Source organism: Zingiber officinale, unplaced genomic scaffold (assembly GCF_018446385.1).
Source record: "Zingiber officinale cultivar Zhangliang unplaced genomic scaffold, Zo_v1.1 ctg224, whole genome shotgun sequence".
Taxonomy (NCBI): Eukaryota; Viridiplantae; Streptophyta; class Magnoliopsida; order Zingiberales; family Zingiberaceae; genus Zingiber; species Zingiber officinale.
The window spans coordinates 786042-848045 of NW_024589900.1; the positions used below are offsets into that span (position 1 = coordinate 786042).

Below are 62004 nucleotides of genomic sequence, written 5' to 3' on the forward strand. Positions count from 1 at the left end.
GGGAGGAGTTAATGCTTTCCTTTGGAAGTGGTCTGGATTTTATATTTTTTGTAATTTTTAAAGAATGTATCACATTTTACTCCTACCAAACTCAGTCTTAATGAATTAAAGACTCGTGACTATAGAATAAGCTAGTGAACCGTCCCATAAGTCAAGAAAGAAAGCAACTACATCATTAGAAGGATTTGAACTTGTTCCCTTCCTTATTCACTTGTAAGCAATGGTATCTCCTTGGAAAAAATAGTTATCGATGAAACTATACTAATGAGTTTAGAAGTCGAAAGGAGACAGAGATTCAGATGCTCAATCAATGTCTTTGAATCAAGCTACCACAATGAATATTCCTATACTCAAAACATGAATTCAAAGATAGAGAGATGAATTCACTTATGGTGAATGAGGAGAGAGGGTGAGCTTGGCAATGGCGTGCATCAATGAAGCTCATTAATGTTGGACTCAGTTTGCTGCCTCCTTGGCTTCTTCACAGCTTTTGTCATCGACTTTAACTGAGTATGCGCACTACGGAACATTTTTATATGTAAATTAAATACGGTAAACCTGGCTCGTCAAATTCTGGCGGGCTAGAAATTGAATTTACATGGTTAAAAAATTAATTAAATATATAACTATATGGATTAAAAATTATAAAAAACCTATTCTAGCTAGGTAGAGTCGAGCCACTATTGTCCAATTAAATATATGTTAGAGATAACTGAGTCATTTATTATACTCGACGCACTCATAATCTCAAAATTCATCCCCAAATTATATAAAGTAAGATAAAAGAATAAATTTATATATAGTCGACCGTCAAATGATTAAAAAGTGAGAAGAATTTTTTCCGCTCTATTGTAACAAATCTATCACCTTGTAGCCAACTACGTGTCCCATGGGGACAGATAACCCAGTCACGAACTTCACTAAAAAAAATGATCATTTTGCGATGAATTTGATGATAGATTTATAAAAAGAAAACATTGCAAAATTAATTTGTGATGAAATCTACGATGAAAAACTTTTCGTCACAAATAAGTCATCGCCACATTCTGTGATGAAATAATGTATATTCGTCGTAAAATTTGTGATGAATTATTTTTCCGTTGCAAAATTTATTGTGACTGCGACGAAAGATAATTCATCATGAAATGTTATTATCTCAAATATGCGATGAAAAGGGATATTCGTCACAACATATGTGACGATTGTTTTAGTTTGTAACAAAAGTCGTTTCAAATTTGCGATGAAAAAGAATTCATCGTGAAATTTCATGATATCAATCTGCAATGAAAAGGGATTTTCGTCGCAATATCTGCGATGAATGTTTTTTTCATCGTAAAAATCATTGCAAATTTGCAACGAAAAAGAATTCGTCATGAAATTTCATGATCTCAATTTGTGACGAAAAGGGATTTTGGTCGCAAAATATGCAAAGAATGTTTTTTTAATCACAAAATTTGTTGTTAATTTGTGATGAAAAAGAATTCGTCATGAAATTTCATGATCCCAAATCTACGATGAAAATGGATATTTATCACAAATCTACGACAATCTAGGTTTATTGCAGATTCAAAAAATCTATGATGAAAATGTCTTTTCGTCGCCTTAGCCATCGCAAATTTGTATGGAAAAAATATCAATTTTGTGATGAAACCATATATTTGTCATAGATTATGTGACAAATATATATCTATTTTAGGCACCGATTCTGCAATGAAAATCTATTAGTTGTAAATTCGGAAAATTCTATGACAAAAATTTCTTTTTGTTATCATAGTCGTTGCAAATTTACACAGGAAAAAAATATTAATTCTGTGACAAAAACAAATATTCATTGCAGATTTTGCGATGAAAATAGATTTCGTCGTAGAATTGCGATACATAGTGTAAAATTACGATAAGTTGGTGTCGAATAGTGTCGCCGCAAAATTTAAATTTTTTGCACATACTCTACCCATTTGTTCATTTTATCATGTATACAAATCATAATAACCCCTACTTTTATATAAACACAACAATAAACAATCCAACAAATTCTACACCATAATTAAACAATCTAACTCATCTTATATACACAAGTCATCCAAACAAATCATATTAATATTCAATCCAACACATCCTATATAATAATCATTAGAAAAAGTCATTTATACAAGTCCAAATATCCACAATGAAATCCTACAAAAACAAGCATATTCATAAAAGAGATCCATCAATATCACATATCATAGTTCAACAAGTTTCATACCAAACAGTATCAAAAGGATGAAAAGATACAAATATAAATCATCATCCTCTTCTGCCTCGGTGGATACTTCTTTCTCCTTCTTCCAACTTTCTTTTCCAAAGTTAGAGAATAGACAAATTAAAAATAATATTTATATCTAACTTATCAATTGTATACATGTGTCAACAAGCAAAACTTAATTCATTATCATAACATATCACTCGTGTATATTTGTTTCGATACATAAACAAGTTAATCTTATGATTCTGGTAAGATGTAATCAACGTTCTGATTTTAGATGCCAAAAGATGTCATTCATCCTTATAAAATATATACATATATGAAACTTGTAACTAAACATAATAACAAAAAAAAAAAATGCAAATCATATAAGAAAAAAATAAATGTATCAAATGCTCGATGACATATAATAAAATCATCGAAACATATAACTAACATTGTATGAATTATAGTAGTAGGCAAGACACAAACATGCAAAACATGTCATGACATGCAAAGTATCAAGGTAAGATCAAAATATAGAAGCAACTATAACATGACATGGCATGGCATGGCATGGCATGACATGCAAAAAAAAAAAAAAAAAAATCCTAATACAAAACTTAATATATAAAGATTTACTTTCTTATATATGGATTTACAATTGTCATCGCCTCACCTTGTTCAGAATAAATTAATAATACTAATACAAATTTTAAAAAACAAACTCAATCAAATAATAGTAATTATAAGACAAATAATATTTATACAAAACAAGTTCATGAATAACCTTTATCACTGGAATCGGAAGGAATATGACTTGGAGCGGAGCCTAATTGAAGATGTCATATAATAAAGTCCCGTTGTTAGCACATTTCTCTTATTTCTTAGTCTCTTTCCAATATTATTCCCTTCAAATGGATAACCTCTTCAGTCAAGTTATATATCTGTGTCGTTACTGCTAGTGGGGTAGAAAAAGATGTATGAACAACTCTATATGCGTGTTTGGTTCAGGGTGATAGTTGATAACCTTGGTTATCTTCCAAGGTTATCAATGTTTAGTGATCATGTCTGAAAGTCGAAGAGATAGAAAGTTGGGGATGTGGCGCTTACGCTAACCTCCTGTGGATTCCGCTCGGACCTGCAACATAAACTACGTCAGTGCTGAGCCAGGGAAGGGATCTCTGGCGTTGGCCCTCCGATGCTCAAGTCAGTCACCGGCGATGAGGAATAAGGCGGAGCAACAAGAAGACTGTAGCACAAACATTGATTATCGCATACCTCCACCGATGCTTGGATCCCCACTTTATATAGAACTTCGGTAGCGCACGTGCACGCTTCCAAAGGTGAGCACGCTTCTCAAAGCTTTCTCTAAAAAGACTTGTCAGTAAAATGTCCTTGACATAGTACCTTAACGAGCCGAACATATCTCTGAAGTGACAGTGGAAGCTTCCGCCGTACGATCTTCTGCAGTTCATGCCAGTGTCAGCGGAACCGACTCCCAAAAGGATGTCGATGGATATCAGAGAGAGGGTGTGCTACTAGTCCGAGCTGGTTAGCCTCTCGGCCTAACCAGCTCGGCCGGAATTCCGCTGCTCTGGTGCCTCGTCCAGTCGACCAGAGTCTTGTTATTCCTCCGTGTGTGTTTGCTCGAACGAAGGTCTAGTAAGTCACTGCCGAGGCCCGCTGCTAGGTCGAGCGGGGTAGCTGCTAGGTCGAGCAGGGTAGCCGCTCGGCTGAAGTCAAACTCTGCCCACATCAAGCTCCGTTGTCTGGCCGAGCGGGGTAGCCGCTTGGTTCAACTTCTGCACGTCATCTCCCCTGAGCATCGGTTGTTTGACTTCTCTTCGTAGCGAAGGCGACGGCGGACCGGACGATGCCATCTATGCGTTGACCATCTTGGCTTTGACCTCCTTTTACCTCCATCATGGCCGCTGGGGTGGGCCCCTCATTATCATCGCATCACATACCTCCCCCTCAAGTCTAGTCGAAAGAGGCTGTAAGTCCGACTGACTGAACAATTTGTCTGAGCAGTTTTCCACCCGATCAGCCTTCGACACTATGTGGTTTCTGATCGAGATGCGACCGCTCCTTGTCGATCGACCTATTGAAGCTTGTCATTTGGACGTAGGTATGCTCCCTTAATCCGATCAGTACAACGAAGGTGGGTACTTGTGAAATCTTTGCTTGGACTGTCTTGGGCGAGCGCGAGCCAGGCTTACGTCACCCAGATTTCTAGGAAATCATGCAAATCTCTGCGTATTAAGGCTGAGCATGCCTCCATACCCTCATTAAATACTGACCCGTGGTGAGGCGTGATAACCATGATTTTACTACATTATCCTCATTCATACAATCATGGTTTGATGTAGTTTTCATATATAGAACTCATATTTACACTACATTTTTATACATTGTATCAATTTTGGACTTAATTACAAATTATGTTATTACGACTTTATTTGATGCTAATATTTGTTTGTTATCTTGTAGGCATCAAAGGTTCTTCGATTGGGATGAATCTGAACCAAAGTTGTGCTCGGATCGGAGTTTTAACGAGGCGATCAAGCTCCAGAACATTCGTAGTCGTTCATTCAAGATTGGAGCAGATCTACACCATCCGTTGAGAATCTGGTCCATCTGACCTAATGAGGAGCAGATCTGAGCCATTGATGAAGATCCGGTAGTTTTGATCTAGATCTGAGTTCATCCAGTCGTTGATCAAGCCCCGAGAAATCTGGATCGTCCGATCAAATCTGAGGAGGTTTAAATCGCGCGAGAAGCAACAGTGATTCCTGAGCTCGGTTCCTTGCGACATTGCTACAGTCCTTCTTCTTCGCGCGACGACTGAGGCTCCCGTTCACCATCTCCCGATCCAGATTTTGATCCCGTCTTCAACAGCGAATTCAGGAATCTCTCAGCAATCAGCGAATGAAGTTCAGAACGCGATCTGTGGGTGTTCTCTAGATCCACGACGATTTCTTCCTCGATCCGTTTCCTCCTCAGATTAAAGGGCGTTCTCTAGATCTGAGGCTTCCAGACGTTGTGGAGGCTAACAGGAGTTCTCTTGAAGCTTCTGCAATCGTTCCGCTTCCACATCAGCTTGGAGCTGTTGAAAATAGGATCAATTACCCGATTGAAGCTTCGATTGCCACTTTCATCCTCTGTTCTTCACGCGATAGGATCACCGGCCAGAAGGGCGTTCTCTGCGGCTTGGAGGTCCTTACTCATTGGCTGAAGATTCCAGATGTTGTTGTTGAGAGCTACATGGGCGTTCTCTGAGGCTCCTTCGCAGATCAGCGATGAGAAGGAATTTGGTCTTGGATTTGGAGTTTGTGAACGTTTACCTTTCTTGCAATTAGTTTAAATTGTCCACATACATACTCAGATCTTGTGGTCTGATTTCATTACTTGTCATTTATTCTTTGTTTCATGTTTTCTGAAATTCCGGAATCTGAATTATCTCACTTGCTTCCTGATCTTGTTGAATTTCTGCATCTAAAATAGTGTTTAGCTACTAACATAGTTGCAATCTATTTCCTAGTTTGAATTTTCTATTTTGGTTAATTTAGAGTTAGTTTTAATTAATGAGTCAATGAAACTTTTGTTCTAAGCATTGGAATTGTGGTGAATGTGAATGGAGTTTGAATGCAAATGTTTGTCTTGAGCCTTTCATTATTATCCTCTAGTAAACTTTGTTGAATGAGAGTGAGAGTTGAAGATTTGTTGCTTGAGATTGATTGGTGAGGTTAATTGTTATTGAGAATAGGATGCTAGTTCGACTTCTAGAAGTGAAATGAGCTCTTGAGTTTCATGATTACTGTGATTGTGAATTTAAGAGATAATAATTGATCTATTTGATTCAATGAGGCATTAGAATCTGAGCTTAGTTGATGCTTATTTGATGAGAAGGAAATGGATCATGTTTAGATTAGAATGAACTTTCTTTGATCTTATTTTAATAGTGATTTTATTAGATGAAGTTAATTTGTTATGTGAATTAAGTGGAAATGCCTAGTTGACCTTGATCATGAAATAATTCAATTTGAATCAATTCTAGAGTTTGTACACAACCTACTAGTTATCCTTGGAAAAATACGACTTGGGACTCGTTACTACAACACTTGTCTTAATTTTAATGAGTTTCCAATCTTTATTAATTTGATGTGCCTCGTGTCATGTAAAAAGGCCGACACCAAGGCACCACATGTCCTGTCCACTGCCGCCGCACGCTTGATGTGACAGGTAGATATCCGCTATAATGTGACGTTTGGCGGTTCAAATTCAACGGTCAGATTTCGGCCTGAGTTTCCGCGACCTAGATCGGATGGCCTCGGTCGGCCGACCCCGAAGCTTATAAGCCTGTGCGCATCGCCGCCTTTGCGCACTTCTTCTTCGTGTTCTTTGGCCATGCTTCGTCTGTGCTCCGACGAAGATCCTTCTCTCGTGCTCCTCTGGCGACCTTTTTCTTTTAAGCTTCCCTCCGATCGCACCTATCCTAGAGTTTCTTGGCTTTTCTTTATGCTCCGGCGATAGCTCAGTAGCCTTTTCTTGGTTTTTCTTCTCTGTATCTTTTCACTAGATTTTTGGCGATGGCAAGTTCTTCACAACCTCCCGTCGGCATCCCTGGGCTTTGGTACACTTCTACCGAGTTCCGGTTTGACGCCGGGGATACTGAGACTCTGAAAGTCGCTTTTGAGCTTCCTCTTGAATACGAAGTTATCCTTCCTTCCCCTTCCGATCGGCCAAATTCTCCGTCGCCCGATTGCATCACCTTCTTTCGAGATCATTTTACAGTCGGTCTGCGGTTTCCCTCCACCCATTTTTTTCCACCGTGTGTAAATATTTCTGAGTCTCCCTTCATCAACTAGTGTCGAACTCCATTCAGCTACTGTGCGGGGTGGAGGTTCTTTTTCGTCTGCACGACATCCCTCTTACTCCCCGACTCTTTCATTACTTTTATTATCCTAGGTCGTCCGAGCCGGGGACTTTTCTTTTCCCTCTTACTGGGGGGCTACTGTGTGGGGTGCTTGATTTTCTTTGATAAAATGTCGACTTCCAACAAGCACTGGAAGAAGTAGGGATGTAAATGAACCAAACGGTTCGTGAGCTATTCGGAGCTCGATTTGGTAAAAAGCTCGTTCGAGTTCGTTCGTTTATCTTATCGAGTCGAGCTCGAGCTCGATTTCGAGCTCGAGCTCGATTTCGAGCTCGACAGTTTTATCGAGCCGAGCTCGAGCTTAAGGATATTCGGCTCGCGAGCTCGCGAACATGTTCGTTTATAGGCTCGCGAGCCAAAAAAAATGAGCCTTAAAACGAGTCTTAAACCGAGCCAAAAAATGAGCTCTAAAATGAGCCAAAAAATGAGCTATAAAACGAGCCTTAAAATGAGCTTTAAAATGAGAAAAAAAATGAGCTCTAAAACGAGCCAAAAACGAGCTCTAAACGAGCCCGAGCTCGCTTAATGAGTTAGACTCGTTAACTTTGATAATCAAGCTAATAACGAGCCGAGCTCGAACTGTTCGCGAGCTTGATAATTCTAAAATGAGCCCAGCTCGGGCCTTGTGATAAAAACTCGATTCGAGCTCGAGCCGAGCTCGAGCCCGAATATAACTTAAACGAGCCGAGCTCGAGCCTAATACTGTTCGACTCAGTTCGGCTTGTTTACATCCCTAGGAAGAAGTACTTCTTTTTCATGCGCTTTCCTGAGCGGCCGGACTTCTCAACAAACTGGCAACTCGACGTGGTGACTCAGTCTCCGTTAAAGAAGTACAAGAGCTGATTGGACTACGTCAACGCAGCCTCAATATTGACCGGTCAGAAATATGACATCTACAAGCTGCTACTGGAGGGTGTCTTCTATATCTTCGGCTTGAGTCCGATCCGCACCTGGCTTCTGCTCAGCCTAGGTATGAGGCCACTTTACTCCTTTCTTTGATTCTGACTGATTTTTCTTCCTTTCGTGAAGCCAAAGTCATGCTGCGTGCACGTTTGCCCGGTAAGGCGAAGCTCGTGGATGCTGCGATCAATGCGGCTACTGTAGAAGAATTGGTGAGTCACAGCCTGCAGCCGGTCGGCTCACAAGAGGAGCCACTGAATGAGAGCGAAGCGGCTCCCGCCCTGGCAAGTGGTGGAGCGACTGGTGTCTCCCAACTGTTGGAACGCCAAGATTATTTTGATGTGATCAACAAGTTAAGTTAGGTACTGTCATATTTTTAACCTTGTGTCTAAGTGTGCAGGAGCTTAGGAGCACAGGGAGTCGAGCAAAAGACGTAGCTAGCGAGAAGGATGACACGGGAGGAAGTCGATGGACTCAGTGCGTCTGAGGTGCGTGGAAGAGTACGTGGGCGGACAAGAAGGAGGCGCACAACGTTTCCGATGGATGAGAAGCCGGAGCGGAAGGTTGCTCGAGAAGGCCGAAATTGGGTTCGGGTGAGCCTTATTTCGGTTGGTTGAAATCACCCAAGCGAGCGGAGCTGGAGCGGAAGACCCGGACCGAGGCGAGCAGAACAAGAGCAAAGGGCCCGGACCAAAAGTCAACTTGGTTGACTTTAGTTGTTCGGGTGCCCGGATCCATTCCGAGTGCCCGGACCATCCGGGCGCTCGGAACCATTCCGGGCGCCCGTAGTTGGATTTTTATCAGGATCGCATCAAACGTGATCCGTTGTGAAGGGGATAAAATTTTATCCCCTCCTAGGCGCCTGGACCCTTTCCAGGTACCTCGACCAAGGTTATAAATACAGCCTTGGTCCAGAAGCTTAACATCATCTCAGAAATTGTGTATTCCAACACTTGTGAGCTTCCAGTTGTAGTTTAGCTTCTATTTCTTTATGCGTCATTGCTGTAAGAGGCTTCTCTGCCTGAAGGAGATATTCTAGTGCGCATTTCATTCCTTGGATTAACAACCTCCTTGGGTATAACCAAGTCAAGTTTGTGAGCCTCCTTTTGTTTATTACTTTCTGTTTATCTTTTATGCAAGTGTTCGGTTGAAAGTTCAAGAAAGGTTTTCCTTTGTTTTTACAGGGCTATTTAACCCCCCCTTTTAGCCGGCCGCCGCGATCCAACACCAACCTCCTTCTGAACGACAGTCGGTCGTCGAAGTTGAGGGGGCTTCGGGCTCAACCTCCTCAGCTGAGCCACTGATCAGGTGCAAGAGGCGCTGGGCAGAGCCTTCATCGGGCTCCGCCACTTCGGGGGTGCGCTCCACCGAATGGGTCAAGATGTCGACCATCGCTCCTGTCCAAGTGTCCACCACTACAGAGTCGTCAGATTGGACCCCCTCCCTGTCCGGTCTGCCTCAGGGAATAGTTGCGCGCTGCCAGTGGCCTTCCTTCTGCCAAAATCTAAGGCCAAGAAGTCTGGCATCCGATCGGCATCTACATCGCGACCGTCTGGGGGGTGACTTCTGCACAATCAGCCCGGAGCAGCCAACGCCACGTTACGATGATTCTGCACTTGCCGACCGAGGAGTGGCATGAATCCAATGCTGAGTCCCGAGCTCTAAAGCACCAAATTATCATCCAAGGGTCGCTCGCCCAAATATGGGCCGATACCCGGGCTCGTGCAGCGATGATGCCTCCAGGGGCGCTCACGGACAACCATACCCAGATGTCTACTGGGGTAAGTGTTAATGTTCTTTTTAAACCATTTTCGTTTGGCGCTTATATTCTCTTTGTCGCTTGCACTACTGGATGGAGAGCTTGGGCATGTGCCGAAGGCTCGCGTTTTTAGAGGAGGAAATGAAAAAGTTGAAGGCGTCGAGCGGCCAATCTTCCGCCACTCAAGAGTAGACGCACGCCGAGGTGGCCAAACTGTGAGCTGATTTGGTGAAGAGAAACAAACTGCTCGAGGTTGAACGGGAAAAGAGTTCGTGGCTGGCCACTCTTCTGGCTCTATTCAATAAGCAGGTCGCCACCTTTGATAATAAAATTGAGTCGGCCAATGCAAGGAAGAACCGGGCTATCGAAGACCTCAAACTGAAGAATAAGGAGGCCTGGGCCCTTGCCCCAAAACTCAAGGAAGCTGAAAATTTTTTGGTTGTCAAGCGGAACAACCGGTCGGCTGAAGAGGTTGCTCTTCGCGGCCAACTCGCAACCAAAAACAATGAGCTGGCCACCTCCAATGCTGAGCTGGAGGCCTCGCGAGCTGCCTTGAAGACCTACCAAGAAGTCGAGCCTAGCCGTTTCGAGGCTATGAAGAAGAATTACCTTCGCTCGGATGCTTTCAACGAGAAGGTCGTCGATCGGGCTCTACGCCTTTTCGATCTAGCCATCGATGCGACGATCGACTAGCTCTGCGAGGGAGGCTACCTGTCGGTCGCTCTGACCAGTAATTTCATAAGCCGAGACAAGCTTATCTCATCACTACCTGATGATGTCCTGGACTACCTTGAGTGAGATCGAGAGCTCTTGTAGAATTTTTGAAGTTTCTTGTAAAATTTTGAAGTCTTAATGAATTCTTGTCCATTCGGACAAGCTTTATCTCCTTCTATGTTTTTCAACTCTTTTGAGCATTATAAGAACTCGTGGCCTCGCCACTCCGATCGTCCATGATGAGTCTATACAGCCGACCGATCCTTTTGTATTTAGAGTTCCATTATGATTCTACAAACTTTCGATCGACTGTAGGAGCATTTTAAAGAATAGTGCCGAACGGTCACTATAGTTTGAAGACTTTGAGCTTTTGAGTAACCCGGATTCACAGTCGGCTATTGATCAATGCTTGCCCTCACACTGAGCCAAGTGTTTAAGCTCACCGCTCGATCGTTGAGGAAGATTAGGCGAACACTGGGTTTAAGGTCACCATTTAACCGTTGATGTAGACTCGGGTTTAAGGTAGCCGCTTGACCGTTGATGGAGACAAGAGTTTAAGGTCGTCACTCGATCGTTGATGGAGACAAGTGTTTAAGATCGCCGCTCGACTGTTGATGGAGACAAGCGTTTAAGGTCGTCGCTTGACCGTTGATGGAGACAAGCGTTTAAGGTTGCCGCTCGACCGTTGATGGAGACAAGTGTTTATGGTCACTACTCGACCGTTGATGGAGACAAGCGTTTAAGGTCGTCGCTTTGACCGGTGATGTAAATCGGATTTTAAGGTCACCGGTCGACTGTTTATTACGACTCATGTTTTAAGGTCACCGCTCGACCACCGATGGAGACAAGAGTTTAAGGTCGCCGCTCGACCATTGATGGAGACAAGAGTTTAAGGTCGCCGCTCGACCGTTGGTGGAGACAAAAGTTTAAGATCGCCGCTCGACTGTTGGTGGAGACAAGAGTTTAAGGTCGCCGCTCGACTGTTGGTGGAGAAAAGAGTTTAAGGTCGTCGCTCGACTATTGATGGAGACAAGTGTTTAAGGTTGCCGCCCGACCGGTAATGTAGACCCGGGTTTAAGGTTGCCGCTCGACCGTCTATTATGACTCTCGTTTTAAGGCGGCCGCTCGACCGCTGATGGAGACAAGCGTTTAAGGTCACCGCTCGACCGTTGACGTAAACATGGGTTTAAGGTTACCGCTCGACCGTTGATGGAGACAAGTATTTAAGGTCGCTGCTCGACCATTGACGTAAACCCGAATTTAAGGTCGTTGCTCGACTGTTTAGGGAGACACATTTCAAGAAGCCTTCGTTTTTTATTCATATCTTTCCCTACGTTCGGGAGATATACAAAAATACATAGTATTCATTCGCGCACCTCTCATCCGATCCTATAGGGTTGGAGATGATTCGCGCTCCATGGCCTCTCAAGCCGTCTTCCCTCTTCATCTTCTAGGTAGTAGGCGCCCGAACGAAGCTTCTACACGATATTGAAAGGCCCCGTGCCCATGGGACCTCGAGCTTGGTGATGTCGCCGACCAGATTTACTTTCTTCCAGACGAGATTATCGACCTAGAAGGACCTCAGGATCACCCTCCGATTGTAATTCTGTTTCATCCGTTGTCGGTACACCATGAGCCGAACGGCTGCTTTCACCCACGTTTCGTCCACCAAGTCTAGCTCTTCCAATGACTGATCGCACTCGATGTCCCACTGGAATTTTATGGCTCAATGAAGCACCTTGAAGAATGGCAGGCTCTGGTCGGATGACTTGGATATGAATCTGGACAGCACCGTGATCCGACCGGCCAACCATTGAGCTTCCTTCAAATTTCGAGGTGGCGACATGTCTTGCAAAACTTTGACCTTGCTCGGATTGGCTTTAATGTCGTGCTCGGTGGCGATGAAGCCCAGGAAGTGGCCACTCTTCACGCTGAACATGCACTTGTTCGAGTTCAGCTTTATTCCATAGGTCCTCAGCGTTCGACAGATCTCATTGATATCTGTGCATAGGTCAACAACTCGGAGGGATTTAATAATATGTCGTCGACGTATACCTCCATATTACCACTGATCTGCCGTCGGAACACCTTGTGTAGGACCGTTGGGGCCGGCTAGAAGGGGGTTGTTGGATAGTCCTGTAAAATAAAAAATAAAACAACCCTTCTCGAACTCTTTAAGCTAACACTTGCATAAATAAAGTAGAGAAAATAAATAAAGCATTAAAAAGATGAGACACAAAAGGTTTACTTGGTTACAACCGATGTGGTTGTTAATCCAAGGAAGATTAAGCTCACTTAAAAACTCCTTCTGGCGGAGAAGCCTCGTACAACGTTGAAGTGCAGAAAACAGAAGCTCAACTCTAGACTAAATCTTACAAGCGTTGGAATTACACTTCAGAGTTAGTTGAAAAGCTTCTGAACCAAGGCTATATTTATAGCCTTGGTCGGGGAGCCTGGAAGGGTTCCGGGCGCCCTAGGGGGATAAAACTTTATCCCCCAACGTTCAAAACGCATTGGACGCGTTATGGTCAACAATACTGGTTCGGGTGCCCGGAGGGGTTCCGGGTGCCCCGGAGCCCAAAGTCAACATCTGTTGACTTTTTCGTCTGGGATCTCTTCTCTGGTTCAGTCCCGCCTCGGTCCGGTTCTTCTCATCCGGATCCGCTCACTTGGGTGATCTCTGTCATCCGGAAAAGGGCTCACCCGAACCCAAGTTCCGATCTTCTCGAGCAGCCTTCCGCTTCGGCTTCTCGTCCCTCGGAATCGCCGCGCGTTTCCTTCTCGTTCACTAGCGTACTCATCCGCAGTCTTCGTCCCTCGGTCGCACCCCGTGCCGACCTTTTCGCTAGCTGCGTCTCTTGCTCCCTGAGCAATCTTCCGCTCCGGCTTTCGTCCCTCGGATCCACCGCACGCTTCCTTCTCGTCCACCGGGGTACTCTTCCGCAGCACCTCGTCCCTCGGACGCACCGCGTGTCGTCCTTCTCGCTAGCTACGTCTTCCGCTCGAGTACCTGTGCTCCTAAGCTCCTGCACACTTAGACACAAGGTTAAAACAACACAGGACCTAACTTAACTTGTTGATCACACCAAAACAACCTTGGGGTTCCAACAATCTCCCCCTTTTTGATGTGATCAACCTAAGTTAAGCTAGGGAAAAAAATAGATATGAAAATGAAATAATTTCTATTGCAATAACATGCAACATGATAGAAAAAAAATTAAATTTCAAAAAATTCTAATTTTCAATTTCTACCTCCCCTAAACTTATACTTTCCTTCTCCCCCTTTGATAAAAAAAAATGGGGTTCAAAGCAAGATCTAAAGGTTAATTTCAATGATTTTCAAGGAAAATATTTCCAAGTCAAGGAAAAATTAAAAAATAACTTTTGAAAAATTTCTTAGTTTTCGCCATAAAAATCTTTCTAAGCCTGAAATTTTATGCAAGAAAGTTTAAGAAAATTGATAATATTAAAAAAAAATTCTATGCATTTATTTATTTACTTTATTCTAATGCTTTTATCAGAAAGTTTTAAATTCCTATTTTAATTTATTATAATTTCTTAATTTTGAAGCAAGAAAATTTGAACATGTAGAAATTTGTAACATGTCATTTTCTATTGTATTTTGAATTCCTAATTTGCAAAAATATTTTGATAGTATAAATTCTAACTTAATAAAATTTTTCGCCAATACTTCTAATTTGCAAACTTCGTTCGACAAAATTTTTTATAATTTGCAAAAGTATTTTGACAACATAAATTTTAATTTACAAAAATCTGTGGATAATAAATTTTCTACTCCGAAAAACTCTTTTGATATTATCTCTAATTTGCAAGCTTTGTTCGAAAAAAGATTTCGTAATTTGCAAGATCCTTTCGTCAAAACATTTTGAGGTTCGAAAAACTCTTTCGATAAGATAATTTGTAATTCGGAAAAAATTTTAGATCTAGAAAAAGTTTTCGAAAAAATACTTTGTGATTCGCAAGAATCTTTCGTCAAAGCATTTTGTAATTCTAAAAATTCTTTTGATGATTCAATTTTTTATTCGCAAAAATCTTCAGGTAATTTGATTAATTGAACCAGTTGTTCAGAGGGTAGAGGCCATACCTTACTTACCTCGTCGGCCGTTGGTTCTCCCCCTGTTGAGTTGCTTTCTTCCAATATATCTCCCCCTTCATTGATGCTCACCTGGGATGAGCTTTCTGTGTCCTCGGGATGGAGATCGACTATCTCGGCATTTTCCTCATTCTCGGACTGTTCTGGCGTTGAATCGGTGTTGGATTCAATTTTGACTTGTTTTTCGTAGAGTTTTAAGAACTTTTCTCAAAGTTTTATTGTGCTTTTATACTCTCCGACTCTGTCAAAATCTTTAGTTGGTATTGCGCTTAGAATGTGAAATGTTGCCCGACCGTTTGCCATTGACTCGTCACGTTGCTTCTTGTTCCAGAGGCGTAAATCGAGTTCTTCACCATTCTCATTCTTCGGTTCCTCGTAACCAGATTTTATTATTAGAAAAATACCAATACCTGAGTTTAGATATACCTCCATTTTTTTGTTTCCAGACGGAAAACTCCCCCTCGAATCACTACAAGAAAAATCCTCATAAACATCGGTGGAACAACAACGGTTTTAAGCAAAAACCGATGTCTTTGAATATTTTACACCGGTTTTTTCAAAAACTGGTGTCTATGAGCTGAGATTTTCGCTCATAGACATCGGTTTTTTAGGCGATGTCTATGAGCGCATTTTTTCGTTAATAGACACCGATTTTAATCGCGATTTTTAAAACCCGGTGTTAATGAACCAAAATAAAATAATTTAATTTTTCCACCAATACTTAACCAAAATTTGCAACACTTCACTCTTCCTTCCAAACCTAAACCTAGAGCGCCGTGTCCACCGTATACACTTCACTCTTCCCTCCAACACTTTACTCTTCATTCAGCCTCACCTCCCTCTTCTTCTCTCCAAACTCTCTGCGGAGACATATCTGAGAGTTCCCGAGATCCAGTCGTTGTCGGATCTTCCTGTTGATGAGGTAAACTTCCTTCCTCAACCCGGGATCTAGGCAATTTCTTCGCTGCAATGTACCTCTCTTGCGTTTTCCGTCGAGATCCAAGGACCTACGATTTTGGATCTGCTATTTTTATTTTCAAATTCTTGCTTAAAGTTACTGTGTTTGAATGAGTGGGATTGGTTTTAGTTCGTTTGGAAGAGACCAGTAACTTGCTGTTCTTGAAACCCTAACTCCCAAGTTTATATACGACATCCCTTCCGCTCAAGAAATATTGACTGTAGCTGCGCTCTTCAATCTGATCTCCCCCGCTCTTCGGAAACCCTAGGATCGTTCTCGTCTGACCTCAAGTAGTAAGTCAAAAAGTTCCTTTTCTCTGTTTGCTTGGTTTATGGATATCTGCATCTTGTTGGGCTGGCTCGCCAAGCGTTCTGAGTTTGTGTTATCGGATTCACTATTCTTGTATCAAACCTCTGGTGATTACAAATCCGCGGAAACATGAGTTTCACCAGGTTTTGCCATGAGATCCATGCTTTATTTTGCTTGGAGATCAGGAACGATCTTTCCGGGTTCCTATCCTTGTGCGTGGCATTCAAGGGGGTATTGTAACCGTGGACTGAGATAAAAGGAAGAACTTTTAAACATCGGCGATGAAAAATTCCATTTGGGCATCGTGATGGGGTTTGTGGAGATGAACAAGGTTCCTCCTCGGGGGATGCCGAAGCAAAATTGTATTCCTAGGAAAATAAGTTTGAAAAAGTGGGTTTGGGAGTAGATAATGAAGATATACAGGATTTTGTGCGCCTTCCTGAAGAGACCTTTATTGATTTCTCACCCGGTGGCACACTCAAGGAAGATGATGACAATGATGATGGTCAGAGTCATCAGTATGCTCATTCCAATCGCCGGAAGAAATCCGTGGAGGAGATAAAACATGAAGCTGATAGAGTATTTGAAATACTACAACAAGATGGACCGGGCTTCAGTGTCCCATCAGCCCTAGATCAGCTGCAACTGAAAGTATCCAATTCTTTGATCAGAGAAGTCCTTCTCCGTATTCTCGTGATGCTTAACAATGCCAACAGTTTGCGGTGTGCAAAGTTGGCTTATAAGTTCTTTGTTTGGTCAGGTCAGCAGCCAGGCCATAAGCACAATTCCAATAGCTATAATCTTATAATGAAAGTATTTTCAGAGGCTAAGGAATTGAAAGCAATGTGCAGACTAGCAGATGAGATGACAGATAAGGGCTTGCCAATCACTGCATGCACGTTTAACATATTAATTTAATGGTGCAAACTATATTAAATCAGAATGGAGCCTTTTGGTTTAGGAAAATGATTCTCTTTGTTCACATCACCTAAAACATTCTCCTTCTTCCCTTTTATTTTTTGATTAATAGAATAGTAGATATAACTTGTAAGCATTCTTTGCGGATTTGGACCTCAAATCCCAAATAGGGAAAGCCATTACTAGCCTGAGGAATGGTCTGGTAGCTGAATGACATGATCTCAGCCTTAATTTACATGATGCACAGTGTTTATGCTAAGTCATAGTTCAATTCAGAGTGAAAAAGTTGTAGTGACCAAATTGATGCAGCTTGCAATTTCCTTCAGAGTGAAAAATGTTGAATGAAAGCTTGCAATTGATGCAGCTGAAATACGCATCTCAGGAAAATGTTTTCAAAATATTGCAAGATAAGTAAAGTTAGTCAACCCAGTGCAAAAAAGTAAAGTTAGTCATAACAAAGTTGTAGTGACCAAATTGCTCACATACTTTTATTAGTCTAGCTTATGAGGAACTTGAATGGTTTCAAGAAGGTGATCCAATTGATAGTAATTGAACCAAATGAAGATAGTATGAATAAATTATTTTATATATTCTAAGAAAAATTATAATAATCTACTATACACCATGTATCACTATATTTAGCTTCTTTCAAATCAGTTGCCTTATAACAGATTCTTTCAAATGTGCATATCAAAGAAGCTGAGCAAACAAGTAAAAATTACCAACAAAAGGTTACTTATCTCATTTTCAATCTCTATTTGAATAGAATTTACAGCATCTTTAATTTCCCTTATGTAAGCAACAAACTGCTTTATATCCATATTGACTATTTTATTCTATTTAGGTAAGAGAACCGGAGAATCAATTAAATGGTGAGAGAACAACCAAGAAGGATGTTGCAAAGTTCCCAAAGCCTCCAGTGGCTCCTTTAAGATGGAGGCCTCCTTTACAAAGAATCGCCAATTAATTGTCACCCTCAGGACATCAAACAAGCAGAGGTGCCCATCCAGTAATAGATAAAGAGAATTGTCTATTAACAAATAAAAATTCTGGGGAAGATTTAGTTAAATCTCCGCACAGAGCAAGAAGGATAACGTTGGCACCAGTAAGAAGAATATTTGTGTACTATTTATTACCTTTTGATGTTGTAAGAAGAATAGTTATGTGTAATTTGTGGATACTGACTAGATGTGCACAATATCTATTATCTTTTTATGTTGTAAGAAGAATATTTGTGTTGGTTATATGAATATTGACTTGGTGTGTTTAGATACATCGGTGCATTTTTATTTGTGATTTTCTTAGTGAATTAATAATATTAACTTAATTTTATGATTTGCTTTGTGATAATATTGGGTTTTTACTATTTCGAAAATCGAATTTGTGTCGTTAAACAATACTGATATTACATCGGTTTTCCACCGCTGCAAAATCGGTGTCATTAACTAATATTACATCGGTCGTATACCGCTGCCAAAACTGGTGTTATTAACATATAATATTATATTGGTTTTACACCCGATGTCGTTAAGTGATACTACACCGGTTTTAACCCGATGTCTAAAATGACAGACCTTTTATATCGCCTTCATAGACATCGGTAAAAAATGTAATAGACATCGGTGGAAAACCGATGTCTATGAGGGTTTTTGTTGTAGTGAATGCTGGTGGGTAGTCGCTAGCTTCGGCCATCGTTTTGTTACTTCAGACGGCGGTTAGTCCTTCTGAGGCATCTCTGCTCTGATACCACTTGTAGAACCGTTGGGGCCGGCTAGAAGGGGGTTGTTGGATAGTCCTGTAAAATAAAAAACAAAACAACCATTCTCGAACTCTTTAAGCTAACACTTGCATAAATAAAGCAGAGCAAATAAATAAAGCATTAAAAAGACGAGACACAAAAGGTTTACTTGGTTACAACCAATGTGGTTCTTAATCCAAGGAAGATTAAGCTCACTTAAAAACTCCTTTTGGCGGAGAAGCCTCGTACAACGTTGAAGTACAGAAAACAGAAGCTCAACTCTAGACTAAAGCTTACAAGCGTTGGAATTACAATTCAGAGTTCGTTGAAAAGCTTCTGGACCAAGGCTATATTTATAGCCTTGGTCGAGGCGCTTGGAAGGGTTCCGGGCGCCTTGGGGGGGGGATAAAACTTTATCCCCCAACGTTCAGAATGCATTGGACGCGTTCTGGTCAACAATACTGGTCCGGGCGCCCCGGAGCCCAAAGTCAACATCTGTTGACTTTTTCGTCCGCGACCTCTTCTCTGGTTCAGTCCCGCCTCAGTTCGGTTCTTCTCCTTCGGATCTGCTCGCTTGGGTGATCTCTACCATCCGGAAAAGGGCTCGCCCGAACCCAAGTTTCGGTCTTCTCGAGCAGCCTTCTGCTCCGGCTTCTCGTCCCTCGGAATCGCCGCGTGTTTCCTTCTCGTCCACCAGCGTACTCATTCGCAGTCTTGGTCCCTTGGTCGCACCCCGTGCCGACCTTCTCGCTGGCTGCGTCTCTTGCTCCCCGAGCAATCTTCCGCTCCGGCTTTCGTCCCTCGGATCCACCGCACGCTTCCTTCTCGTCCACCAGGGTACTCTTCCGCAGCACCTCATCCCTCGGACGCACCGCGTGCCATCCTTCTGGCTAGCTATGTCTTCCGCTCGAGTACCTGTGCTCCTAAGCTCCTGCACACTTAGACACAAGGTTAAAACAACATAGAACCTAACTTAACTTGTTGATCACACCAAAACAACCTTGGGGTTCCAATACCTTGTTCATCAACCTCTGGTAAGTGGCTTCGACGTTCTTGAGTCTGAACGACATGATGTTGTAGCAGTAAGTCCTTTAGGCAAGCCTTGTTCAAATCGCGGAAGTCGATGCAGACTGTAATTTATTGCCTGGCTTGGAGACTAATACGACATTGGTTAGCTAGCTCAGGAATTGAACTTCCTTAATATGGCCGACCTCCAGCAGCTTCTCTATCTCCGCCCGAATGATCACATTTTGCTCCGTGCTGAAGTCCCTCTTTCTTTGCTTCACCGGCCGAGCGTCCAGTCGGACATGAAGTTCATGCTGAGCCACGCTCAGGGAGATACCGGGAAGCTCGTGTGTCGACCAGGCGAACACATCGTGATTTTGTTTAAGGCAGGCAACCAACTCTGCCTTCTTCTCCACTTCCAGGTCGGCGACAATGAAGGTGGTTGTTTCCGCTCAATTTGGGTGGATCTGAACCTCCTCCTTTTCTTCATATGCCAACGTAGGAGGATTTTCCGTGATTGCGTTCACCTCCAAGCACGGATTCTTCTGAGCGCTCCTTACCTTGGACTTGACCATCTTGACGTAGCATCGCCGAGTGGCCAGTTGATCGCCTCTAACCTCGCCCACCCGGGCGTTTACCGGGAACTTAATTTTTTGGCAGTAAGTAGATACTACCGCCCAGAACTCGTTAAGGGTCGGTCGACCCAAATGACATTGTAGGCCGATGGTGCATCCACCATGATGAAGTTCGTGGTTCTAGTTCTCCTGAATGGTTCTTCCCTGAGCGAGATGGCCAGTCGAGCCTGTCCGAGCGGCAGTACTTTGTTACCCGTGAAATCGTACAGCGGGGTCATCACGGGCAATAACTCATTTCGATCAATTTGCAATTGATCGAACGCCTTCTTAAAGATGATGTTCACCGAACTCCCTGTATCAACAAAAGTTCGGTGAATAGTGTACTTAGCAATTACCGCTCGGATGATCAGCGCGTCATCGTGAGGGATCTCCACTCCCTCCAAGTTGCTGGGGCTGAAGCTGATTTGTGGCCCTTTAACCTTCTCCTTACTGCATCCTACCGCATGGATTTCCACGTAAGACTTCCTGTCTCTGTTGGAGTCGCCGTTGGTCGGCCCCCCGACGATCATGTCTATTTCTCCTCAAGATGCGTTACTTCTTCTTTGCTTCACTCAGCTGGGACTCGGGAGGGATCAGAGTCATCCCTTTGCTGATGTTGGTGATGTCGCTCGGGCGCCCTTCTGTCGTCCTCTCTCCGCTCAGCAAATCGATGTCTCTGTCGTTGATCGGGAGAAGGAGATTAGCGACAGTATCCGCACAAAGCTGGTCGGGCTGATGATTGGTGTTAGACCGCGGCAGTCACGCATGTTGTGGGTCGTTGACTGATGGAAAGAACAAAACATCGACATCCATATTTTTCCCTTTGACTCCTTCGGTCAACCAGACGCCACATGCGGTGCGGCATGTGCCCTGGTCTCCTGGTGTGGTTACGGTCCTTCGGCCCTCAGCCCCTTGGGTGGCTGAAGGTTGTTTGATGGTCGGTGCTGAGGGTTCGGTTGACGCCTCTTTCCTTCTGGTCGCATGAGCTTCCTCCACGTTTATATACTTGTTGGACTTCTTGAGCATGTGGCCAAAGTCCCTGGGCGACTTCCTGATGAGCGATCGGAAGAAGTCTCCCTCGACGAACCCCTGAGTGAAAGCGTTCATCATCGTCTTTGATGAGACTGAGGGGTTGTCCATGGCTACCTGATTGAAATGTTGTATGTACGCTCGGAGCATTTCTTTCAATCCTTGCTTCAGGGAGAAGAGGCTGACACTCGTCTTTTGATAGCGTCGGCTGTCGGCGAAGTGATGTAAGAAGGTAGCTCGGAAATCCTTGAAGCTGCTTATAGATCTGTCCGACAATCTTCTGAACCAACGCTGCACCGATCCGGAGAGGGTAGTGAGAAAGACTCGACACTTCAATCCGTCTGTATACTGGTGCAGCGTAGCTTCATTATCGAACCAATCCAAATGATCATCCGGATCGGTCGATCCGTTGTATGTCCCAATCGCCAGCGAGGTATAGTGTCTGGGCAGAGGGTCTTGTAAGATCTCCTCGGAGAACTACCGGTTGATCCGTTCGGGCGGCGCGTTGCTTCGGGGCGCCTTGCCCTTTCATACATCTCAAACAGGAGCATCATCCGAAGATCCCCGCTCTTGATTCGCATGGGTTATTTCTGAGGGGGTTTGGAATAAGGCGCGATGGAAGCGGATCGGCGCGGGCGACACTTTCCCTTGTGTGCCGGTCGACCTTTTATTTTACCCCCATACGGAGATTTGCTCCGCTCGGTCTTCCTGCCCAGCTCATCTACCGGCAACCGATGTTGTAGGCTGCGACGCTAGCTAATCGACTAACGACTATTGTTGCTGCTACTTGATCATCTTTGTCGCTCGGGCTTGAACGAGCATCTTGAGCTCTTCTTGGGTGAGCGCCACGGTGGTGAGTCATCCAACGCCCTCCATCTTTTTAGCTCGGATGCAGGTGACGTTCCCACAGACGACGCCAAATATGATCATGTTTGAAAGTTGAAGGTCCCCTCGGATGGGTCTAGTGGTTAGCGCATGAGGTGTTGCCACAATGTTTGAAAGTTGAAGAGATAGAAAGCTGAGGATGTGGCGCTCACGCTAACCTCCTGTGGACTCCGCTCGGACTTGCAACACAAACTACGTCAGCGCAGAGCCAGGGGAAGGGGTCCCTGACGTTGGCTCTCCGACGCTCAAGTCAGTCACCGACGATGAGGAATAAGGCGGAGCAACAAGAAGACTGTAGCACAAACAGTGAATATCGCATACGTCCGTCGATGCTTAGACCCTCTTTATATAGAGCTCCGATAGCGCGCGTGCATGCTTCCCAAGGCGAGCAAGCTTCTCAAAACTTTCCGTGAAAAGACTTGTCAGTAAAGTGTCCCTGACACAATACCTTAACGGGTCGAGCATATCTCTGAAGTGACAGTCGAAGATTCTGCCGCACGATCTTCTGGCAGTCCATTCTTGGTGTCGACGACACCAACTCCCAAAAGGATGTCGATGGTTATCAGAGAGAAGGTGTGCTGCTAGGCCGAGCGAGTTAGCCGCTCGGTCAGAATTCCGCCGCTCTGGTGCCTCGTCCGGTCGGCCAGAGCCTTGCTATTCCTCCGTGTGTGTGTCTGCTTAACTGAAGGTTCACTAAATCACTGTCGAGCCCTATTGCCAGGCTGAGCGGGGTAGCCGCTCGACTAAAGTTGAACTCTACCCACATCAAGCTCTGCTATCTGGCCGAGCGGGGTAGTCGGTTGGCTCGGCTTTTGCACGTCGTCTCCCCTGAGCGTCAGTTGTTTGACTTCTCTTCATAGCGAAGGCGACGGTGGGTCGGAGCCTTCTCCCCGGTCGAGGCATGCTTCGCCCCGATCGGACGATGCCATCTACGAGCTGACCGCCTTGACTTTGACCTCCACCGTGGCCATGGGGGTGGCCCCCTCATTATCACCACATCATTTAGTTTATGTTATGATCAATTCTCGAGTAATACAGTTTTATTGCCACATAAGCAAAACGTCATCAAATCAGTTATAACCCCAAAATTTGATTGCATCCGCAACCTAAAGTTCCTTGTGATTCTCGGGGTTAATGAAATTTTTTTGTTAAAATTATGCTTTAATTTTTTTGACGTCGAAGACTCACAAGTTGTTCTCCAACGACTCATGATGTGAGCATCAGCAAGCGGAGGCGGTGGGGCAATTGTGAGCAATGGTGAGCAACAGGGTGAGCGGCGAACAACAAGCCGAGGTGAAGCGAGCGGCGACAACACCACAACCAAGCCGTGATCGACATTGAGTATGAGGGAGGGCTATAAAGAAGGGAGTATGAGTGATCTCCTTCTTGCCTATCGATGAAAGCTACTTCACCCAGGCCGATGAGCGAGGCGATGCCAGACTCTCCTGTTCCACCGAGGGTGCGATAGCCTCATCATTATCGCCTATAGAAGTGAGGGCTACTCCTCTTCCACCTTGTCCGATCTAGCGTCGTCAGAGAGCAATAACTAGAAGAGCAGGGTGGTGTCGAATTGACAATGGTAGGCAGCGAGCCACGGGCGATGCTGTGTTCTTTCATGCACGCAAGTTACCATCGAAGCTTCGTCGACGCACAATGGTGGCGTATAGAGGCGAGCGGCACCGGAGGTGGCAATAGGCACTGGCAGCCATTGTCGTCGTCGTTCATGCAGGATGGTGGCAGTGGTGAGCAGCAGGCAGTTGGCGATGACAGGAGGAAGAAGGAAGACGATGATTTTTTTAAAAAACTTTGATATTTTAGTTAAAATTTTAGTAAATTAAATCCGTCAACTCCTAGCTATAATTTGAATAAACTAAATTGACTTTATCTAAAGCCTACTAAAATTATCTACAAAACTATAAAATCATTAAAAAAAATATTATCCAATTTTATTTATTTATACATATCACTATTAATATTCTTCTTATTAATATTATATATATTTTAAAATTTTAATTTTCAAAAATTAAAATAAATATAATCACAAATCGTTGATCCGACGATTGATATAATTTTTTTTTACTTAAATCAAGGGTGCAAACAACCATACAATATCATCATATTTTTTCAATTTTTAATTTGGACAAGCATACAATATCATCATGCTTAGGATTGAACCAAGAGTAATACGGTAAAATGTTATACTAGGTTATACATTAAAACCTCTAAGCAAACAAGATTTTATTTGATCACCTAAATTGAACCAAACAACATCAGATTATGTTTCATTCTGTATAACCAAGGTTAAGTGATTACCTAGTAATCACATAACCAAGGTTATTCATGATAATTTTGCACCAAACGCACTCTATGGGTTATGCTCAAAGAACTCGTTCCGAATATTCTTCCCCCTTTCTGTGTCCCACACACCTCTAACCATAAATCTAAATTATTACAATGGATGACTCAGATCCCTCATTATCATCACTAGCACATGAACGTCTCTGTGCTAGCTCTAGATTATCATATTTATCCTATATTGTAATGAGAAAAATTAAAATAAATTTACAATAACAATAATTTAGAAACATATATAATCCTAATTAGTCTAAACCTTAATTGATCTAACTCCATCTCCACTCCAAGTCTTGTCTTTTTTTTTTTATAAATATGTGTGCGAAAGTATTTATAAATGTAGGCTTCTTCTTCATTTTCTTGGTCTAAAAAATACTATTAGAAATAATGAAATAGTATGAAATAGATGAAATAGTATGAAATAGATTTAAAAGTTAGTGGGAGAGTTAAAAAATTATCAATCTATGTATCAAATAGAGTCTCTGGCAAATATCACAAATGAGTCTCTAGAATTATAAGCTTGATTTATTCTATTCTATTTACCCCTTTATTTGTTCTCCTTGGTTGCCGAAAATTAGAGATCCTAGTCCAATTTTTCTTGGTGATGCAAGGTGGCTTTTGTTGGGATGTATACTATAAGCCTAGCTTTTGTATGAATATCTGTTTTGAAATATTTTGAAATGAGAATCACTTTGGTCAAATGTTTACATTTTATATTTATATATATGTTAATGTAGTTGTCCATTTAATTTATATTGTAGATAATATAGTGTGTGGTGCCACACAGAAGATCATGTTGTCGGTTCCTTATAAATTATAAATAGTAGCTCACAACCAAGATGGATTGGGATAAACCATTGGAACGGTTGTAGTGTAATTTGGTATTAGTCTGTCTTGACTATAAAATTACACTAGTATACTATATGTATATTGAGCAGGTCCGTTTGAGGTTGTTTGATTTGTACTGACTACATAAAAGAACAGAACCTCTATTATTATGGTTGTGCGTCCTTTTAATCCCTATATAATAATAAGCACGTATACTTAGTATTTATTTCTTTAACTTATCAATGAGTGAGATTTATTCGTTAAATCAATAGGCCTGATGAGTTGGGAAATAGTACTGTTTATATGGTGTGTTGTTGATTATATAAGGAATCTGTGTCCTAATTATTTAGGCTGATGATGCCCCCTTGAGGTGCTCATAAGGATTATCATGTAAACCCTACAGGTGAACTTAGTCCGGCATGATAATAAAGTTGAGTGGTACTACTATTGGAATCAGATGTTAATTAATTGAGTTGTCAGTAACTCATTTAATTAACGGATATACGATATCTTAAACACATGGAGATTAATGCACTCATGATAAGAAGGAGCCCATATTGTAATATGAGATTCGTGCGGTAGTTCAATAATAACCCTTTAGTGGTATGAGTTATTATTGATGGACTTGAGTTGAGTGTTCGGGCCGAACACAGGAAGCCCAAGCCCATCAGGAGGCCTAAACCAATTCCTCCTCTAGGTCCCTGTTGTAGCTATTAGAGTGTATACTAAAAGCCTAGCTTTTTGTAAACATTTATTTTTGAAATAAAAGAATTACATTGGTCAAATGTCTACATTTATATGCTAAATGTAGTTGTTCAATTAATTTATATTGTAGATAACATGGTGTGTGATGTCACACACAGAAGATCATGTTATCATTTCCTTATAAATTATAAACAGTAGTTTACGAGTAAAATGGATAGGAATAAACCATTGGAATAGTCATAGTATAATTTGGTATTAGTTTATCTTGACTATAAAATTACACTAGTACACTATGAGTGTATTGAGTAGGACTATTTGAGGTAGTTTCTTTTTATACTGACTAAATAAAAGAATAAAACCTCTGTTATTATGGAAGTGTGTGCTCTTAATCCTAATATAATAACAAGCACATATACTTAATATTTATTTCTTTAATTTATCAAAGGGTGTGATTTAGTTCGATAAATTAATAGACCCAATAAGTTGGGAAATAATATTATTTATAGTGTGTATTGTTGATTATAGAAGGAAACTGTGTCCTAGGAATCTAGGTTGATGATGCCCCCAAGAGGAGCTCATAAGGATTGTCATGTAAACCCTGCAGGTGGACTTAGTCCGACATAACAATAAGGTTGAGTGGTACTACTCTTGGAGCTAGATATTAATTAAAGTGAGTTGTCAGTAACTTATTTAATTAGTGGACATTAAATATCTTAAACACAGGGAGACTAATACACTCATGAAAAGAAGGAGCTCATATAGTAATATTGGATTGATGCGGTAGTGCAATAATAACTCTTTAGTGGAATGAGTTATTATTGATGAACTCGAGTTGGGTGTTCGGGGCGAACACGGAAAGCTCAAGTTCATCGGGAAACCAAAATCAATTCCTCCTCTCGGTCCCTGTCACAACCTCTTATTTATAAAGTCTAATACCCACCTATACCCAACTTCTTACCCACCTTAAGGTGGCCAGCCAAGCCTAGCTTGGAGCCCAAGCTAGGGCCGGCCAAACCAAGGCATGATGTATCAAGTTGTGGCCAGCCCTAGCTTGAACCCAAGCTTAGGTGGCCGGACAAAATAAAATAAAAGGGGAGTTTAAATTTAAATCTTTCCTAATGTAGAAGACATGATTTCAAAAGAGAGTTTTAAAATTAAATCTTTCCTTTTATAGCTTTCTATAGAGGATTAAGGAAAAGGCTTGATATCTTTACTTATTTGTAGTTTAAAGGAAGATTTTAATTTTTGATAAAACTTTCCTTTTTGTAATCATCCACATGTTTTAAAAGAGAGATTTTAATTTATAAAACTTTCCTTTTATAACCAACCATGAAGGGAATTTTAAAAGAGAAATTTTTATTTTAAAAATTTCCGGAAACAAATTAGGAAGTTTTAATTTTGTGTTTAAAACTTTCCTTGTTTGGAGGAGATGGTGGTGGCCGGCCATTAAGGGTTTATAAGGAAATTTTTAATTAAATTTTCCTTTTTAAACATTGACAAAGAATATAAGGAAGTTTTATTTATAAAACTTTCCTTATTTGCCAAGACTAAGGAATATAAAAGAGAGGGTAGAGGTGCCTTACCTCACAATATATCTTCTATTATTCCTCTCTTCCTCTTCCTCTCCTATTCTTCTTCCTTGTGTGGCCGGCGACATCTTCATCTCAAGGAGCTTGGTGTGTTGGAGCAATTTAGGTGCCCTAGGTTTTGATGTTTGGGCAAAGGTTTAAGTTAGGTTTATTGTTGTATTTGATATGCATTGTGAGTGTGTAGGATACAGGTACAACAAGGAAAGTCCAAGTGTGATCTTGGCAAATGAGGAAAATCCAAGAATGAGTCTTGGCGGTGTAAGTCCAAGCATGTAGTCTTGGCAACGTAAGTTCAAGTGTGACTTGGCAATGGACGAAGTCTCGGAGGTGAGGAGCCTCTTGGCAAAGGAAGACCTGACAATATGGACAAGGCCGAAGAAAGCTCCAGAAGGCAAGACGTGAAGGATGGGGAGACATCCAAGGGACGCGAGGCTGATGGAGGAGACTAGAAGGCTAGGTCTAGGTTGGTCAGGCGAGGACGAGTGCTGAGTGATTGTACTCAGGGCAAAATTCTATGTGTTTTTTTAGGATCTACTGCAGCGACACTGTAACAGTACTGTAGCGACACTGTAGCAGTCGACTGGTATACTGTAGCAATCAACTAGTATACTGTAGCAGTCGACTGGTGGTCGAACGTTGGGTAACGGTCGGCTTCACTTAAAGGACCAGTCGACTGGTGCATACACCAGTCGACTGGTAGCGGGAAAACAGCTTAGTGTTTTCCTCTCGAGCTCTATTTAATAGAGCTCGAGGTGTTTGGGCATGATTGAAAAACTAGACTTGGTTAAAGCCTATTAGAGTCTCCCAAGCCTTCGTGTGATCGGTGTACTTGTATTCAAGTGTTTGTGGCGAGGTTTCTCCACCGACAAGGAGCTTGAGCTAGCCGGAGGTTTTCCGGGGACTAATCCACCGACGAATTGAGGGATCGTCCGCCTTACGGACACGCCGTGAAGTAGGAGCAAGTTATCTCCGAACCACGTAAACGAACGTGTTAGCGGTTTGCATCTCTTCCTTTGTATTTAGCTTTCATATTTGTATTTGTGGTTATATTCTTTATTTTTTGCTGTGCACTAACAAATACGTAGGAAGCGATCGATTTGGGTGAGACGCTATTCACCCCCCCCTCTAGCAGGCACAACGGTCCCAACATGGTGGTGGCTGGATCTTGTTAGAGGAAGAAGGAGAGATAGGAGACTTTGTTTCTTAGCCTCCCTTGGATCTTGGTTGGTGGCTGAAAGTTCTTCATCTCTTGAAGATTGTTGGTGGCCGAAACTTGCTTGGAGAAGAAGGAAGCTTGGGTGGATTCTCATCTCGGTAGATCGTCGCCCACACGACGTCCGAGATAAGAAGAGAAATACGACAGAAGATCGTAAGGTCTATAAGCTACAAAAGGTATAACTAGTTATTAGTTTCCGCATCATAACTAGTTCATCCTTTTGTTTAGATCTTGAAATACCAAACACAAGAGGCTAATGACTCTAGGCTATCAAATTTATGTTTCGATTTTGTGTTTCTTTTGTTTTTCGATCTTGTGATTCGATTGTTCTTAATGGTTAAACCTAGGGTTACTATAAGAAGATTAAATATTGAATTTCATTGAAAGGCTTTGTCTAGGAAGTGGTGGATGATCCCATACCCAAGAAGGCCTAATGCCTCGCCATGTTTAACCTGGAAGCCAATCTCTTAAATAAATATTTAATCAAATTTGTAACATGGGTGGATTTGGATCAATAACGTTAAGCATCGTTTGCGATCCAAGTCTAAACCTCTAAGAACAGATAAGTTGAATTTGGAATCAATAATGTTAAGTTCTGTTTGCGATTCCAAATTTAATTTCTAAAGAACACAATAGATTGTTAGGAATGGTTCAGGACTTGTACAAAATTTTTGTACAGGGGAACCAGTACGATATTCTGAGTAGCAACCAACAGTAGCCTCTATATAAAGTCTCACATCCACCCATCCATATTTTTGTTTTTGGTTTTTGTTTTTGGTCGGCTCCTCTTCTTCTTGCTAGGGTCAGATCCTCACCTCCTTGCTAGGGCCGGATCCTCACCTCCTTGCTAGGGCTGGCGCCACCTCCATCTCCTTGCTAGGGCTGGCGCCACATCCACCTCCTTGCTAGGGCCGACGCCCCTTCCTTGCTAGGGTCGGCGCCTCTTGCTTTCCTTGGTGGTCGGTGGCTTGGAAAAGAAGAAGAAGAGGAGAAGACGCCCCATCCTAGAGCTTCTCTTGGTGGTCGGCGGTTTGGAAACAATGAAGGGAAGGGTGTTTGTTATCTTGGTAGATCGTCGCCCACACGACGTCCAAGAAGAGGAGAGGAATACAGCATAAGATCAAGAGGTCTTTAGCTACAAAGGAAAGGTACAACTAGTTCTTTGATTCTGTTGTGTAATTAGTTTAGTTTTTTTGTATCGATCCTGAATACCAACACAAGAGGTTAGCGATCTTGTATTTCGATCAATGTGTGTTTTGATCCGTCAAGTACTTGCTCGATTGATCAAACACATGTCTGATCAAAAAATGTGGGTTGCTAGGAAAAGTTTTGTACTTGTACAGGGGAAATTGAAACAGAACAGAATTCTAGCGCCTTCAAGTGGTATTAGAGCAAGTTTTCTGGCTTTGTGTGATTAGTTTTCGGTTAAATTATGCACTGCTCATATATAAGTTTAGGCAGGATAATAGTGGGATGTGCAAGAAAGATTAACTCTGTAGTTGCAGGCATCCTAGGTCCAACTATTATGTCTTTATGTATTTATGTATGATTTAAACCCTCGGGCATGTCGAGGTTGTTTTGTGTTGTGCATGATTGTAATAATTAAATATGGTCGGTTGCTATATTATTTTTACATTTTGTTCGATCTAGATTACATGTAAATTTCTTTATGGAATATAGGATCGATAAATATAATTTTTTTATTTCTTTTTGTTGCGGCTTGTATCCTTGCTATGCGTGGTGCTATTTTGAGGACCAGAGGCGTAGCAAAGAAGGAAGCAAGATAGACGCGACGACTTGATCCATTGGCGGCATATTGGAGGATAGCGATGGATGAGGCAATAATAGTTGGAAATTTTATTTTCATATTTATTGCCTTTATATGTTGTTTTTATGTACTGTGATGTGTGTACATGTTAAAATTCCTCTGATCCTGTCTGAGAAGCTTGACAAAATGGAAAGCTGGGGAGAGAACTTACTGCTGATGAAGAAGAACACCCGAGAATTCCGATCCGAGAAAACCAAAACGGATCTGGAAGAATAAAACCACTGAACACCCTCCTTGTACGAAGATCCAAGGAAGAGAAGAAGAATTCGGTGAAGAATACCGAGATCTGGAGCTTCCACGGCTTCCCGCGTGGAAAATGATACAAGAGAAAAAGAGTAGTATGAAAATGATACAAGAGAAAAAGAGTAGTATGAAAATGATACAAGAGAAAAATTAAGTAATTTCAATTTTTATTTTATTCTCTTGATCATTTTAGGATTAAGATTTTCAAATTTAAAAGATTTTTAAAATCTTTCATTTTTCCTACTTAACTCTTACTCTCCCCCCTCTAGCATTTATAAAAATTATGCACATAAGTAAATGTAAGCAAATTAGAGGGAGGATAAGAAATTTTTTTAAAATTTTGGAAATTAAATTTTTCAAAAACAAAATATTTTGCAAAGATAAATGTATAAGATAACATTTTGCAAAACTTTTCATGTTATTGTTAAAACAGACATTTGAAAAAGTATAAGAGTTTTTTTTTCAAAGTAAGTTTTGAAAGAAAGTTTTGATAGTATTTTGTAAAATATTTCTCACAAGGATTAAACAAAGTAAGTTGTAAGGCATTTTTCAAATATTTTCAAAGTGATTTTGAAAGTTTTTCCAAGTATTTTTCAAAAACATTTTTCAAGTGTAAATTTTGGCAAGTATTTTGAAAAGTACTTTCTGAATTGTTTGCAAAATCTAATTCATATTTGATATTATATATTGAGAACAATGATATTTTAAATATGATCGTGTCAAAAAAATCTAATTCATATTAAAAAATTTACTGATCTCAATATACTAGGTCAAATTGATGTTTATGGGCATTTATATAATTAAGAGATGTATACGAACACATAGAAACCAATTTCATATCATTCAAGCTCTCTAGGTCCATCTGCGGGTTTCAGACACATTTATTTTTTTTATTTTTTTCTAATTTTGCGATGAATCCATGGATTTATGGCCAAGTCTGCAATGAATCCCTGGATTCATCGCAAATTGGGCAATATTTAAAAAATAAAAATAAATGTCTCCTAAATAAGTTGATGGACCTAGAGATGTAGAAATGACATGAAATAAGTTCCTATGTATTCGTCTAATTCTCTTAATTATATAATACTCTCAAATATTAATTTGACCTAATATATTGAAAACAATAATTTTTTGACATGAAAATGACTCTAACATATTGAATCAATAACTCTTTTTAGTATTTTTACTAAGTCATTAGTTAATTAAAGTCCATCTAATTGACTTAGTTATGAAAAAATATATTGTGTCAAATTGATATTTAAGGGCATTTATATATCAAGAGAACTAGACGAATATATAAGAACTAGTTTCATATCATTCTGAGTTCTCTAGGTCCATCAACCGATTTCATAGATAGTTATTTTTATTTTTTAAATATTGCCCAATCTACGACTAATCCTAGGATTCGTCACAAATTTGGTTTCATCACCGATTTGGAAAAATAAATAAATAAATAAATGTGTCTGAAACGACAAATGGACATGGATCTAGAGAACTTGAAATGACATGAAATCAGTTCATATGTATTCGTATAAATATCTTGATTATATAATTGCCCTTAAATATCAATTTGACCCAATATATTAAGATCAGTGATTTTTTTAACACAAATTAGATTTTTAGACACATTCATATTTAAAAAATTATTACTCTCAATATATTTGGTCAAATTGATGTTTAAGAGCATTTATATAATTAGAAGAACAAATGAACATATAGAAATTGATTTCGTGTCATTCTTAGTTCTCCAAGTCCATCTGTGGATTTTGGAAACATTTATTTATTTTATTATTTTTTCCAAATTGGCGCTGAATCCTAAGATTCTTCACAGATTGGGAAATATTTAAAAAATAAAAATAAATGTCTCCAAAACTGGTTGATGAATCTAGAGAGAGCTTGAAATGATATGAAATCAGTTCATATGTGTTCATCTAGTTCTCTTGATTATATAAATATCTTCAAACATTAATTTAATCAAATATATTGAGAACAATTAATTTTTGACATCAAAATGACTCTAACACATTGAATCAATAACTTTTTTTTAGTATTTTTACTAAGTCATCAGTCGATTAAAATCTATCTAATTGACTTAGCGTTGAAAAAAAATATTGTGTCAAATTGATGTTTGAGGGCATTTATATAATCATGAAAACTAGATGAACATATAAGAATTGATTTCATGTCATTCTGAGCTCTCCAAATTCATTAATCAATTTCGAAGATATTTTTTTTTATTTTTTAAATATAGCCTAATCTGCGACAAATCCTAGGATTCGTCGCAAATTTGGTGACGAATCCATGGATTCATCACTGTTTTGGAAAAAAAATTAAAAAAATAAATGTGTCTGAAATGACAGATGAATTATTCGCGCCGATATACAGACCCCTTTATATAATGCCCTGGTGAGCGACGTACGCGCTTTTTGAGGCATGGGCACGTTCTCCTATTGGTCGTGGATACGTTCTCCAATTGGGCATGGACACATGATCATAGACACGTTCTCTAATTGGTTGTGGGCACGTTCTCTGATTTGTCCGTTATATGATTCGCCTGTAGATTCATGTCACTTGTCGGTGACGCTATCTCCCAAAAGTATATTCAAATACACGTCAGTGTTCTCACCGATCGGCCGAGCAGGATAGTCGCTCGGCCGAGTACTCCTCTACTTGGCCGAATATTCCTCTGCTCAGTCAAGTATTCCTCTGCTCGACTACTCTTCCCTACGATGACGAGTTTCGATAGTATGTTCTTGCATGACCGGAATAATGCTCCGATCATCTACACATACCTTCGCTTGGCTCATCCCATTGTCGGTCGGGAGACCCATGCCCGGTCGACCCTTAATGTAGGGCTCCGCTTGACTACCTTTTAGTGGGTCCGTTGGTCCTCTGATATTGACCTCTTTGACTTTGACCTCCACATCGACTGCTATCTTCTTCCTTTGACCTGCACTTGGTGGACCCCCTTTATCACCGCATCATTGGACATAAGCTTAATTCAAACCACATTAAATGATTCCCTTTGGATTTTTCTACTATTTTATTAGCGGAATAAAAGATTTGATCCTTAAGTATTGTAGTGGAAGTTGTTTCATATTCTAAAAGCATCAAATTTAAATTTAAAAAGTGCCAATTTGAGGCGATGAGATCTACCGAGTAGTAATCTTGTGGTCTTTGATCCCAAACAAATTAATTTGACAAGAAGTTAACATTGCATTTATGCTAAAACTACTAAGATCTAACTAAACCAAAAAACCCTTCACAAGTTTTCTTCACGAAGGCTTCCTTTGTAGCCACTTGATTCGATGAGATTTGATTCAATCATTCTTTCACTTACCTATACGACTCAATTCGATCCCAATCATTCATTTGAAATCACACGAAAGTCGATTACATTCTTTAGGCCACCTCTATGACCATTCCCCACCACCTTGTCTCCTATCTCATGAGCCATCACATGCACTAATTCCATTCTTTTGCTTAAAAGTATCCACTTTCCTAAGGGAAGCAATTAAAGCAATCTTAGCATATAATATTTTAATGGCAATTAGATATGAACACCTTTTCAATTCCTCCTAGCTACAAAATCTATATATGATCAATGATTGGTGTTGTTTGGTATAAGGTCCCTTTTATAGCCCCATGTGAAAAATCTGAAGTGAAGAGTGCCTTAGCTTTAATAGATATATATGTTAGAATTATGTAAATTTATATCAGTGAATTAAAGTAAAATTCTCAAAGCATATAGATGAGGTATACATATTCAATATAATCTTGTAAAAGCCTACATGAATTGTAGTAAGTTTCAGCTTGTTGAGTAAAAACAAAAGCTCTGAATATAATTCTGTGTGAAAGCCGCCTCCTTTAGTTAGATTTGCTGTCTTTTTCTCATTGTTCATCATGCATGGAGTTCCTCATTTATCGACCTCATAATTAAGATTCCAACCTTTTTTTTTACCAAGAATAAAATTTTGCAAACTGCCCTTCCCTGCTTCCTTCATGACTAAGTCTGCATGATTGAGTGAAGTATATATCTGCAATATGAAGAATAAATTAAAGACCTTTCTGCAGTCTTTTTGTGAAGGAAGGAATTACTGATCAGAGAACTTCGAGTCAAAGCAAAAAATTCTTAAGGGCCCCTCCCAAACTGTATTACGATTAAGAATATGCCACCGAGCTTTGTGCATGGCCTCAGCTTTCAGAATCTTGCGGTTGTGTAGGTAGATAGATAATCATGAGCACACTCTCAAGAGCACAAAGCAAAGAACCTGCACACAGTGAACCCATGCATGTAAGAAGGAATTGATACTACTGGCGACTTAATCATGATCTATCATGCATTGGAACAAGTAATCTTAGACCAGTCTCTTTATAAAACTCTTCTCTCGTTTTTTCTTTTTCTCCCTCCAATCACATCATCAGCATTCCCCTTTGACTGCAGTTCTCCATTCTCCACATGAAAAAAGATTCTGCAAAATGTAAATGAAGAAATTAAGTTTTCAAGTATTACATGTGTCGAACACGCAACTGAAATAAATTTGTGGGAAACAAAATGGAATTTTAATTGGTTCAATACAGTTGTTTTCATAAATATTCCTCGCGCATGAACAACTATCAGTGAAATAAAATAATCTCAAAAGAATTGAAAAGAGGCAAGTTTGTTTTTTGTTTGTGTGTCTGTAATTTTCATATTATTATAAATTTTTTTTCTTTACGATTTACTATCGACCATCGTACAAACTTCAATCCGACAAACAAAAAAGAATATGAGAACCTCTTTTCTAAGAGAAAGTGTCCAATACATTTTTTTCTCTTCTTGTTTGTTTTCTATTGGTTTCATATGCCTTTGCTAGGACTATATAAGAACAGTTGCAGGGACGAAGGTGAGCCACAGAGGTCTTCCTCTCCTCCTAGTCATCGCCTAATTGATCTATCAAGCTGATCAGTTTTTCTTGCTTCAGCTTTTGGCTCTACCATTTCTTGCTTGTTCCTCTGTCGATCGACACTAACCTGCTACTTCCGGCCATGGGAGGGGCAGTGGACTACTTCTCCGGCTTGTTGGGTGGCTACAGCCACAAGAGGAAGAGGCAGTTCCAGACTGTGGAGCTCAAGGTCAGGATGGATTGTGAAGGATGTGAACTCAAAGTCCGAAATGCGCTCGCTAGTATGAAAGGTTTCATCTTCTCCTCCCTCTTGTGTTTCTCATAGAATTGTGTTGCCTTTTTTGGGTGTGGTTCGATCGATCGAGTCGGAGTTAGTTGCGGCTAACTCATATCGAGTTTCTAAACGAGCACAATTAGAAAAGAGGGCTCGAGCCATTCGTTTACATTGTTTAACCAATAGTATAACGTAGTTAACTCATGAGGAGTTGTTTAAAGAACAAACTTAGATCTTTTCATTGTAGCATTTTGCAAACTCTATTCAATTGATCTCTAACGGATTTTGGCTCGATCTTATGGCTTCTAATTAAAGGGGTTCAATCCGTGGACATCAATAGAAAGCAATACAAGGTGACGGTGATCGGGTATGTCGAGCCGAACAAGGTGGTGAAGAGAGTCCAGTCGACCGGAAAAAGGGCCGAAATATGGCCTTATGTGCCCTACAACGTGGTAGCTTACCCTTACACGCCCCAAACCTATGACAAAAAGGCACCGGCAGGGCATGTGAGGAATGTAGAGGTGATCACGATGGCCAACCAAGTGGTGAGGCCGGAGGATAAACTCTCCACCATGTTCAGTGATGACAACCCTAATGCATGCTCTATCATGTGAAATGGGTTAGAGGTTTCGATAGTTTTCAGTATGCAACATTTTGTTTCCTTGTTTTGAACTTGAGTTCATGTAATAGAATAAGTAATCTGATTGTAGTTTATGGAAGAGGAGCTACTTATTATCTATTTGGGTGTTTTCTAATTTTATTATCAATAATAATATAAATATTTTCTTGCCATAGATAAGCAAACCGACCTTAGCTCAGTTGGTAGAGCGGAGGACTGTAGTATGTTTGCTGGTATCCTTAGGTCGCTGGTTCGAATCCGGCAGGTCGGATATTTTTTTATTTTTTATTTATTATATTTAAAATCGTTTTTTACACTCTTATTTTATATTTAATTTCCAAACAATTAATTTTTCATATTTGTCTTTTCATTTTGCATCCGGAAACAAAATTGAATTTTACACTTTCAGTATCAATTATGCGTATTATTTGCCAAATTCAAAAGCTCAACATTCTTAACATAAACATTTTTTTAGTTTTTTTATTTATGTAATATAAAAGATTATTGGTTGTTTTTGTTATCTAGTTTGATCGATATCCTTGGTCCTATAGAAAAATTAGCATCGCAGTAATAGCTAGTGTATTTAAATTATGGTATTAGTTTTTAAAATCAGTATTATAATAATTATAGCATGTAATTAAAAAGAGAAAATTTAATTTATATATATGCGAAAGAGATTAAACATTTTATGTCGCCAACAATCTCTCTGTATATCGGCGTACGACGATCCTATACAATTTAAAAAAGGACATTTATATATATTGAGTGAGATTTTTTTACCTATTAGAAATTGGTCCAAAATCCTAAACATCCGTATAAATATTCCACCAACTTATCGAACTTCAATCTAACTCAAGTAACGAGGTAAGAGGAGAGAACTAAAAGGACGAAATTGCCCTCATGTCTCATCGAATATTCGATTATTTTGCGATGACTGGCTCGCATGACTCCTATTGTAGGCCTCACTTGACATTGACCGCACTCTAAGATTCCATGTTTGACATTTCATTTGTTAGCTAGCGCGTGGTAACCAACTCCCTGATCTCCAACCTGAAGGGCAAAAGGGTCCTTTTATCTTTACCTTTTACGTGCTATGTTTTTGTCAAAAAAAAAAAAAAAAATAGTTTTTGTAAACTATGAAATTACATTGGCAGTTTACTATGTCATCCTTTGAAGGGTATTTTGATAATTTTATAACTTTTGGGGTATTACATAGAAAGTAAAATTCCATCTTCGATTAACTTTAATTTAATTTATTTATTTTTGTAAAATGTCACTTCACCCCTGGACGTTTCCTTTTGTCTAAACTGCACCTCTTACTTTTCAAGATCTCCAAAATGGCCATACAATTTGGACTTTAAAAAAAAAAAAATTACGCTCCAATCTCTAAGCTTGTTGCTTTTTTTAATGATTCTTTTTTTGGCGACGCCGCTGTAACTTGCACCACCAAACCATTTCCTTCCTCTTCCTCCTGTTAGCTTCCGAATTTTGCCCTCCAATCTTCGATCGCCTTCTCCAACAAGGAGCTTTGATTCCTCAGCCTTCTTCGTCCTTGTTTTCCGCGCTTCAACAATCAACCCTGCTCAAATCCGTCGCTTTCGGCCTCGGTTTCATCGAAATCGTCGCCGCTGGTGGGGGCTGCACCAGCTCGCTGAAAAGGGGCGCAGTCTTGCCCCTTCTGCGTGTCCGAACCGATCTCGCTCCGTTACGGAATAAGGTGGCGCCTTGATTCTTGCTTCTCCTTCTCTTTTTCTGCAATGTGTTCCCGGATGCGCTGATTTGGGAAACAAAAAATTGAATTTTATTTTGAGTAATTTTTAGGCAAAAATCATATAACGCCATTTGTGATGATCACAATCTGCTGAGAATCTGGTCCTTATTTCTGATAAATCTTATATGCAATCGCAATTAGGTTCCATAATGAAGCCATTGAAATTCTTATACATCCTAAGGACGGTCTGTCTAATATGCTAAAGGTGCTACTGCCCTTGATCAAAATGTTAGGGTTTAATTTCTGAGTTCTGTGCTTTTTTTCCTCTTTTTGGGCACTTTGATTCTTCGAAACTCCGCTGGGGTTATTATGTTCTAGTTCCAGTTCTTCCTCGGAGCAATTGATAGATAATATAACTGACAAGATTTTCCTCTATTTTAATTGTATTCGATATCACATATCAGAATGGCTTCTTCAGTAGCATGCCTTCATGCTGCCAGTTCCATCCAAGCACAGGGTTTCAAGGGTTCGTCAACAGGCTCGCCAAATAAAATTGGTGCTTTCCCACTGCGAATGGTTCTTAAGGGATTCAGCCTCGACGTGCCTCTCCCTGAAAGAAAGGGCAACTGCCCTCGGAGCTTGAATTTGCATGTGGTTCGATCATCGAGCTCGCAATCCTCCATTGCTGATCCAATTGAACTACCATCAAACAGCAATTCTACTGATTCCCAGAAAAAATCAAGTTAAGACTTTTTTTTTTTTTTTTGTAAGAACTTACTTATCTTTCTGCTTTATAGAGATTGTAACTATAGTGATTGAAGAGATATCTCATTGATCTAATTCTCGAGGGCTGAGTTTTTTAGTTGTGAAAGGGTTCCTTCATCGAATGAAAACTATTCTTTTGCTTGCTTCACAGCTGAAGCTTCACTAATTCTGATCAGACATGGAGAGTCTTTGTGGAATGAGAAAAACCTCTTTACTGGTTGTGTTGATGTGCCATTGACTAAAAAGGGAGTGGAGGAGGCAATTGAAGCCGGTAAAAGAATAAGGAACATACCTATTGACATGATCTATACATCATCCCTGATACGTGCCCAAATGACTGCTATGCTTGTGATGTCCGAACACCGCCGTAGAAAGGTTTCTGATTCTCCTGTTTCTTCAACAAGTTACTTACAAAATCAACTTTTTTAATCAAAAGAATCTTCTCACTTTTGACTTAGGTGCCAATCATCATACACAAAGAGACTGAAGAGGCCCAGAGATGGAGTCAGATATATAGCGAAGAGACCAAAATGCAGTCCATCCCTGTCATTACAGCTTGGCAACTGAATGAAAGAATGTAATGGCCAATTCTTAACCATTATCTTAGATATGTTCATTTTCTGCATAATAACTTCATCTTTTTCCCATTGTTCATTAGGTACGGTGAGTTACAAGGTCTCAATAAGCAAGAAACAGCCGAGCTATTTGGAAAAGAGAAGGTTCATGAATGGCGTCGTAGCTATGATGTTCCTCCCCCAAATGGTGAGAGTTTGGAGATGTGTGCAGAAAGATCTGTGACTTATTTCAGAGATCAAGTAAGGCAATTTAAATGAATTGGTTGTTTAACATAATTTTCTCTCCTTATTGTCAATTTCTTATCAGTCCTTTAAATGTTTTATTCTTGATTCTATATCCACAAAAGATTACCATCCATAATAATCAGGGTGAACCATTTACCTTCCCTAATACCTCTGAAATTTCATTATAGATTGTTCCTCAACTCCTGGCTGGGAAGAATGTAATGATTGCTGCACATGGAAACTCCCTCAGGTCCATCATAATGTACCTGGACAAATTGACTTCTCAAGAGGTGATGAGATGGGTTATCCATCATTTGAAGCTTTGTGAATTCAACTGATTTTAGCTTGTAGTTAAAATTATTACTTTGTGTTCAGGTCATCAAACTTGAACTGTCAACTGGCATTCCAATGCTTTACATATTAAAGAATGGAAAGTTTATTAGGAGAGGCAGCCCAATAGCTCCTTCTGAAGCTGGTGTTTATGCTTATAGCAGAGTATGAAATCTTTCACAATTGAATCCTTTAGTTCTATTCCTTGCATTAATACATTATTATCGGCTTTTAGGTTGCTATGTTCTCTCTGTATATTCTACCTAGAACACAACTGCTTTATGAATGAAGAAGAAAAAAAGGGTTTAGTTTGGGAGGTTCGATGTATTATGATATATAAGATTACTTATATAAACCAAATTCAAGGTAGAGCTACAATAGAAGGGAAATTGTATGGGTTTATAGATCTGGCTTTCTTCCTTTATGATGTTTTCTCCCAAAATGCAAACCAAGAACAATACCTAAAAGATAGATGAGATCTTGATTTGTCTGATGTTCTTTAAACTTGAATTCTTCCTCTACAGTGATCTTCTCATTCTTTGTCATGGCATCGAAACTGTTCGCAATGGGGCAGGGCATTCATTCATAGCTTAAGATTACAGTGACATTTCTGATATCTAATCCTTTTGTTCCTCTTCACGTCGAGTGACACAAATCTTCTTACTTGTGATTGCAGAGTCTGGCTCTTTACAGACAGAAACTAGACAAGCTGGAAGAAATGTTTGAATAAGACGACGACTATGAGTAATAAGCTTCTCTCCCATTGGCAACAAACTCAGAATTCAAAAGATACTTGTGCAAAGGAGTACAATTGAGATATTTCTTATTTTGAGCTTTGCAGAAGGAATTTATGTATACTCCTAGAGGAGATATATAGACTCGCAAACATTGAATTAATCTAAATAATATCTTAAACTGAATGGAGATCTTGATGTTTTGGATTTAAGTTAAGGACAATATTTGAGAAAACTATCATTTGATTTTATTAATGTCTACCAGGGAGAATGTTCTAACAATAAAATTAAAATGTTAGAAACCTGAGAATTTTTAGAAGAAAACATTAAACTTCAGAGGCTGTCTTGAAATTTTCCCATGAATTAAGGACCCTGCCTCTCTCAGAGAAAAGCAGAAGCAGAGGTGAAGGCCAAGCAATCCTTCCCACCACCACCTGCCGGCCGTGAAGCAGCAACACGACAGCCCCAATCCCTCCTCCTCCTCCGTTTATCGGTCTGGCCGCCCCTTGGTGGCCGACGGCAGACACCTCTCCTTCACGCGTTGTCCAGCCCACTGCATCATTTCCCATGCAACTCAGAGCGCACAAACTTTGCGCCCTTTTGACTCTCCCAACTCTACTACCTGCATAGTCCCTGCTTGCCATGCAACGCTGCCACCGCACAACACCACGTCCTCCGCCTCCACCCACGTACTCGCCTCCTCCTCCTCTCTCCCTCCACTTGCCATCTGGATGAATGCCGCCTGAATATAAACGACCACTCTCACGTCGATTACTACTAGACAAATTAACCTCTGTTCTTGCCTTCCTCGCGCTGATACGCAAGGGATCGGAATTCAGTATTCACTAATTCCATTTCCTAATTGATGAACTTTGTGTTCTACGTGCATGCATGAGCTTCGATTTACTGGTTAATGGCATCACTAGAAGCAATAAGCAAAGTGAGAATAGGGAGGACGACGACGTACCGCAAAGGCACCGATACGGAGCTGCTCGCCGTCGGAAGCGAAGCTGCGATGGCGGCCAAGCTGATCGTGATTGGGGCTGACGGCGGCAGCGAAGGTGGCAGGCAGGTCTTCCGCGCCGGTCGGCTCTCCGTGCGCATGATCCGGGTGGCGTCCTCCCCGGTGTGCTTGGTCAGTTGCATGGTCAGGGATCACCAGTGGACTCTGGCCGGGGACGCGGTCGTCCTCCGCGTAGCGCCGCGCATGTACGTCTTTCCCATGCCGGGCTTCTGCTACGGTCTCGCGTTGCCCTGCGGCGGTGCGTACGACGACGAGTGCCGGACGCTGGAGGAGATGCTGCTCAGGTTTTGCGCCTTCCGGTGCCTCGAAAGTGAGATTCAAATCTTGTTAAATACTTTCCCCCGCGCGCGCGCCAATATCAATTTTGTTTTTTTTTGTTGGGGTTTGAATTCTTCATTTCCGCGCGCCAAGATCAAATAAATGTTTATGTTCCCATACAGGCTCTTCTTCTCGGCGGAGAGGTGAATCAGGTGATGTCTGGTCGCATGCCTTCGAGGAGGTCAAGAAGCTCGCCTCTGTTACTGTCACCAGTGATGCAAGCAGTAGCAGCACCGGCCCTGCATCGCCGGTCTCCGCCGGGAGAAGAGAAATCCAGCGGGCGGTAAGAACGTCGGCGGTAGTGAAGCTGCTCTCCAGGTCGCTGCTCACTGGCGCCCTCGACACGCGTAAGCACCTCGACCTAACCGTCGGCGCCTCCCTCCCCAGCATGCAGATGACAGCGGACCTTTTGGACATGATTGAGACGGGGCGACGAGGGGCGCTGGCGGCGCCTAGTGGGCTCTGGTGCATCAACGACGAAGGGATGAAGCTGCTGCTCGTGATACTCTCCGCATGCAGCACCGTGGAGAAAAGGAAAACGCCACAACTGGAGACGCTGAACGAGGAGGAGGAGGAGCTGAAGGAGGAGGCGGCGGCAGTCACCGCCGCCCATGCAGAGGAGTAGGACGTCAGCGGCGTACCAACCCAAATTCACATTGTTCGACTTAGCATTTCGGTTAAGCCCTCCTTAAAGCAGTTCAACCGACAAACCTACCATTGAACTCAGCAATCGAGCTCTTCTCAACTAGCCGAAACAACTAGTAAAGTTTTACATTTGTTATAGTTAAAGATCCACCACGATTTCTAATTAGGTGGGAAAGGTAAAATAACACGCAGTAAAGATGGTAAGGCACGTCACAGACACGATGTGATGTCCATTACATTAAATATAGCTAGCTACCATTCAACTCCTTGTATCATACGCATTTTTTTTTGCTAAAAAAAAGATAACACAGAAAGATTCCGATCGCACTAAATTATGTTCTTCAGTCACCTCAATCTTGACAGTTCGACGCAAGATACTTAATAAAAAAGAAATTGTTAGAAAATAAAAATCCAGAATTAGCTAAAAAATAAAAAATAAAAATCCCATCTTGAAATCTCGAATGATATGATAAACTAGGGAAACAAACTGTTCTAGATATTCATGATGAGATCATTAAGATGCATAAGATTCTCCTCAATGCTCTGTAATCCAATTCAGAGATTATTTTCCAAATAATTCTTAGTTTCTTATTAAAATTTGATTATTATATTCTTACTTTTGGTTCAGCCATTTCTCAATTATTTTCTCTGTGTTTTTAAAGAAATTCTTAGCGGCGATACGTGTGGAGCCCAGCTACTTTTATATCTAAAAGAGGAATAAATAAATAATAAAAGTAATGGAAGCTACATCCCTTTAGCTCATTTCTTTAATTGTTTATTTATTATTGTTTGTTTAATTTTGTGCCGTGAATTTATTGATCCCAATGGAAAAAAAGAGTTTCTACTTTTTCTCTTCCGCTCTTGTTTTTCCTATTATAATAATAATAATAATAATAATAATAAGTATTATTCCATGCCGTCTCTTTTTCGTTTCTAGATCGATTTAAATCACCTAAAATTTGAATAAATTACCAAAACAAGATAGAAATTGGATTGCGCACCTCTTTCTATGGATTCCGGCAACACCAGCAGTCTTCACTCCTCCTCCGGCGGCGGCGGAGGCGGCAGCGATGATGTCGACTCCCTCTCCGCCTTCTTCCACACGTCCGCCTCCGCCTCCGTCGTCACCCTTCCGCCTCCGCCGTCTCTTTCCTCCGTCGGTCCCCACTTCTTCGACTACTCCTCCCTCTTCTACCTAGACTCCTCCTCCTCCTTCCCCTCCACGCTCCTCCCCTCCGCCTCCGGAAGCCAGCCTTCGGCGGCGGCGGTGGGGCCGCAGACAGATCCCCCGCCCGCACTGGCGCCGGCCCCCCGGAGTTCGAGGAAGCGCTCCCGCGCCACGCGCCGCGCTCCGACGACGGTGCTCACGACGGACACCTCCAACTTCCGCGCCATGGTTCAGGAGTTTACCGGCATCCCCGCCGCCCCTTTCGCCGTACCCGCCGCCGCTTCCTCCCCCTTCCTCCGCTCACGCATCGACCAACTCCTCCACCATTCTTCCTCCGCTACCGCCGCCGCGGCGTCACCCTTCCTCCTTGGCCCCTTCTCCCACAAGCCCCACTCGTCTCCCCCCTTCCCCATTCCCATTCGCAATACTCCTCCTCTTCCCCCTTCTCTAACCCTAACAATCCCCGCCTCTGCCACCGTCACCGCCGCCGCAACTAACTCTAACTCTAATCAACTCACTCCCAACCTCCACTCACTCCTCCAACCCCCGACCCCAGCAACCTTCTTCACCTCCGACGACTTCGCCGCCCTCCCGCAGCCGCCGCAGGCGGCAATCATGCTGCCCGACCCTGCCCCCTCCAGCTGGGCGACCGTACAATTCTCCGGAGCCGGTGTTTCGCAACCACTCATCGGCGCCGCCGGCAGCTGCAAGTCGTCCTACTCGTCGTCGGCCGAGCCGGCGGCGGAACTAATCATCCGAGAGAAAAAAGTTGATTCGGAGATCGCCGGGAAGGCAGGCGACGGCGAAGCGGATCCCTCGTGGATTCATTCTTCGTCTGATTGATCGATTAAAATTAGGGATTTGGAGAGGTAAATTACGATGTCGAAGAGAAGAGGCGCTCGCTGCTTTTGTCGCGCCCTTCCCGCTCCTCTCCTCTCCTCTCCTCTCCTCTCCTCTCTCCTCTCTTCTCATGTATATACCGGTACGCGTTACGTTATCATTGATCATTCCCCTTTCTCTCTTGCTTTTTCAGTATATATCGGTTTTATACGTCTAGAATAACACGAAACCGTTTTCTTCGCCGAGTTTTCTTCTCCGATAAGGATGCTTCTTTCTCATGCGCTTTCTTCACATCAGCCAGACAGCCACTGAAACAACGTTCATGGTGCAATTAACCATTTTATTCATATAATTTCAATATATATATATATATATATATATCCGGTGATAAGGACGGGGATCCTCGTTGACAGAAGATCAACGATACGTAGAGGTCAGAGGTCATGAGATTTAACCCTGAGACCGGCCGACCGGACGAAGCGGACCGACTGACCGGGTGATGTAGGCCGACCGGCCGTGAGTCCCCCGAACCGAATGAAGACAACCCGACTGGGGGTCGGATTTCCGATGCTCAAGGTAAGAAGGTTTCAAGGGCCGAGCGGGCTGTCCGTTCGGCCGGTGCACAAGGCAACATAGGCGAGAGCAGTCTCATCTGAGCATACGATCGATGCAGAAGTTATATGTCTGCCGAGCGGCCGACTCGCTCGGCCCTGGAGCAGACAGGGAACGCAAGAGGACAAAGGAGACAGGGGATAATATCATCCTCGAGACGCCTGCCGCCGACAAGCAGCAGAGTTGGCGGCCGAGCCGTACACAGGATTATACGACGGAAGCTTCCACCGTCACATCCGGGATATGCTCGGACGATTGCGGAATGACGTCAGAGGTACTTTTCTGACAGAGGCTTATTAAGGTATGTTTGGGGAAGCGTGCACGCATAGAGAAGCGTGTCCACGCCTCCCCGGGGTCCTATATAAGGACCCCAGACGTCGACGAAGGTATGGACAACTTTTTACTGTAGCCACATTACGCTGCCTCTCTCGTTGGCTGACTTGAGCGTCAGAGGACCGTCGTCGGGAAACCCCTCCCGGCTCGGCTTCTTTGCAGGTTCGCCGGAGAGATACACCACCAGTCGAAGATAGCGGAGCGTGTCACGTTCCTAGCGTTCGTCGACTCAGCGCTTGGACAAAATCATATATATAAATATATATATATATATATATATAGATCAGAAGAATATTGTAGCATCATATAGCATTAATGAAACTCAAGGCAATTAATTATGACAGAGTTGCACTCCTTGTTCATCACAGAGTTGTAATCAGAAGCTAAGCACAGATAGAGCTCTATGTAGTCATTAATGTATAGATCATAGAAATCTATCAATTGTATATTAATTGATAGCCAAATAAGCACAATCAGTATGGAGTTCATTCGAGATCATGAACTAGCAGTATGGAGTTCATTGCTACTTTTTGTGCTACTCTTTCTATCGCTGCACTTACTTTGCTAAAGGTTCTCAGGGGGATTTACAAATTGCACAGACCGAAAAAAACTCTTAAAAAGTAATTACTAACTCATGCCAACACTTTTGTGGATCTAAACTAATGCAGCTTTAGGTTTAAATTCTTTGGATTGTGATGCAGAAGATGAGGCCCAGGGGTTTTGGTGTGGTCGAACAAATTGCTAGCAGCTCAGTGCTCACATTCCACAAAGTCAAAATGAACAAAGTGAGTGCAACCAGCAAACTGAGAAGCTCCATGGATCCTTGTCTCTTCTCTTTGTCCCTATCTCCTCTTCTCTTCTTTTCTTATAAAACATACAACTGCTTTTATTTTCATACAATTACAAGTTTAGAACTTGAAAAGGAACAGTGTTTAGTTGGTTTCCTTGCTCCACTGCATAATTTATGCAATTCTTTGCGTTGAATCAAGGGATTAGGTTAGACTAGACTAGACTAGGCCCATTGCTATAGCTACAATGAGAAAAAATGGAGTCTATCCTCTAAAATTATTAGTCATGCAGGTCCACTAGCTAGGTTTGGAACTTAGTACACAGTTGATGATAATTAAGTGTAGTAACTCTGTCACATTGGTTCTTACTACTAATGAAAATGGTCTAGATGATTCCTTAAACAGGCTCTGTCAGTCATGGCTACAGTCCACTTTCCTCCTCCTCGTAAGATTTGCTCAGACATGCATGGACCCACTTCTGCCATTGTTAGGGTTTGGCAGTACGACCCAAATTCCCATGTTGCCTCACCCTCCTTCACCTTTTGCCTGCCATTGATACCATTATATTTCATCTCCAAGTGGTTAAGTTTGAGGACGATCAATTTAGTCTATTAAAAATTTACTTTTATTATTGAGACAAATTGAAAAATATTCATAACGGATGATCTATTAATTCAAAATTCTTAGATCAATCATCTTTTTTTTAAAAAATATCATGTTAATTCGTTGAAGCACATACTCAATCCTTAAATGTGAGAAAAACTAAGTTGATGCTATGTCGATGCTATACCATGACCTCAGGGTCCCAGAACTTCCACCTTGTGTTGCCTTATTGTCGCCATCATCACACAAAATGCTCATCATCGTCGTCCTTATTTTGGTCCTTATAACATTTTTAATTTGTACTTTTTCTAAAATGGAATCATGGTTGCTAACCATGAGTTGCCCAAAGTTGGGGCAAGGCTTGACATTTCATGTCCTTGTCTCCCAACAAATTCCATTTTTTTATATTATTATTAATAATAATAGTGACCTTTTTAAGTTAATGAATATTTGATTATGGAATCGACATATATTATTATTTTCTGAGAAACTCATCCAGAATCGCAGCCGGCCCCTATTAATGGGCCTTCACTTAAATGGGCTTCCCTCAGTCCATTAACTCATTTGAATCATGACGCCATCCATGCGGCATGCTTGCGCAAGCAAGATGGGGGTGGGCCGGCCAGGATCTGTTATGATGAAATGGATCCATGATAGACGGCCCAATAGCTTTTTCACTTAAAATAATAAAAAAAATTGGTTATTTTTTAAATATTAATTTATATTTATATCGTCGTATTTAGTTGTGTACATAATAAATAAACATAAAGAAATAAAAGCATTTTATTGTAAAAGTAATTGTTTGATTAATCTTTATGCGACCCAAGCATTTCGCTTTTATTATAATTAATTGATTATTTTAAAATAATGGCATTGAATTTGAATATATATATATAGCAATTATTGAAAGTAGAGGAACCAAAATGAGAATACAATTAATGAGTGCACTGTTCACGATGCAGTTAGGGTTTTGCCACTTGGAAGGTCTCCTTTCTCCCCGTATAGAAACTAGTATAAATACATGTCTCTACTTCCCCAATGCCATTCTCTTCCACTTTTCACAAGGAGAGGGCAAATTTAGGGGGAAGATGGCAAGTGGTGCAGGCCTCCTTGGCAACCAACAGGCTTCACTACAAGGTCCCTTTATATATATTTATATTTTTTAATTTGAATTCTAAATATCTAATCCTTTCTTTTACCATCAATTATTCCAGTTAATTCTACTTTAAAAAACCCCTTCTTACCTCCTCTCCATCTCTATCTTTCTTCATCCCATCCTTTTGCCTATTTTTTACCTTTATATATTGATATTTTTATTTGAATCTCTAACAATCTATTTTGTTTGTCCTTTGCATTGAGATTATTCTCTTTCAGTGAAAATATACGACTTAAATTATTTTAAAAAGTTAGAAAAAAATAGTTCTTTGTTATCTCGTTCATATGAAAAATTATTTTATACGTGAAATAGTGTAAATTTGTAAGAAATTAGATTTTTTTTGTGTTAATAATTTTTTTTTATAAAAGAGATATTAATGAGTTGGCTTCACTGCCATGAATACATATAGAAGACACCAAACGTCTCTTGTCGCGTGCGTATGAATTTTGTGTTCAATCTGGGGCGTCGGATTCATCGCTCCGCGCCATCCGGCCGTCTGTCGGCGCTCGCCAATCGCGTGAGCATCGTCTGACGTTACGGTGCTTTTTAGATTCGCGAGGCGTCAAGTCCACTACCTCTCCTGAGGTCGACACGTGTGTGCTAGGGACGTGGCAACACGACGGCGCTTGTTTGGTCTTTTCGCGTGCATGCAGGGGATTAAATTGTCGTCACGACTACAAAGTTTGGATAATTTTTAAAGAACCCCTGAAATAAGTTTGTTAATACTAAAATAGAAATATTAACGGGTATGTTGAGATTTAACTAAACCTTAGTTGGTGTTTCTAAAATTACCTACAAAATAAAATAGGGACTTCAATGATAGCGTTGAAAACTATAGGGTGTGCTATGTGAATTCCTTTCTTCGTGCTGTTTGCACTCTGCAGTTCTGTCCGGCGCCGGAGGAGGAGGATCTGCCCGGACCACCACCGCTGAAAGGGATAATGCCGCCATGAGTGGCGGCTTACAAGCGCATCCAGCACCGCATCCTGCGCCGGCGGTGCGGGAGCAGGACCGGTTCATGCCGATCGCGAACGTGATCCGTATCATGCGCCGGGTGCTGCCGGCGCACGCAAAGATCTCCGACGACGCGAAGGAGATGATCCAGGAGTGCGTGTCGGAGTACATCAGCTTCATCACCAGCGAGGCCAACGAGCGGTGCCAGCGCGAGCAGCGCAAGACCGTCACCGCCGACGACGTCCTCTGGGCCATGCGCAAGCTCGGCTTCGACGACTACCTTGACCCCCTAACCCTCTTCCTCCACCGCTACCGCGAGCTCGAGGCCGGCGCAGCCACTGACTCCTCCTCCGGCCACAACGCTCCCCCCACGCTCCACCTCCCCAAGCACCACCGCAACGCCGCCGCCCCTGTTCCCGACATTTCCGCCCCTGCTCCCCAGTACTTCGCCACTCCCCCTCTGTCTGGATTCCTCATGCCGCCGGCGCCAGCGCAACCGAGTAATCTCATGAGCGAGAGCATGGTGGGCTACTTCTTCAACATGTACGGCGGCGGCGGCGGAGGAGAAGCAGGGCCCAGCGGCGCCGCCGGCTACAATTTCCCCAATTTTGACCCCCAATTTCATCACAAGTAATCGCCGGCGATGGTGCCGTAATAATTGACTTCTTTAGGAGGCTTTGGAAGAAGTATGCCATGGTTTGTGTTTGCATCAAATTAATGGGGGTGGATTCTTATCAACATCTAGCATTTCTGTTTTTTTATATATAATTTAAGTCAGTGATTATCTGATCTTACAAAAATTTTGAGATTTAAATCCTTATTGTTCCACCCTCCTCTTATCATCACACCATATAACTATCTACATTCGGAACAGCTAGAGAATAAGTCCTCTATCCCTGTATTATACTCTGTCCGTCACATACTCGCTCAAATGTTACAATTTACCTCCCTCATGATGACCTTGGGTCGGATATGACAGAAGCGCTGAGGGCAAGCGTTTCACCTTTTACCACAATATAACTCTCTACATTTCTTAATTTTTATGTTCTTACTAAAATTCTGATCAATAATCATTACCAACTCAATTAATTTTAGTGAAATAACTTAACAGATCAAAAACTTATTACTTTGATATTTTGACAGTTTGGATTTAAATCCTCTTGATCAATTCATACAAAACTCTGATACAAAACATGGTTTATTGAGTTAACTTAACCAAGCATCAGGGAATCATCAACAAGAAGCTTCAATAACATGTTGGTTATTTGCTAGTTTATGCAGTTGCATGATACAACACATGGAGGCAATGAATGGGATTTGCAAATCCATAACAAACATCTAAACTAATCTAACACGAGAAAGGTAATCAAGTTTTCGATTGTTCACATGAACAAGTCATGCCTAGATGGATTCCTAAAATTTTGCACTGGACTATACGGCATCTGTTATTTTACATAGTCTTATCAACATGTCGAAAATCCTAGTAGTAGCGGTTGCCTGGCAATAGAAGCTGCATTTTGGCAGATGCACATTCGGGTTAGGGCTGGATTTGAAGGATCAAGTGGACTTCATTGCTCGTAGCCTCCACACATTCTGCATCATTTTTTGTTTACATTGGAAGAGTGGTCATTGTCGGCAAGATCAAGCATGAAAGTAATACCGGAGATCAAGAAAGAAAGATGAACATACAATGGGTTCATCGTCTGAGTTATCTTTGGTGTCTGAGAAATTTGGCGACCTGTCCTCATCACCCAACTCTTCAGTTTTTGTTTTCTCTTCTGTTTCGGAGGTTGGTGAGGCTGCAAATAAATAAATAAAAATAATAATAGAACTGGCACAAATGGATACCAAAGGCCGAATAATCATATGTACCTGTTTTGCATAATTGAACTCAGACTGAAGAATGCCCCTCTCCTCCGACTCATCCTTACTGCCCGGACTAGGATCTGCTTCAGTGTTGCTCATTGACACCGGTTTGCTGCTTTCCTCTGCTTTCTTTTTAGTAGAACCCATTTTCTTTGCCTTAGAGGAGGAAGACCTGTCAAGTTCTCTATTTGATAAATTAGATGTTTAGTTTAATAGGCAAAACTGTAAAAGAACAAAGCAACTAGATTCTACATACTTATTCCTGCTCTCCTTATTTTTTCCAGGATCGGAATGGTTATTCTTGTTATTTACAGACTCCGGTGAACTGCAATGCCATTCGTAGATAGAACTGAATAAGAATCAAGAGGAAGCTACGAAGTCCTCATTGCACTTTTTTAAAGAATGGATTAAATTTCATCCTACAGTCTCACGACAATGTTTTCAAGCTTCTAGAATAAGGGTATGCATTGTTTGATCATCATAAACATCAAGCTGTGTTTATCTCAATTATTTGAAATGGGCAACATAAATTTTATTGCTTCATTGAGCTAAAAGTCGTATCACTTCCTTTGACCTCCCTCTATCCTCCTCACCTCTAAGCGAAGTTGTATCATTAATGCCATGAAAGCAAACAAGAGGATCCGATGAACTCACATGTCTTTAGACACTGATGGAAGATGGGATTTTAGTTGCTGCAAAAAATGTAACGCGGAGCAATGCATTAGAAACTTTGATACTTAAAAGGATTTAATAAAGGTTCGAGCAAACAAAAGAGCTGAGAGAAAATAAACCTTTGCCGGTGAATGAGAGTTATCGACGATTTGCCATTTTTCTTTGCTTAAAAGAAGAAGTTCCACATCTCCATCATCATAAAGAATCTATTACAGTGAATCAAAAAGACACATGATACATAAGTTTGGAAAGCAGATACATATGCAAGATAGGTAAAAATGGTAGCAAGATGAATGTCAACTTAATTTGAGGCAGTTCTAAATCCAGATTGTGTTGACAAAACATTGATAAAAATATTATATTTTTAAGCTTCATTAGGACGACAATAGTCTAGGAATCGACATTGGTAGTCACAAAAATGCAGTACATCAGTTGCATGTAGATCCTAACTTGTTGATTTGTCCATGACATTTGGCAATAACACTTGGAAAAGTTTATAACCAATAAATAAAAAAATCAAATAAAATAGATAACACTTGGAAACTGCTGACCGGTAAGGAACCAATTTTTTTTTAGATGCAAATGCTTCTGCAAACCAGAGAGAAGTAACAACTTAAGACAGTTTTTTTTACCATGTGTTTCTTGTTTTCTGGATCATAGGATTGCACGACACCTTGATAGAATCTGTAAAAAAGAAGCATCGTAATTCAAATAGGATAAACAACTTAAGTTTCAAGAGTAATAAAGTGTGGCCGATAACACATTTATGCAAATGAATAATACTGTTTTCCTCTGCATATAACTAATAGCCGACAAGTTAATTGGCAAAAACAACAAATTTCATAGCAAGGCACCAATTAAAAGGCTTCTACATATTCTTACCGTTTATCCAATGGCCACCAGATCTTTATTCTGGAACCAACTAACTCGGATTCATTTGATTGATCTATTAGTGACGTACACTGCGAGCATATATGATTTGTCAACATTAAGAATTTTCTTTAAAAAAAGCTAGCAAATGCATTAAGAATAATTCCTATATATTATTAGCATATCAATGATAAGGAGGAAGCATAAAACAATAATTTGGTACAAATTGTAAGATGTGCAAGCATAAAACAGAGTAGTCAGACGAAATCAAGCTAAGAATAAGTACAGTTGATGCAACAGGACACTCAAAGTTGTGAATTGAAGAACCAAGCCTAGATCTTTTTACCACATATATTATGTTTAGTATGCATGACTCATGCATTAGATTTAATGAAAATAAACTTTCTACTAAATTGGCTAGATCTTTTTTCACAAATATTCTCAGAAAAATGAACTTGGTTAAGGAGAAAAGTGACATGACAAGAAATTTTTCAATAAATCAGACACATTGGATTAATCATTTATCTATTAGATAGACTGACATCAGCGTTCTTCATGCCCTCCTATTGTCTCTAGTTGATCATTACTTTATATCTTGAAGTTGTTGGCGCTTAACTCTAAGTTCTAAACTATAATGCATTTTGGTACTTGAGAATCAAGGAGCATAATTTAAATATTCTATCTGCATTTAGGAATGTAACGCCTGACACCCCAATTGAATTCAGTTTTTTTACTTATGGAGAAACAGTTCGATTGCTCTAGCTTAACAAGGACTAATGTTAAGTTTAGAAGCATTATTAACCAGAGTGAAGGAGATGATTAGGTCATAATCATTGGTTCATTCAAAACAGATGCCACATGTGAGATGGTAAAAGAAGAGATATAGCCATTCAGAAATCTAAGATTTTCATTTTTCTATTATTCCTCTTGGATCCCTTCAATTTTAGTGGCAAGTTAGCTAGGTAACTGGAGTAGCATGACAAACAATCTATATTTCAGTCTAGAAACACATTTCTTTTGTTTATCAAGTTCTTCCAAGAAATGGCACATCACCAATCATCATAGTTATCTTACACTTGCAAAAAATTAATCATTAGAAGGGCAAACTGAGGACCTAATCTGGCATCAAGCATATGCCAATAATAGAAATGGAATGGAATGACTTAGCTAGAACTGGTAATCAGTAAAAAAGAAAGGAAGCAACAATCACAAAGCTAGATAATGAATAAGTTACTATGTTAACATACCTTTTCTAAACCAGCAATGCTTCTTCTTTTACGTTTTTTGGTTGAACTAGTTGTACTTCTCGATTGATCACCTTTCTTTCTGTTATCTGGTAATGCCAATTTCTGTAATATATCACATAATGATGAGCAAATTAGAAAGGCCACAACCTTATATGAATGAAATGTTTTTATTTTAACCTCTGAAGAGCTATCTGCATCTTTTTTAACATGCACTTCATTGGAAACTTTTCTTCCTTTCTTGGATGAGATGTCAGACGCGTATGAGAGTAGATCAGTTTTAGTTTCAGTCTTGTCCTCCTCAAACAAACTCCGCTCTAACAAAGAATGTAGGGGAGATATCTTTGTGTTTCCCTTCAAACCCTTTGATGAATTGGGCCTACTCGTGGAAATTGATCTTTTGCGTTTTGGAGTAGGTACGAGCACCTCAAACCCAATTACATCTTGTTTTCTTTTTGGTGATGATATTTCCTTCTCAGTATTGATTTTACCAAACACCTTTTCACTTCTGCGACTCTGATCTGTAACTATTTCTGCTGGGTCTTGAGCTTGCTCAAAATTGTCCAAATTTATTTCTCTCACCACACCCAGAATGTCAAACTCGCTGTCAATATTTTCCAGATCATCAAATATGTCCTTTTTCACTTGTTTCTTCTTTTTCTTCTTCTTGGCTCCTTGATTTCTGAGAATTTCCATCATCTTCCCAAGAGGAACCTCATTGTCATCTCCATTCTCTTCTATAATCATTCCATCATCTGCAACAGCTGAGTCACCCTAAAATATAGCACGAACAGAAATTGTGTAGTCAGAATATGATGAACCAGATGGTTACCGATGTATCAAATTTACAATTCCAAAATTTTTCTTAAATCCTGTAGGTAGATACCATTTTTTTATTCTCAAGTCTAAGAGCTTCAAAATGGGCCAAGGCACTATCACTACTCAACCACGTCCGTTTGTTGTCATCCTAAGAAGGGGATAAAACAAAGTTCAGTCAAAAAGCAACACAAATATAAGTTCAGAAAGACATTAATAAAAATATAAAGCAAATAAGAATTGGGAAATACAATTGGCTAAGCATTTATGCCAAAAGTGGATCAGAAGATAGGACTTCCTGTTTTGATTTCATCTTAAAGTGACTAAAGTTGATCAATTAATTACTAAACTCAAAAGCTCAGAATGTTAGGAAGCAAAAGAGGGTTCATCTATATAGGATTGATCTATATAAGATATCCTTAGTATACAAAATCGGATTCAAGTTGTATAATATGATAATTAACTTGGTTTGACTCTAGTTTGACCCAAATCGGGTTGAGCCTACACCACATATCTTATTCTGCCCATTAAATATTTATTTAGGTCTAAGTTGAAGCTAATTAGGACTAAATTGAACCCAAAACTAGCTCAGCATGAAATAACCCGTGACGATGCAAGCTGACTGTTGGCGGGTAAAACACAGAAACAATACAGTTCCCTGGCGCCTAAACTGCACTGGAACCAGAATTTCGGACCTTGGATCTGGCTCTCTTTCATATATACCTATTATGATACTGATGGTCGTATCCTTCACAACTAATAGTTTACCAAATTAGTCATTTTACAATGATGTAATTGGACATCATAAAATCAACACATCATGCTTCATTATGAAACATCAAATAGTCTAAGTACTATGATGATATCATACCTATTTGAAGTAACACAGGTACAATGTACTATTTCTGAAAAAACTTTTAGAACACATTGAACAACATTTGTAAAAAAGCTTCTATCACTGAAATGTAGTTTAATTTCTCACTGGAATGACATGTTCTCCACATCTACAATTTGGTTCCATAACATATTAGTTCAATTAGATATTTGTGTCTCCACGATTTTCATCATAAGCTAATTTGCCTTTTCCCTTTCCATGTGAAGAATACAATTTTAATAAGAACAGTTTGAAGGTGTTGAGCCTGTTCACTCAACCATGGTTGAGGAGAATGGAACAATGTTAATTTGAGAGACAGTTAACAATACAGATATAGAGACGCACACAAAAAAAAAGATATCTCCAAAGAAGAACTCAAGGGAAAAAAAAGAATGGAGTAAGACTTCATCCTTTGAAAGGATGAAGACCGTTTAATCAGGAATGACTCACCGTCATGCTATCATTAGGGCTACCGTCGATGGCTTTGAATAACATGCTAGGCAAGGGAACTACATCAATCTCTGAGACCTGAAGCTCAGGCACTAGTTTCTTCAAAATTGAGAGCCCAAGCTCACATATAGCATGTATAGTCTGCATATCCCCAACAAAATGCATAGCACAGTTAGTTAACAAAATGTAAGTGACACTCCAAAACAAAATGAATATTGGATAGAAGAAGAAACATGACTGAGCAACAAGAGGACTAAGCAACAATTAAATGGAGCTGAAATATGAAATTGTTTAGCAGTCTGGGAGAAGTAATCACTTACAGTTGACTTTGTTTCATCAACTGCATCACTGGCGCTTTTAACACTGTGAAAGATGGAAAGGATTATAGTATAGCTCTCCTTTCTCTGGATTGGAAAAGCACCAGATTGGTTACCATTGTCACCATGCAACAACAAGGAAAGAAATAAATGCAACCGCCTGAAAACTACAAAAATATTAGCATAATTTCTCAAAACGGTTTGTAACAAAACATGAGTAAAATGACTGAATTTTAGCGAAATAAAATAATAGAAAAATAATCATCTCTATTTCTTCATAATTTAGACTAAAGGCAGTAACAAAAATAAGTGGAAAATAATACAGTAAGACTGTCTTACTCAGGTAGGAATATGTAAGTATACAACTTTGTAAAGATAATCAAGGAACGATAGTTCAAATTCAAAAGGAAAGGGCGTACCAGTAAATTGGTTCAAATGCCTGAACATCTATGCACTCGTCAATATTTGGACATGTAGAGTCATGAGCAAGAGCATGGACCATGTAGGCAAGAATATATTCTGGGTAAGCTGGGGTGGCATTCAAGTCAGATTGTGCAGATAGTTGCCGCATTTTAAATTGCCGACATATGTGTACAAGTTCAAGTAGACTCTGTTTACACTACAGGAATGCAAGATAAGTGTCTTGTTAAAAGTAAAATTACTATGTCCCAAATAATTGAATATTAAAAAAATGATCTATTAGGTCAAAATTAAACAAAAGACCAACCTCTTCGTATTCAGGGCAGTGAAAATCATTAAAGCTAAGTAAGAAGGCACAAGCATACTTTGCATCCAGCAACCGTTCCTTTATATACTGATGTATTTTGTTTAAGAATGATTTCTTAGATTCAGCATAAGCATCCTAAATGATAGACATAAAAGGTAACATCATAATGAATCCACAAAAGATAAACAGATTGAAATTTCATTGTCTAAGAAACATGTTGACATTGACAAATAACCTGAGAAATTCTTAGAGTCAAATAAAACAAACTAGTAGTTATTTTTTGGTCCCAATATCTTGATAACCGAAGAACAGCTTTTGCAGAAGCAAGCCTCATATGAGCTTTATCAACATCACTACAAGAAGGATTGCAATTTAGCAAACATAAATGTGCAGGAAAAAAACACTCAAAGTTTATCCTGAATAAAATAAATATTCAGTACCTTGACCATATTTCATCTGAGATTTCCCCATAAGAAAGTATTTTCTGAAGAATTTCCAGAAGCTTTTCAATTCCTGGTCTCATATGAGCATCTCTAGCAGGCATGTAACTCTTTACCAATGTTTTGATACCGAACACCTGCACAAAAGATAGAAATGTATGATTTTTGAAAGTCTTATGTTGACCGCTAATGGTTTTCCAGTAATCTAGTACTATAGTTCATGCATGGACCTTCATCAAACACAGTTCAGATATTTCATTCCATTGAGTATTATCTAAAGAAACTTCATCAGCCTTCTGCAAAATGGGAAAATCACAAACATAAGAATTGTCAAGAGTCTATAGAGACCTAGATAAAATTTTAATGGAAGGCTTACATTTCTGTTCTGCAAGATTTTACTGGTAATGAACTCAGTAATTTCATCCTCTCTGGTTTCAAAAATTGGCAAAGCAGTTTGAGCAATACATCCAAGTGATTGCAAAATAGATGGTAAATGTGTTTTCTCCGCCAACATATCCACAAGCCTCTGATAAATCAATCAGAAAAGTTTTTTAGTCTAGCTATCCCCTCAAAGAAAATTTACCAAAATTAAACTAATAGCAACCTTGTAAAGAACAGAGAGTGACTTGAGACCATCATCTTTAGTTATTGCTGATAGGGCCTGTACAGAATATTTAGCCTGCTTCCTGGTACCCTCTAGACACAGCCTTTCTAAAAGAAGTTCAACCGAGCTGCAATATGATGAACAAGCATAAAGTCTCTGTAAACATACGTCCACAGCTTTAACAAGGAAACCAGGGAGTCACAAAGGGAAGAAAAAACAAGTATGCAATTGTAGTTTCATAGCATGCTGGTAACTGGTTTTACCTTGAAGTCATTGCCAGTTGTTCACGAATGGACCCACCAGCCTTTGCTAGAACATGAGCAATACCTTCCTTAATTAATTCATTGTCTACTTTCAGAAGAAGAAGAATATCTTCTTCACAGCCAGCTAAAAGCAAGGGAGAATAACCTGAAATGACCTGAAATAGGCATATTTATAATTTGAAATAAGGGATCAACAGTTTCTGTAGGAAAAGACTAAAGAGCCTAATGTTGAAAGTGAAAAGGTAAAATCACTATCATAAATTCAAACGAAGATGTATTTTGTTTGGGAACAAACTGTATACAATAACTACATTTCCAGATGTTGACAATATGTAGAAATAACGCAATTGATACAATGAGCAAAGTCAGAGATCAATGCGAAAATTATCACTTCATTTTAGCAAATTAAATTGCAGCTACCAATACTGAGAATCAAATAACTAATATCACTTCTGTTGCATTTCATTAATGTAAATTCTGTCAGCGAAAAGACATCAAATGCATGCGCTTAAACTTGTATGAATTGTATTGTACAATATACAACATGTAAAGTTACAATTTAAAGCAACTGCAAACGTATGTACCGTAAGCACATTCATGCAGGAGGAAATAAGCTTCGTCTTTCCAGCAGAATGTTGAACATCAGCTTCTGATAGTATCTCTTTGACAAACTCTTTGTTGAAGAGTATGTATGAACACTTCAAAGTAAGTGTATTCATAAAATCATAAAGTGGATGCTTCTCACCAAGAATTCTAAGCAACTCATCCTGCAAACAGTGACAAAAGGATTCAATTATGGACCACATTTAGCAGACTCCAAATAGCAAGCATGGAATTTTCTGTAAATATATCCAATTAAATTATGGAGAAACTTGCAACTCTGATCTTTTCATCATTTCGGTGTTCAATAATATTCCAACTGTTAAAAAGCTGACAGCTAAAAAAGAACACAATGGAAGAACAATAAAGGAATATGCAAGTAACTACCCGACGTGACCATGATTCCTGCAAACTAATGGACGGATCAAGAAGTGTTGTCAAGATTTTCCAAATATTAGCATCTTTCAACTGATTGAGAAACTGAAAATTCTCCTCAGCCTTCATAGGGTCATTGAACAACCGAGACATGCTCTTGAAGCAAACAAAAATTCTTCTATGGAATTCAGATGCATCTTCCTGCATTTTAAGATCCATTTGTAATAACAACACAAAACAACCAATCACCAGTATGATCATCCATCTTGGCAAACCTGATATGTCTGTCTAAGAGACAGATACTTCTGCATTTCTTGCTGTAACCTGCAATCCAAGAGGAAATCACCTGAAAATCCGTGGAGAATATATCACAAACTAGATACTCCTAGCTGAACAGAGAAAATCCCCTCACTATTGTATCAGAACTACAAACCTTTGCTTTTGCAAAAGAATCTGCTCAATGGCTTTAATCTCGAATTTATCAAGCACCGAAAAGATTGACACCCAATGTTTCACCCTATTTTTGAGTGGTAACTCAGGTGGAAACAAAGATCCACAAAGGATAAGTTCAACTGCTTCCAACCTGCAAATTGTTGCTTATAATCAAGACCAAGTGTCTTTAAGAATTGCACCTAACCTAACCCGTCAATCAACCAAATTTTAAAAAAAAAACAAGGAACATCTGAAAAAGAAAATTAATATATTTCTGGCTCTACATATAAGAATATCCCAGCAGAGTTTATGTACAATACCACCTAGTAACGAAAATTTACTGGTTCAATCAACGACCAATAAGACCACTAGGTAGCAAATTTTTTTTTTGCAGTGATCAATGTTTGAGTTGGTACAATAAAAGTATAGTAGTACACTGTAAACACGAATAAAGGCTTTAACCATTTTGTATTTTATTGTTGCTACGTACTAATACAACATTACATGATATATAGCCGTCTAACGGATCACCGAAATTATAATGGAGTCGTATTATAAATCCAGTTTCAGTATCTTTCTTCAGCAAATTAAGGCAGATTTTCATCAACCTCTAAGCTTGAGAACAAGAAGAGAGAAGCTATTGGGTGATGAATCATTTTTATTTAGAATTAAAGAGTGCTCCACTTTTTACATTTCCACATAAGTTAGTGATTAATCTTTGTGGCTAGTCACCCAGAAGATGGTCGTCCTCCAGGTTGATTATGAATTCTCAATAATAAGAACTATTATTCACTTTATCTCTTATTCAGTCTCAATACTCACCAACCTTTGACATAGGTGATTTTAGTGGTACTATTTGTGGTTCTCTGCAACCATTTTGATTGCACCAAGACCCAAAAAAAAAAAGAAACAAATGATGCACCTATTAAAGATCAACTGAATTAACTAAAACACTTCAAGAGTATGATATCCTGTATGATTGTTGTCATTGATTAAGATTGTAAGAGTATGATTATTGGTTCTGACACACAGTTTCAAAATTATATTGGCCCTGCTGATGCCAATTTAGTAACTTCCCAGATCATTGTCCATGAATTCCTTTTTATTATTGCCCAACTTAACGGCCATTAGATTCAGACCAACCCAAAGATCTAAATAGTTAGTCTGATGAATGACACTTTGTGCATAATTTCAGCAAGCTTCCAACGAATATAGAACTTTGTCAGGGATAAATGAATCTTATATTATACAAAACTAACTAAATTGAGATAGGTGAATTTGGTTCTGATAAATGGTTCTTATATTATTGAGATAGGTGAATTTGGTGGCACTTTCGATGGTTCTGTGCATACTGTAAAATTCAAGCAGAAAATGATACCTGTGATCAGTTGAACTAACAACAACCAAGTCTTATCCAACTGTGTAGGGTCAGCATGTCATCAATTGAACTAACTAAAGAAAATGATACACTTCATGAGTATGATCTCAGCTAAAAAACTTTACTTTAACACATTATGTTATATTTCTTTATTTTACCAAGAGAGTATTTTATTCATTAACTAAAGCATCATTTATGTTTCAGCAAAACAACATTATTTTGTTAATGACAAAATGAAGATGGATACTAGCAGTTTGAAATTACGCATTTAATAATTATACTAAGATTCTTTGCATATCAAAGAACAAGGATAATAACAAAATTTGATGAAATTGAGATGATATTACATGGGCATGTGTGGATTTGTGACAAATAGTAAAAAAGGTTAGAAAAATGCTCAAAGCATTAAAGTGCCACAAATTGTTCAACACAGTGGCTTGATGACTATGAACTCCAACTTGTTGCAGTTTGAGAAATGCCAGGATGATTGGAAGCAATTTTGTGCAAAAAGTCTGATTATGCATGTGAAGGCGAATATACAGAAAGAAATCATAGCAATTCTCATGTGAAATAAAGGTCACTCTCTGAGCAACCAAAATTATCAGTATCACCAACTTTAAATTATTTGTGTGCTACATACCTAAAATCT

The 62004-nt window shown here is 40.2% G+C and overlaps 6 protein-coding genes and 1 non-coding gene across 7 annotated transcripts; 6 read left to right on the plus strand and 1 right to left on the minus strand.

The window, feature by feature from the left end:
- Nucleotides 1-35744: 35744 nt before the first annotated feature.
- On the plus strand, nt 35745-36766 carry LOC122036925 (heavy metal-associated isoprenylated plant protein 23-like). Its single transcript, XM_042596364.1, has 2 exons — nt 35745-36043; nt 36343-36766. The coding sequence occupies exons 1-2, from the start codon at nt 35896-35898 to the stop codon at nt 36639-36641; spliced, it is 447 nt and encodes a 148-aa protein (XP_042452298.1). The 5' UTR covers nt 35745-35895; the 3' UTR covers nt 36642-36766.
- Nucleotides 36767-36831: 65 nt separating this feature from the next.
- On the plus strand, nt 36832-36917 carry TRNAY-GUA. Its single transcript is given in 2 exon segments — nt 36832-36868; nt 36882-36917. It is a non-coding gene; the product is annotated as a tRNA-Tyr (tRNA).
- A 1118-nt stretch (nt 36918-38035) lies between these two features.
- LOC122036922 (2,3-bisphosphoglycerate-dependent phosphoglycerate mutase 1-like) lies at nt 38036-41237 on the plus strand. Its single transcript, XM_042596362.1, has 8 exons — nt 38036-38363; nt 38822-39099; nt 39274-39497; nt 39581-39699; nt 39781-39937; nt 40111-40212; nt 40298-40417; nt 40929-41237. The coding sequence occupies exons 2-8, from the start codon at nt 38823-38825 to the stop codon at nt 40980-40982; spliced, it is 1053 nt and encodes a 350-aa protein (XP_042452296.1). The 5' UTR covers nt 38036-38363; nt 38822; the 3' UTR covers nt 40983-41237.
- A 662-nt stretch (nt 41238-41899) lies between these two features.
- Nucleotides 41900-43285, plus strand: LOC122036917. The gene is made up of 2 exons (XM_042596351.1): nt 41900-42320; nt 42451-43285. The coding sequence occupies exons 1-2, from the start codon at nt 41900-41902 to the stop codon at nt 42951-42953; spliced, it is 924 nt and encodes a 307-aa protein (XP_042452285.1). The 3' UTR covers nt 42954-43285.
- A 500-nt stretch (nt 43286-43785) lies between these two features.
- Nucleotides 43786-45158, plus strand: LOC122036924 (mucin-2-like). Its single transcript, XM_042596363.1, has one exon. The coding sequence runs from the start codon at nt 43983-43985 to the stop codon at nt 44982-44984; it is 1002 nt and encodes a 333-aa protein (XP_042452297.1). The 5' UTR covers nt 43786-43982; the 3' UTR covers nt 44985-45158.
- A 4225-nt stretch (nt 45159-49383) lies between these two features.
- LOC122036918 (nuclear transcription factor Y subunit B-8-like) lies at nt 49384-50061 on the plus strand. Its single transcript, XM_042596352.1, has one exon. The coding sequence runs from the start codon at nt 49423-49425 to the stop codon at nt 50059-50061; it is 639 nt and encodes a 212-aa protein (XP_042452286.1). The 5' UTR covers nt 49384-49422.
- Nucleotides 50062-50672: 611 nt separating this feature from the next.
- Nucleotides 50673-60141, minus strand: LOC122036919 (sister chromatid cohesion protein PDS5 homolog B-like; the record flags this gene model as incomplete). The annotated part of the gene is made up of 25 exons (XM_042596355.1): nt 50673-51020; nt 51117-51226; nt 51300-51477; nt 51550-51618; nt 51948-51985; nt 52085-52171; nt 52598-52649; nt 52848-52927; nt 54083-54184; nt 54260-54853; nt 54966-55046; nt 56220-56360; nt 56540-56696; nt 56956-57155; nt 57264-57398; nt 57499-57616; nt 57704-57840; nt 57934-57999; nt 58080-58229; nt 58308-58434; nt 58571-58725; nt 59155-59337; nt 59558-59746; nt 59821-59869; nt 59979-60141. Coding segments are annotated over 25 exons (3386 nt in total), but the record flags the coding sequence as incomplete, so codon positions are not given.
- Between the last annotated feature and the right edge of the window lie 1863 nt (nt 60142-62004).

Coding starts and splice junctions, on each gene's coding strand:
- LOC122036925 (XM_042596364.1), top strand. CDS start 35,896: ATGGGAGGGGCAGTGGACTACTTCTCCGGCTTGTTGGGTGGCTACAGC. Junction 36,044..36,342: donor TGCGCTCGCTAGTATGAAAG/GTTTCATCTTCT, acceptor TTCTAATTAAAG/GGGTTCAATCCGTGGACATC.
- LOC122036922 (XM_042596362.1), top strand. CDS start 38,823: ATGGCTTCTTCAGTAGCATGCCTTCATGCTGCCAGTTCCATCCAAGCA. Junction 39,100..39,273: donor TGATTCCCAGAAAAAATCAA/GTTAAGACTTTT, acceptor CTTGCTTCACAG/CTGAAGCTTCACTAATTCTG. Junction 39,498..39,580: donor CCGAACACCGCCGTAGAAAG/GTTTCTGATTCT, acceptor CTTTTGACTTAG/GTGCCAATCATCATACACAA.
- LOC122036917 (XM_042596351.1), top strand. CDS start 41,900: ATGGCATCACTAGAAGCAATAAGCAAAGTGAGAATAGGGAGGACGACG. Junction 42,321..42,450: donor CGCCTTCCGGTGCCTCGAAA/GTGAGATTCAAA, acceptor GTTCCCATACAG/GCTCTTCTTCTCGGCGGAGA.
- LOC122036924 (XM_042596363.1), top strand. CDS start 43,983: ATGGATTCCGGCAACACCAGCAGTCTTCACTCCTCCTCCGGCGGCGGC.
- LOC122036918 (XM_042596352.1), top strand. CDS start 49,423: ATGAGTGGCGGCTTACAAGCGCATCCAGCACCGCATCCTGCGCCGGCG.